The sequence below is a fragment of the Pipistrellus hanaki genome, assembly GCF_964339955.1.
Source record: "Pipistrellus hanaki genome assembly, chromosome: 11".
NCBI lineage: Eukaryota > Metazoa > Chordata > Mammalia > Chiroptera > Vespertilionidae > Pipistrellus > Pipistrellus hanaki.
The window spans coordinates 68017394-68086260 of NC_140513.1; the positions used below are offsets into that span (position 1 = coordinate 68017394).

At 46.7% G+C, this 68867-nt stretch overlaps 1 protein-coding gene across 1 annotated transcript; it reads left to right on the forward strand.

Annotated features, from left to right (window-relative positions):
* Nucleotides 1-28614: 28614 nt before the first annotated feature.
* Nucleotides 28615-56228, forward strand: LOC311630649 (protein FAM240B-like; the record flags this gene model as incomplete). Its single annotated transcript, XM_084899915.1, has 3 exons — nucleotides 28615-28641; nucleotides 37941-38086; nucleotides 56135-56228. The coding sequence occupies 3 exons, from the start codon at nucleotides 28615-28617 to the stop codon at nucleotides 56226-56228; spliced, it is 267 nt and encodes an 88-aa protein (XP_084756041.1).
* Between the last annotated feature and the right edge of the window lie 12639 nt (nucleotides 56229-68867).

The following is a 68867-nucleotide window of genomic DNA, read 5'->3' on the forward strand; positions in this document are numbered from 1 at the left end:
TATAAATGTCCGGATGGTGGGTGTGTGTGCTACTGACATTTAATTGGTAGAGGTCAGGGATGCCACTGAGCATCTTATGATGCAAAACACATAGCCTGCTTCCTAAATTTTGAACCTCATTATTGAGCTCAAAAGTTAATAGTGCTGAGGCCCGAAAACCTGGGGCAATACTTAAAATTCCCACTATTTCTAGGTACTTAGACTTTGTTAAATAGTAATCATACCTGCACTTGACATCTTTGTGTCCACTGTGAAAGTATGTGGGAGATCCAGTTTTTATGGTTATTATGGCTTATGTAATATTGGAGTCCTCTTTACAAATATGATTATGAAATCCTACTAATTAGGAGGAAATATACTAATTGACTGTCAAACATTCAAAGATGGAGGTGCCCACAGCCACAAGATGGCAGTGCCCGGTCCCCTCATTCCTGCTGGGGTGGCAGGTGCATGGCACAGCCAGGCCCACCCCTAGGTGGGTCTGGCCACTCCACTCACCTGCCTCCGGAGTCCCCCAGTCCCCTCAGCCCCCCAGCCGCTCAGGGCTGGCCCGAGGTGCAAACAAGCCTTGGATGGCTGCGGCCCAGTTGCTCAGGACTGTCTAAAGCTCAGGTAACCAGGATCAGCTGAGGCTTGTGCTGCTGGCAGTAGTAGAAGCAGAGGTATCATGGGGGCATCGCCTTCCCTGGATTGCTGGGTCACCTCCCATCCCTAAGGGCTCCTGAAGTGTGAGAGGGGGCAGGCTGGGCTGAAGGACATCCCCCCTCCAGTGCATGAATTTCCATGCACCAAGCTCTAGTAAAAAATATAAAAATCTGCAGGGGTCCACACAAGTGAGCAGCCTCAAGCCCTATAACACAGTAGCTTCACAGTAAATGTTTTCTGTGTCAGTTATTTTTGTAGGACAGGTGCCTGGAGGTAAAAGTGCTGAGTCGGTGAGCATGGTCCCTGTCATAAACTGACTGTCCCCTGCAAAATTCCTATATTCATTCTAATCTCCAACATTATGCTATTTGGAGGTGCGGCCTTTGGGAAGATCTACAATAACAACAGCATGTTATGCTAATTAGACTGAACAGCCCAACAACCTTCAGGACATCCTTCTGGACCACCTTCCAGATGAAGCCGGGGCTCTGAGGGCTGAAGCAGATGCCAAGGCTATGAATTTTGTGCATCAGGTGTCTAGTTAGGACATAAGAGTCAGACATGTGGATCATTCACTATCTTACCAATGGGATTAATGCCCTTGCAAATGACACCACTCTTATCCCTTCTAACTTGTGAGCACACATGCAAAGGAGAGGGTTGTCCATGAGCCTAGAAGGGGGCCTTTACCAGACACCAGAAGCTGACCCTGCAGGCAACCTTATCATAGGCTTCCAGCCTCTGGAATTGTGATAAACAAATTGCTCTTGTTTATAAGCAACCCAGTCTATGGTATTTTTGTTAGAGCCCTCTAGCTGATCAATTTTAAATTAAATCATTAATTCATTTTTTCAATTTTTTGTTGAAACTATTATAAATGTTCTTCTTTCCCCTTTGCCTTTATTAACCCTCCCTACTCTTATCCGATCCCAGACATTCACCCTTATATTTTCTGTGTCCATTGCTTTACATATATATGCATATAAGTTTTTGATTGATCTCTTTCACCCTCCCTTCCTTCTAAGAATCCTCAATCTGTTGCAAGCTTCCATGTCTCTGGAGCTATTTTGTTTGTCAGATTTTTCTGTTGATTAGGTTCTTATAGGAGTGAGGTCATGTGATACTTGTCTTTCTCTGACTGGCCTATTTCATTTAGCATAATACTTGCCAGGTTCCTCCATGCTGTCTCAAAGGTTAAGAGATTCTTCATTTTTACAGAGGCATATCATTCCATTGTGTAAATGTGCTACAGCTTTATTATCTATTCATATACTGATGAGCATTTGGGTTATTTCCAGATCTTAGCTATTGTTAATTATGCTGCTATGAACTAGGGGTGTGTTATGCTTTCTCACTGGCATTTCAGGGTTCTTAGGGTATCTTCCTAGACATGGGATCAATGGGTCAAAAGGCAGTTCTGTTTATAATTATTAATTAAATGTCAAAAATAAATCATGAATTAAAGTTTTGTGCCTGATGTTCTGACATTACACAGCAAAGGTTAATGAAAACAATAACAAATTAAATAGTCAATTTAAATAAGTATAAACATCAACTTCTGCTTTGATCAATGTAAAAAAATTTATTATGTGTGGAAAACAGGTTAAGATGTGTAACAGCCTGGATGAAACTGAAGGGCACCATGCTAAGTGAAATCAGCAAGAGACAGACAAAGCCTGCATGTTGTCATGGACATGGGACGCCAAAGAGAAACAAAGCTGTCTGCCAGAACTGGGGTGGGTGGAAATGGTGGAGCCAGGTCTAACACAGGGACAGCTTCCAGTTGTAAGACGAGGCCTGAGGCTCTAACAGCTGATTACATTGAAATTTGGTGTCACTGAATTTGCATCAGTAGAACTTAAGTGTTCTCACAAGAAAAGAAAGAAAAGTAAATATGTGCAGTGAAAAAACAGCAAACAACAACAAAACAAATCAAAACAGAGTTGAAGACAAAGGAGATTCTAAGAAGATCAATCCAGGTAAAATATCCCAAATTTCTGAGAGCACTTCAGACTTTCAACAGCAGTGATGACATTGGAGTTTGGTGGATTCAAGCCCAAATGTCTAAGAGATACAGACACCAGGTAATACCTGGCTTCCAGGAGGAATCAATGGAAAACTGATGAAGGCCTAGAAGGTCCAGGAGAGCTCGGGGGATGGGGCCTGCTGGCGCGAAGGGAGGGGCAGTGCTCAGCCTCCCCACTCATGGCCTCTCTTTGACTCAGGAGCCCTTTGTGACCTGGCTCAGCTGTGATGTGAGCCTGAGCCTCCAGGCCTCCATGGCTGCCAGTGCTCAGTTGCCTGAGGGCAGCAGTGCGATTCAGATCATGGAGAACCTTCTCTGTCCTCTGAAAAGCGCCATTGGTACCTGGCAGGGCTGTAGTCCTTGCTTGGTGAACGATGCCATCTTGTGTATCGTGTGTGGGGCGCTGCTCTTCCTTGTGTTAGTCCACTGCTTCTGGAGTGATGGACCCTCCTCACCACGGAGGGAACATAGAAACACCAGGAAGGTGAGGATCCCTTGGCCCAGGCTCAAAGGAGATGATCCCTTTTGTGTTCTTATTCCCACTTTTCCAAATGTCCTATGGAGTCTCCTTCGATGGGAGGAGAGAGCAGCTGCTCTCAGGACAGGATAGAACCTCATCCTGCTGGGACCCAGCCAGGCGGGAGGGTTAGAGCAGGGGAGGAGTTCTATGCAGAGATGTCCCACCAGGAGGCCAGCTGTGGTGGGGCTTAGGGCGCGGCCCCAAACACAGTGACCAGTGGCCAAGGACGGAATGCTAAGGGCCAGGCCTCCATGGGGACAGGCCCAGAGCCCTGGTTCCCCACCGCCTTCCTGGGCAGGTGCCTCTGGGGAGCCTCCCCTCTGTGGGGCTGATCAGAGGACAGTGGCCTGAGGGAGCCCCTGGGGCCGCTGAGCAGGGACTGGGGTGGGCTGTGGCCTCAAGAAGCAGAATCCCACCTGAGGGAGCTCCAGGCAGGCTGCAGGCCTGAGGTTGTGTGTGTTTCTCCAACTGAGGAGCAGTGATGGAAGAAATCCCTGGTCGGTCTCCAATAGAAATATCCCCTTACCATTTCCAAAGAAGAAAAACGTGAAATGATTTTTATACACTGCACAAACGAAAGGGGAAGAACCAGAGAGCCTGGCAAGTAACTGTAGAGAGTCATATTGTTCACGAACCCTGAGGGTCTGCCGCTTGTCTAGAGAGGAGAGTGAGATGGGGTCCCGGTCCCTTGTTTTTCTTGTCTCAGCGTTCAGTGGAGCCCAGGAGGAGCAGCAGGAGCTGGAGTGAAGTGAAACGTGAAGCTTTGAAAGGTGAGCTTCTGCCCTCACTCAGGCTGCCTGAGACTTTGCCTCCATCTGCACTGTCCCTGTGGCCAGGCAGGTCCCAGGATGCCAGCGGCAGAGCTGTCTCTCAGGAAGCAGGGCCTCGGTGGCTCCTGGAAGGAGGCAGAAGGCAGATGCTTCCCAGATCCCGTGCTGGGAACGAAGCCTCGGGGCCTGGACCTGGGTGCTTCCCTAGCAGGGGTCCCAGGAGGGGCCCTGGGCTGTTGCGGACCAGTAGTGCCGGACTGGGAGCGGGACCCCAGGTCCAGCTGTGGGCGTGCTGTTTACCTTTGCTCAGATCCCTCCCTGGTTCCCCTGCCCTTTCTCCCCACAGGGACATACAGGGAGGATGGGGAGCACAGGGGGTACTGGATGGAAACACTTTGTAAATGACAAAGCACTACCTGTCCTGAGACTTGCCATCGCTGTCAGGGGTCATGTGGCCTTGACCCTGATGCTTGGGCTCCTTAGTCAGCTCTCCAGGGTGTCACTCTTAAAGGCCCATGGCACTCAGCCTCCTGTCAGACCCCCTGGCCCTGGTCCACCATGTGACCTGGTCTCCTGATTTCCAGGCTACAGAGAGTGCCTGCAAGACCTGGAAAAGGCTTGGGAATGGATTTGTCTTCTGGACAGGTAAGGAATCTTGCCCTTCTCTCCTGGGTTCTCTTTTGTCCCAAATCTAGATGTGACCCCAGGGCTACAGGCCGCCTGGCCCTGACCTGGGAGGAGCCCTGGGGTGTGGTGTGGCTATGGCCTTGGGGTGAGGGAAGGCAGGAGCACTGGGTACTCAGTGTCAGGGCCATGGAGGACCCTGGGCCCCAGGTGCCCAACCTGCCCAGCTGTCTGCCCTTCCCAAGCTTCAGCCTGCGCCTCTGTCTCCTGCAGCCTCCAGGAGAGGCCCCCTGACCAGAGCGACTTTCGTCAGCGCTCCCATCAACACAAGTCAGCTCCCCAGGAGCTCCAGGACCGCAGTTCAAGTGGAGGGCACTGCCAGCAGGAGCCCCTCAGACCCTGGGACCCATGTCTCAGACGGAGCAAGCAGTGTGCCCCCACTGAGGAGAGGGAGGGCAACAGGAGGTCGAATCCAGGGAAGCACCGAGGGGGGTCGGCAGCACGGAGGGCCTCCCAAGCCAGTGGGATGAGCACTGCCGAGGATCAGAAATCAGCAGAGCCAGTCAGAAGCCAGGCCTGCCAGGGCTTGTGGGAGGGCCAGGCCCCTGCAGGAAGCCTGTTCACGAAGGCGATGAGGCACCTTCTGCAGGGGGTGCTCCCCAGGAAAGGCAAAGGCCAGGAAGGTCCCCAGCACCGAGGCCCGCCTGCAGCAGCCACTGCCCGCAGCTGGGGGCCAGCCGGAAGCAGACCAGGGAGGGACAGCAGAGCTGAGGAGACTCCTGTGCTCCGTGCAGCTGCTGGCCTAGAGGCAGGAGCAGCACTTCCCCTGGGACTTCATGCCCCAGAGGCAGAGGGGCACAAAGGCAGACCCCAGGCTCCAGCAGGTCCCCGTATCTGCAGCCCCGGGGTTCTCTGCCACAGAGGGGTGGCCGGTGACCACCACACCCCCCATAGTGTCCACAACAAGAGCAGCCGCGGCACAACCAGGGACAGCAAGGGGGCCTTCCCACCCAGGGAGCCAGAGGCCCGGGGCAGACACTGCCAGCATGGGCCAAGGGTGGCAGGGCCCTCAGGCCGACCCCACCACTGCCCACGGCCCTGTCTCAAGACAAGATCTGACTCCTGGGGTCAGCCAGAGCGTGCTGCGCATGACCTTCCTGCTGGGACTTATGGTCAAGCACGCACGTTTGCTCTGCACAGGGAAACCCTTTCCTCCTGTGTGCGCCCAGCACCGGCATCGTGGCCTCTCCTCTCAGGGACAAGGACAGCAGTGGTGCGGGTGGGGTGGGCAGATGGAGGACACAGAAGAGATCAATAGTGATGGGAAATTGATAATAAAATGTTTAAAACTTTCTTTTCTCTGGTCAACTGCAATGTGCTTCTCATGCTTTTCCTGATAAAACGGAATTTCAAAAATTTCAGTTCAGAGAAAGCCTGCTTTTTTTCTCTCCATAGCACATGCTCTGTGCACTAATGCCTTCTTCCTGGCACAAATTTGTTTACAAAATATATGATTTTTGCTGAGAGCTGGTGGGCTCTGTCTGTGCCCTGCGGGGGGAAAAGAGAGGGGATGGGGTTTGGTCTTCCCGAGTGAGTGCGTGCTTTGGCTTCCAGAAGGAAGGGGCCATGGAGGGGTTGACCACACTGAGGCACACACTCCCTCACCCCCTTCCCTCAGTACACCTTGTCTCCATTGTTCACCCTCACAAAGACAAAAGGACACAGTCAGGGTTGTCAAGAGAATGGTGACTGAATTGCAAAGGAGTTACCGAATTGTCTTTGCATTTGATTGCCAGGCAGATTTAGAGGCTGGAACTATGCCCCATGGTGAGATTCTGGATGGAATCTTTGCAAGGGCAGGAAGGGTGATTATGAAAGTAGAAGTAGCAAAGCAGACCCTCCACCTGAAGTATTTTTTCTGGCAAATAAATATCAAGAGCTATCAATTGCAGAGCCTATGGCAGTTGAAGATGGGGAAATTGATTTCATTAAATCGATCTCATGAAAAGTCTGTGCACATCCCAGGAGGATGCATATCCCAGTTAGAAGACCACTGGTGCAGAGCAGTGAATCTCCAAAAGGCATGAGATGTGCAATCCAACGTGTCATGGAAACAACAGAGCAGAACTTACGTCTGAATTATTCTTATCACAAAATCAGGAAGTTCCAATTATAAAGTAAGTCCTGGCTGTTGTGTACCATGGTGACTGCAGTTAATAATATTGTGTTGTGGTTTTGAAGGTTCCTAAGATAGCAGATCTTAAAAATTCTCATCACAGGAAAAAATTGTACCCATCTGTGATGCTGCATGTTAACTAGTCCTATAGTTACCATTTCACAATATGTACATATATCAAGTTATTGTGTCCCACACCTGATCAATCTATAATAATAAAAGCATAGTATGCCAATTAGACCGAACAGCTAAACATCTTTCCACACTTCCTTCCAGACAAAGCCTCTGAGGCTGCATGGGCAGAGGGTAGGCAACCAGGTTGCCTGGCAGCTGTAGCAGCAGCAGCAACAGGGCAGCGGGGTGATGGGGGCAGTGCTGTCTGCTATAAAGGCCCGGTAGCCTCCTGAAATAAGACATTCCCTGAGGGCTCCAGGGTTGTGAGAGGAGACAGGCCGGGTTGAGGGACACCCATCCCCAACCAGTGCATGAATTTTCATGTACTGGGCCTCTAGTGTAATTATATATGTCAATTATATTCAGTGAAACAGAAGTTTCTATGTTTGTTGTTTTATATGTGGAAGCCTGACTCTTACATGTTGGCATAATTACCGTGGGTGAGAATGAAAAATTACACTAGTTCTGTGCTGTTAATGTCTGTCTTTCACCACATTTTGATGGTATAATTGTCTTGGAAAATGCCCAGTACTGTGACTGATGCTACCACATTAGAACCTAATACTAAGCCAGTGAACCTTTTGTAACTGGACAAACATGCTGCCTGTCAGTACTTAATCCAATTAATCAGACACAGGGTTGAATCATAGATGAGGGATTATTCAATATTGCTGGCAGTATGAAAGAGCAGTAATTTATCCACAAAAATCTGCTCTGCAGCCCACCATGCTTATTTTTAGGTAGAACTACAAAGGAAAAGCAGGCAAAAGGCAGTTTACAGACATGCAAAAGGACTGGGGGTCTTCAAAGGGCTGAGTGATGTGCAAGGGCTGGGGTTACAGGGGAAATAGCCAGGGGAGTGCCAGCCGGGCGGTTCCCAGGTGAGCAGGCTGGAGGGCTGCAGAGGCCTGCAGGTGTGCAAAGGGCCGGCGGTTCTGGTTTCTGCAGCAAAGTTGTTCATCTTCCCATGATAACGGGCAGCTCCCAATGTAGGGGGGAGGGCTGCATCTCCAGGTGCGCTCCAGCCAGGGTAGAATGTGCCTTCTGTGATCAGAATAAAACAGTCATGGTTCACAGAGCATGATTCATACTTCTCACAATACTAGCTGGATCCCCATCATTCTGTTGCTGCTCCCTTGCACTTCCATAGAAGATTTTGTAATGCCAGTGGCTTAGGAATAGAGTGAGGGTTTCTGTTTGTTTGTTTTATGAAAAATGTGTTCGGAGAAATGAGGAGATAATTTTGCTTTACTAATACTTAGTATGTGGGTTAATGCTTGCTCCATATGTCAGAGAGACCCTGAGTCTCTTGAGAGAAGAGTGGAATTCACACCAGTTGTTTGCTTTTAGCATTTTAGTGCCCATTAAGTGGTTTAATACATCTTATTATTTAATTGTAACTAAATGAATTCACACACATAATGAAGCTTAAAAATACTTGAAAAGAAACCAAGAATTACAGGTAGTTTTAATCAGGCAAGCACACACAACTAATAAGATGTAGCTTTAACGTTTCACTACCCTTGAGGCCTGAGGCTGGGACAGGCCCGATCTGCTCCTCATTTTCCATCTCCAGTACAAAAGCTCCCCATCTTTCGTCAGGCTAATGAGGAAGAACCCTAATTGATTTCTGCTCCCACATATTCCCCAGCTCAACACCCCACACCTTCACACAGCTTTGAAGTCTTACTCTGAGCAAGCACTTCCCTGTTTAACTAAACCACTCAGAAAACCAATGACACTTAGCCTTCTAACACATATCCAAGGATCTCTGCAATCTGCTAAGAGGCTACATTCTAGAAGGTGGTCCCTTTGAGCTTGCCAAGGAATTATACTGCAAACCCAAGTCCATTCCCTGCCCACTCTGCTACATGGAATTGTACCCCTGCTCCTTTCTCTAGAAGCCTCCAACTCCTCCTAGTTCATCTTCACTCTCCACTCATGGCCTTATTTCCTATTCACTCGGAAAACTGCAGTAATCAGGGAGGGTGAGCACAAATCCCCAGCTCTGTCTGCATATGTGCTGTCTTCCTGCTTTCTTCCTGCAGGTGGACTCTCCATGATGCTATCCAGAGCCAGTCCCTGGGCATGCACGTGAACACACACACACAAACACACACACACACACACACACACACACACACACACACACGATCATTCACATCAACAAAGAATCTTTTATTCCTCCCATTTTTTTAAATGTCTCTGGGCTAGGAACCACTGATGCTCACCCATCTCCCTACTCTTGTTACCTATGCCATTACCTTTCCAAGACACACAGGCCCTACTTCACCTGTCATCACCTGTTCTTCAACTAAGGCCTTGCTTTCTCCTGCCTCAGTTTCCCCCCCACTTACCTATACCAAACAGAAGTTCCAGTAAGTTAACACTCCCTGGAACAGTTTTCAATTAATGATTGGTAGGAGTTGGTATATAAATACTGCATTTCCGTTAGCCCTCGGGTGGGCTAATTCTGGCTTGTATGTGTGTGTCCCGAAGCTTCCCCACAGGACTGGGTTCCACCCCACACTGGGAGCTGGCTTGAGAAGTCATTTTCCTGGGCTTCCTCCTCCTCTAACTTCTCGTTCCCCTGACGATGTTCCTTGAGCCTCCCAATTAAACTGCTTCCAGTTAATGCTTAGCTCAAGACCAGCTTCTGGGGGAACCAAAACAACTCTTTTCCTCCAAGTACTGCTCCAATTTTCTGTTCCCCTTTCCAACAAAGCTCTTCAGAAGAATCATCTTTAGCTGCTGTGTACAATTCCTCTTCTCTAACTCTCTGAAATCCACTACAACCAGACTTTCAACCCACATCCTACTGAAGCTGTCTCTGTGAAGGCAGCCATGGCTTCCATATTGCTCAATCCACTGTTTTGATCTCAAGCCTCATTGTAGTTGGCCAGTCAGGAGAGTGTAACTTATCTTCTGCTTCCTCTTTTGTTACAGAATTTACCAGGTGACCAAAAAATACACAGGAGTATTGGAGATTCAGGATAAACCTATTTACTTTTAGATGTTTCACATGTATTAGTACAGTGACTCAGGGCAGCCTGTTTCCAAATCCTGAGTACCCGAATATGGAGGAAGCTTTCTCTTTATACCCTTTGTTTTCTTTGTCCCCCAAATATGGCTTAGACTTCTGGACTGTTCACAGGCTTTGCAAAAATCCCTGTGTGTTTGGATGGGGGCTGTGAGACCACACCTAAAGGCCTGGCCTGTCGCCAGCATGGATAACCCCATCCAGGGATTGTGTATGGTTCATGGTTTATGGCCTCTGTAAAATGGAAGTATTTAGGTAAATAAATCTTGCAAGACCATGTAATGAAGGAAGGGGCAGTGACTTGACTATAGGCTAACAAGAATATGCATTAGGGATACTGACTGACTAGGTACAGAGTCAGACTGCTAGCCATCTACATTTTTTCACAAATGGAGTTAATTATCAGCAAGCAAGAGTGTGCCTTAGAAGGCAGGTTACTGGCACAAAATCAAATTCCTCCCCGCCCCCTCCTCCCAAATGTCTTATTTTCCCCATCACCTTCACTTTGTTCATTTGGCTTCCCGGACACCACAGATTCTTGTTCACCTCCATCCTGGCCATGCCTCTCATTGACTGCTTGTTCACCTCCATCCTGGCCATGCCTCTCATTGACTGCTCCTAGTCTCACTTACCTCTTTTCATGGGAATGTCTTAGGACTCAGAGCTTGGTCCTCTTTTCTCTACACATATTCCCTCAGGAATCGTGTCTGAAATGTTGAAATTTGTATCTCCAGACACCAGATTCCTTCTCAATTGCTCCTCTTGGCTGTCCTAAATAAAGGCACCTGAAACCTAACATTTTCAAATCTGGATGCCTAATCTAACCCACCTTCCATCTTTCCCATCTCAGTTAATGGTAAGACCTTCCTTCCAACTGCTCAGACTCCTTCCAATTGGATTCAGCCATGGTTAACTCCTTTTCTGACATGCAATACATCTTTCAGATCTTTAGCATGTGACCAGGTCCAACCCACCATTATCTGTTGTTGAATTATTACAGTAGTTTCCTAACTGGCCTCTCTGCTTCCACTCTGATCTTCCTAATGCCTCTTCTCTGCACAGCAGTCAGAGTAATCCATTGAAATTTAAGGCAGATCATGTCACTCTTTTGCTCAAAACCCTCCAGTCACTCCCTTTTCACTCAGAATACTAGTAGAAGCCTAGAATACTAGAAGTGCTATAAGTAGTCCTTATAGCACAGTGGGGCCTGATAACATATCTCTGATTCAATCTGTAACTAATCGCCTGCCCTGCAACCTCACCATAGTCAGTGCCCACCTTCCTGCTCTGAGTACAATAGCTTGCTCATGCCTCAAGGATTTGACTTGCTATTCTCTCTGCTTGGGCTGCTCTTCTGTTTTGATTCTGTTTTTATTCTACTTTAATATTTACTTACTTATATTATTTATAATGTGCCTTAAATGCAGCCCTCTCCTCTCTAATCCTCCCTCCTCTCAGGACTGAGGAGTCACCCTTCTCTTACAAATCTTCAGTGGATTCCCATGGCTGGGGAGTAGCCACGGTCCCATAACTTCACATCCCAGGTCCGTCACAGTATGACTGACCCACCTTGCATTCCTTCTCTCTTTCCAACCTCATCCTTACTATTGTCCCATTATCCAACCTCCAAGTGCAGAGTCCAGCCAATATTTACACCTGTAGCCCACTGCTATCCTGAGGCCACTCCTTTTCCCCTTTTCTCCTATAGTCAAAATCTCACTCTTCCTAAAAACCCAAGTCATGCCTGCCTTGCTGTCAGAAACACAGAGCATTCTACAATAGCTCACCAGAATCACTCTCTCCTTCTCTAGAGCCCAAGACACCCAGCTAGAGAGCTCATGACAACACCCCTCACAGCAGGCATGGGACAGTATCAATGGTTACATGCAAGATCTCTGGGGATAAAGATCTTGTTTCTCTTTGCTTCCTGGGCACCTGGAGCAGTCCCTCACACAAATGTTTGATAAATGTTATAGACCCCAATTCAATAAGGTTAATTGCACAATTATTTCCCTGAAAGACAGTCTTATTGTAAAGTCTGCTGAATGCTAAATGGAGCCTCTAACAGAGTTACATGAGCTATTAATTGTTCACCAATCAGTACTTGAAAATAACTAGAGGAGCCAAAACACAAGATAAGAATATAAATATTCTACTCTAATAAAAAAGAAAGATGCAAATTGATCAAACCTTCATGACATCAACCAGCCAATCAGGAATGAGTATGCAAATTAATGCAACAAAGATGGCAGGTTAATTTGCATACAGCGGCACTAGGCAGCTGGGGCAGAATGTTTATGTTGTTGCCATGGCGACAACTCAGACGTTCCAGCCACTCCAGGCCTCTGGGCAGCATGGGAAGGCAAAAAAGGTGACTCTGGGCTGGGGCGAAGGCAGAAAGGCAGCTCTGAGTAGCAAAGGCGGAAAGTTGGCTCCAGCCAGAGCGAAGGCAGTGTCAGCAGCCAGGGGAAGGATGGCCCATTCTTGCATGAATCTTCATGCAAGGGGCCTCTAGACTTTTATCAGCTACTAGTGGCCAATTAAAAGGGGATTGATTAGAGGAAATAATTTAATATTGCTATTTGCCCTTTCTCTATAATAGAAGTGTCACAGATGAAAGATGAAAGAAAATTAGTAAAATGTATATGAAAACCTTCCTCCTGTCAGAGTCTGGGGTGCACCACGGGACCCAGAGTCAAGTCCCCACCCACCCACATGCACCTCAAAATCATGTAAGACCCAGACCAGGCCGGCCCCCTCCCCCATTGCGCTAGATCCAGACCCAGCCAGTCCCACCCTTGTCAAGCTCCGTCAGGCAGGGGGCATAGCCTCACATCCCCTGGCCCAGGGCCAGGACTGGGGGCGTGCCCTGAGGTCTCCTGTCAAGCTCTACTGGGTGGGGGGCATGGCCTGAGGTCCCCCATCAAGCCCCTCCAGCAGGGGGGCACAGCCTCAGGTTCCATGTCAAGCCCTGCTGGGTGGGGGACACAGCCTGAGGGCCCCTGTCAAGCCCCACTGGGGTGGGGGTGTGGTCTGAGGTCCCCCAGCTTGGAGATAGGCAGGAGGAGCAGTCCTCTAGCCCAGCACCAGGACGGGAAGTGCACCTTGAGATCCCCTATCAAGCCCCGCCATGGGAGGCATGGCCTCAGATCCCCTGGCCTGGCACCAGGACAGGTGGTGCAGCCTGATGTCCCCCAGCCTGAGGCCAGGGCAGGGGGCATGGCCTGAGGTTCCCTGTCAAGCCCCATGGGGGTGGGAGAGGGTGCAGCCTCAGGTCCCTGCTGATTGCTCGTTATAGTTCCTTATGAGAACTTGGCCTCAGCTGTGGTTGCAGCCATGTTTGTCATGGAGTGATGGTCAATTTGCATATTCCCTCTTTATTAGATAGGATTGCTGGCTGCAAGCAGTTCAGCTGACATAAGGGTATGGTCCTTCCTTCGTCTCACCACCAGGTGTCTTCTGGTTATCTGAGCTATGGGGTGTTCAAGGCTGCAAGCTTTCTGCAAGATTTCTGCAGTCAGCTTTTCTCTGCCCCATTTTATTCTCTTTAACCCTTTCATAAAATACCAATGGTAGCAGAAAGTTTTGATACAATTTTGCCTTTCTTTTCTCTGTAATTATTCTGGGCTGGGGAGAAAAGGAAGGGAATTTCCCCCCCTGGAGTCAATAATCTTCTTAATGACCAAACAGATTAAAAAGCAAAGCTAAACCATGACATCTGATTTTAAAATACATATATATATATATATATATATATATATATATATATATATATATATCCAATACATCTGATTTATATATAATCTGGCAAACACAACAAGTGAATTGCGACTTAAGCAAAGTGAAGCCAACAAATGCAGAAACTATGCTGGGCCTTGGAGAAATAGGTGGGAGCCCACTTTCTTGGGGGATCAGGGAGATAGAGGAGGAAGAGAGGGTGGAACACAAGAAATGCTTCATGAACTGTGTGAAGAATCCTATGAGAAGGGGAAGGGGTGTGTGTGCAGATGGAATATCTTAGCCTAGTAGGGAATGAGAAGAGTAGGGGATTTGTTAGGAAGGAATTCCCAGAAGAAATGACACATGAGCAGAGTGAAAGTTCTCTGTTCAAATCTCCTGGCCAACTCCTTGAAAAGGAAATAAGAAAAGGCAATAAATGTGAAAAAAAATTGAATTACACTAAAAATTAATGCAAATTAATGTATCAATGATATATGATTTTTTAATCTATAAGATTAATAAAAACCAAGTTCTTTAATGATAACCAGATCTTGTGTGGCTGTGTGAAATGGTCCTTCTCATACGTTGGCAGTGTATCCTCTGACAGTTTCCAAGAATCATGTGGCAATTTTCTGTTCATGGCACTTGCCTTCCCTTTGCCTAAGTCTAAATTCATGTTTAGTGTTGCAGAAATTAAAAATAAATAAGTTATGTATCATGGCTTTGCTTTGAATTGATCACCAAATCTAGAAAGAATCCCTCTGTCTCTCCCCAGCCAAAACAGTCACAGAAGAAAGAAAAAGCCACATCAATTCATTTAAGTCACCATTGATATGTTGGATGATGAATGAATTTTTTAAAGCATCCACCATATACTGGCAATGTTCCTTTACCCAACCCTTTCCATCACCAGGAAGTTCTCTCTGAAAAGATCTTCAAATGTTCTCCAAAGCATTTAGAGCTTTGATCACACAGACTTCATGGGAAGAACTACCAGTAGGGTATCCAGCTGCCCCAGTCCTCTTAGGACCAAGATGGTTCCCAGGATACAAGCCTTTCAACTCTAAAAGCAGAGAAGTCCCAGGCAAACTGAGGCTATTTGATCACTCTAAATATCAGAAATCTTCCTGGGGTAATATTGACAGCAGTGAGTTATATGGGTATACTGGTCCAGCCTGGCCCCAATCAGGGAGGATCAAGACCAGGCATTTCAGGAGGAAAAGATGGTGGGAGGTTAGCTGGCTGACCTGCCCCGATTGGGGCTCTGTCAGGGCTGGGCTGGTTGGGGGAGGGGCTGTGGGTGATTGGCCTGTGAGTCCCACCCCCAATCAGACTGGAGGTGCCAATCAGGATCAGAGGAGGGACTGTGGGCCTATCAGGGTGGTGGGGGCCCATCAGGGACAGGACCAGCTTGGGGGAAGGGCTGCAGGCAGTTGGTTGGCCAGCTCTGCCCCTGACTGGGGTGGGAGGTCCAATCTGGGGTGGGACTAGGTGGGGGGAGGGGCTGCAGGCCGATCAGGGTGGTAGGGGTCCATTGAGGGTGGGGCTGCAGGAAGTTGGCCATGCTGTGTCCCCCTCTCCCCCCATATTGGGGTGGGGGGTCAATCAGGGCAAGTCCAGCCCTGTCCCCTGATTGGGGTGGGAGGGGCTGATCAGGGATGGGGCAACTGTGGGGAGGGGCCACAGGTGGTTTGCCGACCAGCATCACACCGATTGAGGTGGGAAAGGCCAATCAAAGGTTGGTAGCTGCGGGGAGGGACTGTGGGAAGTTAGTTGGCTGGCCCCACCCTCTATTGAGGTAGGGGGCTGATCAGGGGCAAAATGGCTGGGGAGAGAGGCTGCAGGAAGTTGGCTGGCTGGTCCTGCCCCCTCTAGGGGGCACTATCAGGGGCAGGACCAGCTAGGGGGAGCAGGTATGGGTTGATCGGGGTGGTGGGGGCCCATTGGGGGCAGGGCTGGATGGGGGAAGGATGGGAGGGGGTGTTTGGCAGGCTGACATGCCCTTGATTGGAATGGGAGAGTCTGATTGTGGGGGGCTTGCCAGAGGGAGGGCTGTGATAGGTTAACTGACTGGCCCACCCCCTGATTGAGTGGTTTGCTAGTCCTAGGGGGCATCATAGCAACCAGTCATTACAGTCCTTACGGTGTTACTGTTGCTGGCTTTTTATATATATTGCTCTCAGCAAAAATCATATATTTTGTAAACAAATTTGTGCCAGGAAGAAGGCATTAGTGCACAGAGCATGTGCTATGGAGAGAAAAAAAGCAGGCTTTCTCTGAACTGAAATTTTTGAAATTCCGTTTTATCAGGAAAAGCATGAGAAGCACATTGCAGTTGACCAGAGAAAAGAAAGTTTTAAACATTTTATTATCAATTTCCCATCACTATTGATCTCTTCTGTGTCCTCCATCTGCCCACCCCACCTGCACCACTGCTGTCCTTGTCCCTGAGAGGAGAGGCCACGATGCCGGTGCTGGGCGCACACAGGAGGAAAGGGGTTCCCTGTGCAGAGCAAACGTGCGTGCTTGACCATAAGTCCCAGCAGGAAGGACATGCGCAGCACGCTCTGGCTGACCCCAGGAGTCAGATCTTGTCTTGAGACAGGGCCGTGAGCAGTGGTGGGGTCGGCCTGAGGGCCCTGCCACCCTTGGCCCATGCTGGCAGTGTCTGCCCCGGGCCTCTGGCTCCCTGGGTGGGAAGGCCCCCTTGCTGTCCCTGGTTGTGCCGCGGCTGCTCTTGTTGTGGACACTGTGGGGGGCGTGGTGGTCACCGGCCACCCCTCTGTGGCAGAGAACCCCGGGGCTGCAGATACGGGGACCTGCTGGAGCCTGGGGTCTGCCTTTGTGCCCCTCTGCCTCTGGGGCATGAAGTCCCAGGGGAAGTGCTGCTCCTGCCTCTGGGCCAGCAGCTGCACGGAGCACAGGAGTCTCCGCAGCTCTGCTGTCCCTCCCTGGTCTGCTTCCGGCTGGCCCCCAGCTGCGGGCAGTGGCTGCTGCAGGCGGGCCTCGGTGCTGGGGACCTTCCTGGCCTTTGCCTTTCCTGGGGAGCACCCCCTGCAGAAGGTGCCTCATCGCCTTCGTGAACAGGCTTCCTGCAGGGGCCTGGCCCTCCCACAAGCCCTGGCAGGCCTGGCTTCTGACTGGCTCTGCTGATTTCTGATCCTCGGCAGTGCTCATCCCACTGGCTTGGGAGGCCCTCCGTGCTGCCGACCCCCCTCGGTGTTTCCCTGGATTCGACCTCCTGTTGCCCTCCCTCTCCTCAGTGGGGACACACTTCTTGCTCCGTCTGAGACATGGGTCCCAGGGTCTGAGGGGCTCCTGCTGGCAGTGCCCTCCACTTGAACTGCGGTCCTGGAGCTCCTGGGAAGCTGACTTGTGTTGATGGGAGCGCTGACGAAAGTCGCTCTGGTCAGGGGGCCTCTCCTGGAGGCTGCAGGAGACAGAGGTGCAGGCTGCAGCTTGGGAAGGGCAGACAGCTGGGCAGGTTGGGCACCTGGGGCCCAGAGTCCTCCATGGCCCTGACACTGAGTACCCAGTGCTCCTGCCTTCCCTCACCCCAAGGCCATAGCCACACCACACCCCAGGGCTCCTCCCAGGTCAGGGCCAGGCGGCCTGTAGCCCTGGGGTCACATCTAGATTTGGGACAAAAGAGAACCCAGGAGAGAAGGGCAAGATTCCTTACCTGTCCAGAAGACAAATCCATTCCCAAGCCTTTTCCAGGTCTTGCAGGCACTCTCTGTAGCCTGGAAATCAGGAGACCGGGTCACACTGGGGACCAGGGCCAGGGGGTCTGACAGGAGGCTGAGTGCCATGGGCCTTAAAGAGTGACATCCTGGAGAGCTGACTAAGGAGCCCAAGCATCAGGGTCAAGGCCACATGACCCCTGACAGCGATGGAAGGCTCAGCACAGGTAGTGCTCTGTCATTTACAAAGTGTTTCCATCCACTATCCCCTGTACTCCCCCTCCCCCTTTACGCCCCTGTGGGGAAAAAGGACAGGGGCACCAGGGAGGGATCTGAGCAAAGGTAAACAGCACGCCCACAGCTGGACCTGGGGTCCTGCTCCCAGTCCGGCACTACTGGTCCGCAACAGCCCAGGGCCCTCCGGGGACCCCTGCTAGGGAAGCACCCAGGTCCAGGCCCCGAGGCTTCGTTCCCAGCACGGGATCTGGGAAGCATCTGCCTTCTGCCTCCTTCCAGGAGCCCCTGAGGCCCTGCTTCCTGAGAGACAGCTTTGCTGCTGGTTTCCTGGGACCTGCCTGGTCCAGGGACCGTGCAGATGGAGGCAAAGTCTCAGGCAGCCTGAGTGAGGGCAGAAGCTCACCTTTCAAAGCTTCACGTTTCACTTCACTCCAGCTCCTGCTGCTCCTCCTGGGCTCCACTGAACGCTGAGACAAGAAAAACAAGGGACCGGGACCCCATCTCACTCTCCTCTCTAGACAAGCGGCAGACCCTCAGGGTTCGTGAACAATATGACTCTCTACAGTTACTTGCCAGGCTCCCTGGTTCTTCCCCTTTCGTTTGTGCAGCGTATAAAAATCATTTCACGTTTTTCTTCTTTGGAAATGGTAAGGGATTATTTCTATTGGAGACCGACCAGGGATTTCTTCCATCACTGCTCCTCAGTTGGAGAAACACACAACCTCAGGCCTGCAGCCTGCCTGGAGCTCCCTCAGGTGGGATTCTGCTCCCTGAGGCAACAGCCCACCCCAGTCCCTGTTCAGCAGCCCCCAGGGCTCCTCAGGCCACTGTCCTCTGATCAGCCCCACAGAGGGGAGGCTCCCCAGAGGCACCTGCCCAGGAAGGCGGTGGGGAACCAGGGCTCTGGGCCTGTCCCCATGGAGGCCTGGCCCTTAGCATTCCGTCCTTGGCCACTGGTCACTGTGTTTGGGGCCGCGCCCTAAGCCCCACCACAGCTGGCCTCCTGGTGGGACATCTCTGCATAGAACTCCTCCCCTGCTCTAACCCTCCCGCCTGGCTGGGTCCCAGCAGGATGAGGTTCTATCCTGTCCTGAGAGCAGCTGCTCTCTCCTCCCATCGAAGGAGACTCCATAGGACATTTGGAAAAGTGGGAATAAGAACACAAAAGGGATCATCTCCTTTGAGCCTGGGCCAAGGGATCCTCACCTTACTGGTGTTTTTATGTTCCCTCCGTGGTGAGGAGGGTCCATCACTCCAGGAGCAGTGGACTAACACAAGGAAGAGCAGCGCCCCACACACGATGCACAAGATGGCATCGTTCACCAAGCAAGGACTACAGCCCTGCCAGGTACCAATGGCGCTTTTCAGAGGACAGAGAAGGTTCTCCATGATCTGAATCGCACTGCTGCCCTCAGGCAACTGAGCACTGGCAGCCATGGAGGCCTGGAGGCTCAGGCTCACATCACAGCTGAGCCAGGTCACAAAGGGCTCCTGAGTCAAAGAGAGGCCATGAGTGGGGAGGCTGAGCACTGCTCCTCCCTCCGCACCAGCAGGCCCCATCCCCCGAGCTCTCCTGGACCTTCTAGGCCTTCATCAGTTTTCCATTGATTCCTCCTGGAAGCCAAGTATTACCTGGTGTCTGTATCTCTTGGAGATCTTCGCATGAATCCACCAATCTCCAATGTCCTTGCTGCTGTTGAAAGTCTGAAGTGCTCTCAGGGATTTGGGACATTTTACCTGGATTGATCTTAGAATCTCCTTTGTCTTCAATTCAGGCTCTTTGGTTTTTTTGTTTTGTTTTGTTTTGTTTTGGTTTTTGGGGGTTTTTTTTTGGTGTTTTTTCACTGCACATATTTACTTTTCTTTCTTTTCTTGTGAGAACACTTAAATTTTACTGATGCAAATTCAGTGACACCAAATTTCAATGTTATCAGCTGTTAGAGCCTCAGGCCTCATCTTACAACTAAAAGCTGTCCCTGTGTTAGACCTGGCTCCACCATTTCCGCCCACCCCAGTCCAGGCAGACAGCTTTGTTTCTCTTTAGAGTCCCATGTCCATGACAACATTCAGGCTCTGTCTGTCTCTGATTTCACTTAGCATGGTGCCCTTCAATTTCATCCAGCTGTTACACATCTCAACCTGTTTTCCACACATAATAAATTCTTTTACATTGATCAAAGCAGAAGTAGATGTTTATACTTATTTAAATTGACTATTTAATTTGTTATTGTTTTCATTAACCTTTGCTGTGTAATGTCAGAACATCAGGCACAAAACTTTAATTTATGATTTATTTTTGACATTTAATTAATAATAATTATAAACAGAACTGCCTTTTGACACAGTGATCTCATGTCTAGGAAGATACCCTAAGAATCCTGAAACACCAATGAGAAAGCATAACACACCCCTAGTTCATAGCAGCATAATTAGCAATAGCTAAGATCTGGAAACAACCCAAATGTCAGTCAGTAAATGAATAGATAAAAAAGCTGTGGCACATTTACACAATGGAATTCTATGCCTCTGTAAAAATGAAGAATCGCTTAACCTTTGAGACAGCATGGAGGAACCTGGCAAGTATTATGCTAAATGAAATAGGCCAGTCAGAGAAAGACAAGAATCACATGACCTCACTCTTATAAGAATCTAATCAACAGAAAAATCTGACAAACAAAATTGCTCCAGAGACATGCAAGCTTGCAACAGATTGAAGATTCTTAGAAGGAAGGGAGGGTGAAAGAGATCAATCAAAAAACTTATAGGCATATATATGTAAACCAATGAACACAGAAAATATGAGGGTGAATTTCTGGGATTGGATAAGAGTAGGGAGGAGAGGGTTAATAAAGGCAAAGGGGAAAGAAGAACATTTGTAATAGTTTCAACAATAAATTGTAAAAATGAATTAATGATTTAATTTAAAATTCATCAGCTAGAGGACTCTAACAAAAATACCATAGACTGGGTTGCTTATAAACAAGAGCAATTTGTTTATCACAATTCCAGAGGCTGGAAGCCTATGATAAGGTTGCCTGCAGGGTCAGCTTCTAGTGTCTGGTAAAGGCCCCCTTCTAGGCTCATGGACAACCCTCTCCTTTGCATGTGTGCTCACAAGTTAGAAGGGATAAGAGTGGTGTCATTTGCAAGGGCATTAATCCCATTGGTAAGATAGTGAATGATCCACATGACTGACTCTTATGTCCTAACTAGACACCTGATGCACAAAATTTATAGCCTTGGCATCTGCTTCAACCCTCACAGCCCCGGTTTCATCTGGAAGGTGGTCCAGAAGGATGTCCTGAAGGTTGTTGGGCTGTTCAGTCTAATTAGCATAACATGCTGTTGTTATTGTAGATCTTCCCAAAGGCCGCACCTCCAAATAGCATAATGTTGGAGATTAGAATGAATATAGGAATTTTGCAGGGGACAGTCAGTTTATGACAGGGACCATGCTCACCGACTCAGCACTTTTACCTCCAGGCACCTGTCCTACAAAAATAACTGACACAGAAAACATTTACTGTGAAGCTACTGTGTTATAGGGCTTGAGGCTGCTCACTTGTGTGGACCCCTGCAGATTTTTATATTTTTTACTAGAGCTTGGTGTATGGAAATTCATGCACTGGGGGGGGGGATGTCCTTCAGCCAAGCCTGCCCCCTCTCACACTTCAGGAGCCCTTAGGGATGGGAGGTGACCCAGCAATCCAGGGAAGGCGATGCCCCCATGATACCTCTGCTTCTGCTACTGCCAGCAGCACAAGCCTCAGCTGATCCTGGTTACCTGAGCCTTAGACAGCCCTGAGCAACTGGGCCACAGCCATCCAAGGCTTGTTTGCACCTCGGTCCAGCCCTGAGCGGCTGGGGGGCTTAGGGGACTGGGGGACTCCAGAGGCAGGTGCGTGGAGTGTCCAGACCCACCTAGGGGCGGGCCTGGCTGTGCCATGCACCTGCAACCCCAGCCGGGCTGAAGGGACTGTGTACTGCCAACTTGTGGCTGTGGGCACCTCCATCTTTGAGGGTGTGACAGTCAATTAGCATATTTCCTCCTTATTGGCTGTGGATACCTCCAGTCCGTGAGGGTGTGATGATCAATTATCATATTCCCTCTTTATTAGTAGGATTTCATAAACATATTCCTAAAGAGGACTCCAATATTACATAAGCTATAATAACCATAAAAACTGGATCTCCCACATACTTTCACAGTGGACACAAAGATGTCAAGTGCAGGTATGATTACTATTTAACAAAGTCTAAGTACCTAGAAATAGTGAGAATTTTAAGTATTGCCCCAGATTTTCTGGTCTCGGCACTATTAACTTTTGAGCTCAATAATGAGGTTCAAAATTTAGGAAGCAGGCTATGTGTTTTGCATCATAAGATGCTCATTGGCATCCCTGACCTCTACCAATTAAATGTCAGTAGCACACACACCCACCATCTGTGACATTTATATATGTTTGTAGACATTCGTAGATACACCCCAGGGGGCAAAATGACCCTCTTCTGAGGCTCTAGCCATGCTAAGACAGACTATGCAGCTATTTGAAAGGAATGCCATCATCATACAAGTATGGATGTGGAAAGAAAAACATAAACATACAGATTAGGTGACAAAAGCAAGTTGAAGATTTATATAATGGAGTGAGTCCATTTAATAAGAATACATCTGTGTGTGAGCACACACATTTGCATGCATATGATTGATAAGCACTGGAAAGATGCACAACAAAAGGTTAACATTGGGCATATGGGGAGTAGTGAGATGGGGCAGGGTGGGAGGAAATGGTGGTGGAGAGAAAACTTTCATGTCTAAACACATCTCTAAAGACAGGGGCACTCTTTCAATCTTTTAGGTCAGTAAAGTCTTTAAGTCAATCCTTTACTCCTTAGAAAACCAAAGCAACTTATTTCCCAAAAGGAATAAAAATATGGTACATATTTTTTAATTTAAGCTCCGACCAACAGCGTGTAAGGGTTCCTGTTTCCACAATACTCACTAACATTGGGTGTCCTCACTCTCCATATCAAATACCTGAAAAAAATTTTATTGCTATTTACTTTGTATTTCTTTAATAATCAGGTTGGTTGGAATTTCAAATAGCTACTCACTATCTGAATTTGTTCTAAGAGCTGCCTATTCAGCCCTTTGCCCATTTATATCTTCCATTGTTCTGTGTTTACTTATATTTTTCTGGTTGACCTTAACCTTTCATCGGTCACGTATGTGACATACATATTGTCACCAATTCAGTGCCAACAGGAATCCCCAATTTGGAATCCAGGTGAACAAGTCTTCTAAACAAATGACATTTATATCAGAAAAACAATTGCAAGGAAAGCAAGATGAAGAGAATGGAAAATGAGAATGAGCAATGGATCTTGTAATGAAAAATGATGTATGCTCTAAGGGGAAAATATAATGAAAGCAAAGAAATGAAAGTAATAAATTATCTGGATTTGGGAGAAGGATGTTTGTGGCTCTGGAGGAGAAAGCACTCCCAGTTCTTGTCTTAGTGGAGGAAGGGAGGGAATTGGCATGGAAATGGGCAGAGAGGGCTCCAAGTCAGTGGAGAAGGAGTAGAAGGAGGCAGTGACGCTTGAAAATGGCTGAGGAGAGCACGCTGTGTCTCTGATGCAGGGCCATATGTGCGCCCTGCCTCTGCACACAGCTCTTCCTGTTCCTGTCCCACCTTCCAGCAGGAGTCTAGAGGGTCTCTGACCAAAGCACAAAGACTGTTTTTTCCCTTTTCCCCCTTCTTTATCAGTAGGGGAATGAATGGTGGGACCTGGTTTGGCCTGGGGCAGAGTCACACACTTCCTTAACACTGAACATCTCATTAGAGCAAGAGCTGGAGAGCTGATCAGCTTAGGTTCAAATCCCCAATCTTCCACTTCCTAGCCACAAGACTTCACCTCTTCATGGCCCTGTTCTCACAATCTGGTTAAATAGAAAAGAAAGACCAAAATTTAAACATCCAAATACTTTAAGATTAAAATTTCAGTAGAATTAAATTTGTACAATTAATGATTTGGGACACTTCAACAAGTTATTAATTGTGCAAATTTCCATGCTAGTAGCTTGAGTATTTATAGAATCACTCTACACCAAGTGGAATAACACCATGTAAGAAGTATTTGGATAACCTTTCTCTTGTAATCTTGCTAATGGTTTAAACAAAGACTGAGGAATCCCTTGTAACAGAAATAACCTTCAAGGCTTTTGGAATATCAGTGATAAACAGGGAGGGGAGGCAGGGATAGGGAGTGAGAGGAGGAAGGAGAAGTGGGGAGGTAAAGCTGAAAGGGGAGAGGAGAGGAGAAGGGAAGGGAGGGGAGGGTAAGAAAAAGAAACTCTCATGTAGTGATCTGTCTTCTGCTGGTTACTCAGTTCACTCTATTTTCCTAGCAGGATACATGTGTACACTGCATGTGACATTTCACTGCTATTGCTTTTGCTGTGGGACATACACTGCAATATGGTATCATAATTAATTCCACCTTTTCCTTATAAAAAGGAAAATTCTCGCCCTGGCTGGTGTGGCCCAGGTGTTTGGAGCCTCATGCCATCCACCAAAAGGTGGCAGGTTCTATTCCTGATCAGGGCACCTACCCAGGTGGTGTGTTCGGGTTCCATCCTTCATTGAGGTGCTTGTGGGAAGCAAGCTATTGATGTTTCTCTCATATTCTCTCTCTCTTTCTCTCTTCACTCTCACTCTTGCTGTCTCTGTCAAAAAAAGGAAAATATATCCTAGGGTAAGGATAAAAAAATGTCATTGAAGTAGGAATACCGTTTAAAGCAGAGGTTCCCAAACTTGTTTGTGCCGTAGACTCCTTGCCATGTTTTTCGGTTTTGGGTAGACCCCCTACTTACCTGATATTGATTTTTTTGTAAATTTCTAACTGTAGTGAAGTTTAGTGTTAAAATTTAATAAAAAATAATGTACCTACTTTTCTCCTGCATTCTCAAACAAAATAACACTGATTCACTATAATTTGTATGATAAACTACCAGTTTATATATATTTTTAAATCAATCTTTATTGTTCATATTATTACAAAGGTTCCTCATTTCTTCCCCCCTCCACCAGGTTCCCACCCCACCCTCTGCCCCCTCCCCATCCCCCATTGTCCTCATCCATAGGTGCACAGTTTATGTTCAGTCTTTTCCTCCCTCCCTTTCCCCGATAGTAAATCCCTTTTCAGATAGTAAATCTGTTACTTAGCATTTTCTCATATCAATAATACCTCCACATGCCCAATGATACACTTCACACAAAAGACATTTTCAAATAGGTCAACCAGCCTCATCCAGGCCCCACCCAAGGCACTCACAGATCAACACCCCAGCGCTATACTAACTCAACACATCCAGATCTAAGCCTTCATCACTTGATTCAGCAGACCCTCAAGTTCCCGCAAAAGTTTCCAGCCATGTCTGAGAGGCAGCCGTGGGCAGGTACAGGCGAGGAGCGAGCTGTTTCGGGCCTGGCTGCTCCGGGCCTGGCCTCTGTTGCTCTGGTTCGTTCCACAACCAGCTGCTCCGGGTCTGGTCACTGCTGCTCCCGACCTAGTTGCTCTGGACTTGGCTGTTGCTGCTACAGGCCTGGCCGCACCCGACCTGGCTGCTCTGGGCCCGGTTGCTCCGGTCCCGGCCGCTCCGGGCCTGGCCGCTCTGGGCCTGGCCGCTCCTAGCCTGGCAGCTGCTGCTCCGGGCCTGGCCGCTCCCAGCCTGGCAGCTGCTGCTCCGGGCCTGGCCGCTCCCAGCCTGGCATCTGCTGCTCCGGGCCTGGCCGCTCCCAGCCTGGCAGCTGCTGCTCCGGGCCTGGCTGCTCCTAGCCTGGCAGCCGCTGCTCCGGGCCTGGCCACACCAGACCCAGCTGCTCCGGGCCTGGCTGCTCCCAGCCTGGCAGCTGCTGCTCCGGGCCTGGCCACTCCTAGCCTGGCAGCCGCTGCTCCAGGCCTGGCCACACCAGACCCAGATGCTCCGGGCCTGGCCGCTCCCAGCCTGGCAGCTGTTGCTCTGGGCCTGGCCGCTCCCAGCCTGGCAGCCGCTGCTCCAGGCCTGGCCACACCAGACCCGGCTGCTCCGGGCCTGGCTGCTCCCAGCCTGGCAGCTGCTGCTCCGGGCCTGGCCGCTCCTAGCCTGGCAGCCGCTGCTCCAGGCCTGGCCACACCAGACCCAGCTGCTCCGGGCCTGGATGCTCCCAGCCTGGCAGCTGCTGCTCCGGGCCTGGCCGCTCCTAGCCTGGCAGCCGCTGCTCCAGGCCTGGCCGCACCCGACCCGGCTGCTCCGAGCCTGGCCGCTCCCAGCCTGGATGCTCCGTGCTTGGCTACTGCTGTTCTGGGCCTGGCTGCTCCCAACCCGGCTGCTCTGGGCCCGGCTTCTCCGGGCCCAGCCACTCCGTGTCTGGGTGTTCCTGGACTGGCCACCCTGGGCTTGGCCGCCTCTGCCTCAGGCCTGGCTGCCACTGCCCCAGGTCTGGCTGCTCCAGTGCTGGCCGTTGATGCTCTTGTTCTGGCTGCTGCTGCTCTGGGGCCTGGCCACTGCTGCTCCGGGCCCAGCTGCCACTGCCTTGTGCCTGGCCACTCTAGGCCTGGTCGCCGCTGTTCCAACATTCTGTCCCTTTTTTCTCTTTTTTCTTTCTTTTTTAAAAAAAAAAAACAAACGCATTTATGTTGCAATGTTGGCTGGTGCGTTGAGTTCTGACTTAGTCTTTGATTTTTCAAGATCTTCTTTGTATTCTTTCTTAAGTAATTTTACTATCATTTGCTCTCACTTGATTTCTTCACATTGAGAACTTCTTTGGTTTCTTCCTCCTTGTCCTGGGAGCTCAGCAGGTTGGCCTGTGGCACCCCTTTGTTCTCCACGGGCTCCCGCGCTGCTCCAGCCTGTTGCCGGGTTCGGCGCCGCCCAGGAAGCAGCCCCCGTCCTTGGCTCCGTTGCCCGCGCTCAGCAGTCGAAGGCTCAGGGGCACCCCCCCGCCTGGGGGCCCCGTCACCCGGCTCCTTGCTGGCGCCCGGCTGGCCGGTGTCCGGCAGGGGCTCCTGCTCCTCCTCGCGTTCCTCCAGTCTGGAGCTTTCTTTCTCCCTCCCACTAGGGGAGTCCAGGATCAGAGTCAACAGACTGTCTTCTGCGCACAGTGTGCGCGACTCCGGGGACTCGGCCTTTCGCCGCGCTCCCAGGACTCCACCTCACAGCTCCGTCTCCCCCTGCCTGAGCCTGGGTCCCCAGGGACTGGCCCAGACCTGGAGTTCGGGGCGGTCTGGACTGAGGCTCAGAGCTGCCGCCGGAGGCTTTGTTTCTTCCGGCTAGGGTAATCCAGCATCAGAGTCAACATTCAGTCCTCTGCGCGCCATGTGCGCGCGACTCCAGGGGCCCCGCATTTCGCCGTCCCCCGGGATTGTCTCCCCCTGCCGGAGCCTGGGTCCCCAGGGTCTGGCACATAACTTGGGGCTCAGCGCTGCCGGTTCGGGGGTTCAGCCCAGGCTGGGGGTTCTATTTCCTTCCTGCTAGGGAACGCCGGACAGCACCCAGCCCTCTCCTCCTCTCCGGCTGCGACCTCTCCGCGCGCGCGTGCGTGCGAGCGCGCAGCATGTCTCCGTACCTTAGGCTTTTTTTCAGCTCCTCTGATTTTCCTTCTGGTTTTCTCCCTCCTTCCTATTGTAGAGTTTTCAGTCAGTCGACTACCTGTAGCTCTGGGCAATGTCCACTCTACATTTTAGTTGTATTCCCTTGAAATTGTTGTGAGCTGCTGCGGCTAGGTGTATACCCGAGCAGCCATCTTGGATCCTCCCCCAGTTTATATTTTTTAAAATATTTTCTCAGCACTTTCCTATTCAAGATTCAGGAAACGAATGAACGTATTTTTCTCATATTCATATTTATAGAGTGACGAATTGAACAAGTCGGTGCAAGTTCGCAAAGCTTTGAGACAAAAATTGGCAAGAATGTTTACTGCGCGTATGCTTGTAACAAGATGATACTGGTATATCATTATGTGCAGGTTTTTATCCTACAACTTACACAATTTTATAAACATATATAATAAATTTTTTACTTCATAGGTACTTTTATAAATAATTTATATGTTTTTATATTATAAGATAATATGATGTAAGTAAATAGGTACTATCAGTGTATGTTGAGATCCACTATCGTGGACTCCCATTTTCATTTCATGGACCCCCAAATTTTTTTTTCGCTGACGTAGACCCCTTGCTGGTTGTCATAGACCCCTGGGGGTTGATATAGACCACTTTGGGAATCACTGGTTTAAAGGAAACACTTATTACTTTCATAGATTGAATATTAAATATTAACACTTCAACAAGATAAAGTCTGAACTTTAATATTATATGAGCTGTCATGTGTACCATAAGTTATAAACTTATAACCCACTAAAACAAGTAATGGGTATGTAATTAGCAGAACAGCAGAAGTATTCGATGAAAAGCTGAGCTATCACAGGACTGAGTGTTCTAAGTGCTTTTCCTAAGAAGGAAATGTCCTCTGCAATAGGGTAAGGGCCACTCTAAAATGAGAAGTTGATCTCACTTGGATGCGTTTTGTTGAAAACCACTCATGGAAGGCCAGCGCCTGCTCCAGCTGGGAGAGGACTAGGCAGACCGAGAAATGTCATCACCAGATCCCCTCAAGGATTAATGGCTCCAAAGAACAAGATGCCTTTCTAAGTCTCCCTGTCATCTTACACCCAAGAGTGACTTTTTCCACCCTTCCAGTCCCACCCATGGGCAGACAGTGGCTTTTCACAAGTGTCAGACGAACATGGCACATGTGTAATCCCGCTTGTTCTACATCATCTCTCTTGTTTCACGCCAGGTCATAGCACTCCTGGGACCTGCCAAACAGAAGCTGGGCTGCCCTGGGGGAGGCGGGGCAGAGAAGATGCTTAGAGCCTCTCTCACCACCAGGGAAGGCTGCAATGTCCCTGGAAAGGCTGTATTGTCTGGTTCTGCTCCTGATTTGGTTCAAATGACCTTGAAAGGTGGAGGGATTCCTGTGAGTCCTCCACTCCGCATATAAAGGGCTGCCACAGGGAGCTCTCAGGACAGCACCAGTGGCCTTCACAATCAGAGCTGAGCAGTGAGGAGTGGGGCTGGGAGAAGGGCCTCCTTTGCTCCCAGCAGGATATTAGTTCACCTGCCAGTTCGTCTTAAGGTACAGTGTGCTGAGTGTGTGTTGTCAGGAGTGTGAACAGCTTGTCTGGGCTGACGCTGGACATGCTTCTTATTCCTGTGCCTTTGGTGCCCACTTGGCCTCAGTCCCTCCTCCTTCGAAGCGGCCCACCTCACCATTTGGGCAGTGATATCCCCAGGCCCAGAGCGCTTTTCCCCTCTGACCTACAGCTTTCAGCCATGCATGTGTTTCCAGTTGCAGAGAGTAACAAAGCAGAAGCTAGTGCTGATCTCTCTGAACAAGATGTCCCATCGTGATTGATTAGTAACTGAGTCCCAAGGAAACATTCACTAGAGGCCAGAATTCTGGAGGCTTCTCAGGAAGCTGATGGGCAGAAGGTTTAAACGTTCTTTGGGGATTTTACCTGACAGAGTAACCTGGAACTTGGCAATTTAAACTGGAATTTTCTTTTGCTTTAGGTTATACATTTAACTATTATCTAATCCCTTACTAGACATAAGTGTGTATGCTTACACAAAGTCAAGGTTCATCAAATGTTATTTGATTACTATTTATTTAAAGGGAGTACTAGAACTCTTTAAGTGTTACTTAATTAGTAGAGTAAATTTAAGAGTTGCCTTTGGAATTATGACTTTTCCAAATTAGTAACCAGCTATGCAAATAAATCCAATTCTCTCAATAGATATAAAGGCTAGTGAAAATGCCTTTGCTGTGGGGAATACAGAGAAATAGAATTGTTTATTTATCAAAGAGCAGTCCCCTTTTCCCAAAAGTCTGCCAAATACTGATATTGCCCTTCCCACATGGGTAGGACAAACAGGTATTCTCATTTGGACTGAAATAACTAATATTCAAAGCCCCTCCCACGTTGAATTTGATGTTGATGGATTTACTTGCCTGTTAGAGCCAAGAGCCTCCATGAACCTCTAAAGCAAATAGCTCAACTCACAGGTGAGGACACTGAGGGAAGAATCTGCCAAATTCTACAGAATAAGCTTTCCTGATAGTCAATGAAACACATGAAATAAGAGGCAGTTAAATATGTACTAAGTAGTAACTATGTGTTAATAATAATATGGTTGAAATAACTGTAAGCCGAATATTATTTTTAAAAATAAGAGAAAAAATAGGAATTAGAATTGGCCATGTAGATATCTGTTGACTGTTAGAACCTGACCATTTGTTCACTGACCTCAAAGTATGTGTCTTTCCTATCATCATAAGAATGCAATGAAACTGATGTTAATATTTATTTGTTTAACACTGAGTTTGTACGTGCAAAGTGTAACAGAATGAAAACACATACTGTCTCGGTCTCAGCACAGCATGGCTTGTTTATTCATTAATTGAACAGATGTTTCAGTGCCAGCTGCTTTGGGGATTTTACCTGACAGAGTAACCTGGCACTTGGAAACCTGGAACTGCTTCCAGGGTCTGTCTGGGGGTGCCATGCAGGTGTGGTCTCTGAGTCCAAGACCAGAAGCAGTGCTTGTGCCTTTTCACCAAGAGCCACCTGAGCTGACAGCCTGGTCTTGGCTGCCCTAGCAGAGATGGGGCGTTCCTCATAGAAGAGGGTTTTCTGTCCACAAATGATCCAACACTCATGGAATTGCAGAGGTCGATACACAGTTACACACTCAACATTTAAAGACACGTAGCCTTTGACCTGCAATTATACTTCTAGGAGTTTGTGGTATAGATATGCTTATATATGTGAACAACATAAATGATTCACTCTGGGTTTTTGGGTAGTAGACCCAAACAGGACTGAATTTAAATGCCCATTAGTGTAAGTGTAAGACTGGTTGAATGAATTATGGCCTACCCACACCATGGAGGCTATGAAACCATGTGGGCTGGCCAGGAGATACTTTCTTAAGTGAAAACATCAGAAGGCAGAGCACGGTCCTGCTTGCAGAAACAAAATGTCATGTACTCACAGGGGCATCAAAAGTGGGTTTACAGTTGTGCACACGCAAAACAGTTTATTCTTCTATTATTATTTATTAATTATTGGATTGTTTTCGGTACGAACAACTGTACACTATTTTGCCCCACTCTGTATACACACACACACATGCTTTCAATAAAAGGGAAAGATAAATGAGGTGGGAACAGTGGGTATCTAAGGGGACGGTAGCTGGCTGCAGCTAGAAAGGAGGTGAAGGACTGTGACTCCTGGGTTTCGATGCTTCAGTTCTCTCTGAAGTGCTTTGCTGTGTCTAAGATCTACATTTACATGTTCCCGGTGTAGCCTTAAAGGAGCATCATTGCTAATGGTGTAAAACTGAAACCCGTTAACCAAATCACTGTGGGGATTTTCTGAAGAGAGCCATTGGGTGAATTATGGCGTGCGATAACTTTCACATGTGTGTATTTCCAAGCGCGAACCAAAGGCCTCCTGCAGCGCTCGGGGAGGGAGGGGACCGTGCAGGCCAGTCTGTCTTTCTGTGGCTCTCAGTGCCTGGTTCCCCTCAGCACCAGCAGCCAGTGTGCAGCTGTGTTGCTCCCCTGGGCAGCCGGGCTGCCCCTCCCACCACTTGGGTTTCTGAGGAATTATGCTCCATTGATCAGTCATCCAGCTTGTTTAGGAAGCACACCCTTTGCAATAGGAATGTGGGGCAACCACCACAGTCATGTAAATCTCACTCAACAGGGAAAGAGAGATGATTAAGGAGCCTGCCATCCAGATATTCGATGGCCTTAAAGAAAAAATGTTTCTGGAAACTCAATTATTTTTGAGCAATCAGACTCATGCCACTCTTTTAAACGAAAGAAATAACACAGATTAGGGTTCATGTCTCTTTAATCTCTTTCAATCTTTGACAATTTTTTCAGTCTTTCTTTGGACATATTTAACAGGTGGTAGTTAGGTATTTTGTATAATTGCTTGAATTTGAGTTTGTTTACAGTTTTCTCATGAACAGACTGAAGTTTGTGGAGTAAGGGAAGGATGCCACAGAGGCAATGTCCCAGCTGTCACATGGTGTTGGGGTCACGTGATATGAACATTGCTTATTCCCAGTGATGTGAACCTTGATCACATGGTTGAGGTGCTTTTGTTTCTCCACTGCAGTTACCATTTTCCCATAAGTCACCAAGTCACAACAGATGCAAGAAGTAGAGGGTGAGCAATGAAGGAATTTGTAGTCATCTTTAAAACCAGTACAATAATTAGCAATGTTTTGGAGGGATGTTTTGAAACTATGCAAATACCCTGCATTTTCTTAAAGTTTCTTCCACTAATTTTATTATTCACTAGAGGACCGGTGCATGAAATTCATCCATGGGGGGGGGGGGGGGGCGGGGAGAGGTTCCTTAGCTGGGCCTGCACCCTCTCTAATCCGGGACCCCTCGGGGGATGTTATGGAAGTATGACATTCCTCACAATCAGGACCATTGGCTCCTAAACGCTCACCTACCTGCCTGCCTGATCACACCTAACTATCCTCTCCTGCCTGCCTAATCACCCCTAACTGCCCTCTCCTGCTATCCTCATCACCCCGAACTGCCTCTGACTTGGCCCCTGCCACAGTGCCTTGGTCTGGAAGGAGGACCTGACAACCAGAAGATGCCTAGTCTATCAGGTCTAATTAGCATATTACCCTTTTATTGGTATAGATTAATGGATCCTGCCTGTAGCAATTATTACTGTGATATTCTCATGGAGATTTTATATCCCTTCATTTCTTCTGCATTTATTCATCAGGATAGTTCTGAAAACAATAGTTGCTGCTCCTCATTTATTTATTTCAATAATTTATATTAGTTTGTATTCAGTTGTAACTAATATCATGCTACTTATTTTGCTGCTCAAATTGTTTTCAGTTTTGGCTATGGAGAGCTCTTTCAAGACGGTTCTTCCGTCTTTTTGCAATGCCCCCACTTGTGTCTTAAGCCCTTGCTTACTCTTGGCATTAAAAATGCTCACTGCAAAGAATGTCAAAAGGTAAAATTGACCAGGGTTTATCTATTGATGTTTGTGTATTGCACAAGAGTCTGAGTGAGGATGGGGGTAAATTTGGGAGAAGCAAGCCAAATAACCATTTTTCTCTTAAAAGGAAAGAAAAGTCATTTTTATTTATTTTTTTAAAATATTTTTTATTTTGAGATCATTATAGATTGTACACAATTTTTAAAAATATTTTTATTGAGTTTTTACAGAGGGGAAGAGAGAGGGATAGAAAGCTAGAAACATTGATAACAGAGAAACATCCATCAGCTGCCTCTTTGCACACCCCAAAGGACATACCCTTGACCGGAATCGAACCTAGGACCTTTTAGTCCGCAGGCTGCTGCTCTATCCACTGAGTCAACCCAGTTTGGGCTATTTATTTCATTTTTATTTGAAGATAATTTTAAATCTGCAAAATATTACAAAAATAAAGAATTATCATATACTGTTAACCCAAGTACACCCTCCATCACCCGCTTTGCTTTAAGATTTGCTTTATCTTTCTACATAGTTTGATGAACCATTTAAGAATAAGTTGACTCATCATGAGCCTTCACCTCAAAATACTTCATTGTGAACGTCCTAAGAACACAGCCATTTCCTTCCATATTCAGAGCACAGTTGTCAACACCAGAAAGTTTAATGTAATGGTCCATATTCCAGCTTGTACATGGACTCAGTTTTGAGCTACACAGCAGCTGGAAATTTAATTTCTGAGCCAATCACCTAACTAGATGGATATTTATGATCTCACTGGTCCTCATTCCCAGCTGGGTTCCCAGAGTGTCTGTCTTCTACAAGGGTGCTGTCCGATCTATGGTGGCCAAAACCCCACACCAAGTTCACAGGACTGAGAGCACCGGTTAGACGTCGGTGCGTCTAAGCAATGCCCTGGCAGGGCTTTTGTGGTGATTATCCTTTTTGATGACAGACACTAACTAGTCTTCTTTTCTAAGGCAGGTGCACGTTCCCTGAATTGAGAGAGGAAGGAGGTTCAAACTGTGGGAGGTGAGGACAGGACCTTTGCAACCAGACAGCGTAGGTTCAGAACCAGCATTTACTGGTTCTGTGATACTGACAAGCACTTAGAACTTCTCAGCCTGGCTTCTCCTCCGGTAACTGGGGAAATGATGAGACTTCCTTCCCCGAGCTGCTGTCATCATGAAGACAGTCCTCAGTATCTCACTGGCATCTGCAGAGGAGGGTGTGTGGCTCAGGTTACTCAGGTGTCATGTCAGCACCCAGTGAGTGGAAAGACCCGGTCTGTGAGGGCAGCAGGTTTGCCCTAGATTCCTGGCTCTGAGACTGAGGGACGGTCCCTCACTTCCCAGACTCAGTCCTCACCCACAAATACGGGAATAGAAAGTAGCACAGTATGTTGAGAATTAAATGAGATAGCATTTGAGACTGTACTCAATGCAGTTTGCTATGAGCATTGATGATGACGATAATGATAAGCATTTACAGTGGGCCAGATTCTATTCTATGTCAGGCACTTTGGCTGCTAATCTACAGTTAATTCACAGGAAAAGCCATCCCCCCCCCCCAATAGGAGGTATTTAAGCTGTAGGAAGGATATAGGTTCCTCTCTTACTGCCCACGTGGCCTTTTATTTCACTTGCGCCTTTTCTTAAGTCCAATGTCAAATTGTTAGCAAATTCTGAAAGGCTTTGAAGGACATTAATTGGAGGGCAAACTGGGGACAGGGACTCAAGACTTAACTCCAAAGAGCTTGACTGAATTGTGGAGGAGAGGTTACAAAGAAAATGTTTTCTAAAAGGTGCTGAGCTGAGGAGAAGCACTCTCACACATTGCTCCCACTTCCATCTGTGAAGAGGAAAGGGGATGAAGGAAATCTCATCTTAATCTCTGTCCAGTGGGGCCCAGAGTGGGGATGGGAGGAGAAACCAAGCAAATCCCACCAAAGGCTGTCCTCATCTTAGCACCTGGGCCTAGGAGCATCATCCCTTACGGTGTTTCATGCAGAGTGACAAGGTCCACCTGAGAAGCAATGAGGTGGCAGCCACGTCCTTGGCACCTGTGGAGGCAGAATTGCCAGGTGATGGAAGGGGCGTTTGTGCAGGATGGTGAGGGGCACACTTCACAAAGTGCTGGTATAGGAAGAGTCAATGTCCCATGAGCATTGTGTTTGTGTGTGTCTGTGTGTATGTCCTTATCATGAAACACATAAAACTGCTTGCAGTGTGCTCCTCTGACAAAGGTATTAGAGAGGGAAAAGGAAGTCTGTCTCCCTGTAATATCATGGAATAATCTTGAAAAAAGCTCAGCTAGTCCCGCCTTGACAAAGAATAATGATCTTCACACGCTCAGACAGTTTAACCAGGACGTGTGCTTCTAGAGCCGCCCAGCTCTTCCCAGGAGCGCCATCTCCGTAGCGATTGCCATGTCATGAGCCAGTGATGAGCACGGAGTTGGAGTAGGGTGGGGCTTGAGCAATGACTGAGGCCTGCACAGCACTTTGAGGACTGAAGGCATTCAACATGAGCTCAGTGAGGAGCATAGCAATAAGCCAGAGGTCACACACCAGCAGCCCACCAGCCAGAAGGTGGGGGCCTGTCGGCAGATTTTATCTGGCTACTAGTGAGAAGAGTCTTGCTTCATCCCTAAATCACTGTCACTCCTTGTTGTCACTCCGGGGGTGGGCATCATTGCCAATCCCAATGCCTTCACTCTATTGTTTATGTTAAAAAAGAGAAATATGTCTGTACCGTGTTTATATCAAAATTGTGGACACAAAAAGCAAACTCAGTGATCCTGATAGATATTCTTAAAGGGGAAGCAGCTACTATTCCTAAGGGTTTATTGTGAAGATAACCAGAATGACACACTCATGTGAACTTCCAGCCATTGTAGTTATTTACACTTGCTGCTGCTGAGTTTTGTGCTATTGAGGGTGAAGGGAAACGCAGTTATCTGGATATCAATTTTAAAAGTCCTATATTCTTAGAGAATGTCAGGAGAGGTCACCTGGGAAGTCCATTTCCCTCCCATCTGCAAACACCATGGGATGAAAATAGCTAATTGAAATTTAGATGAATGACTGCAAAAATATGAAAGAGTTTTATTTAAAAAGTGGCTTAAGAGCAAAATGGAGACACCTCATTTTGAAAAATTCTTCAGGAAAAAAATAAGACATATCTCTAAGAAGATCTTAGATATATTAGAAGTGACTCAGGAGGTTTCAGGTACCTGAAAGGTCACATGTCTGCACATTCCTTCGGATTTATTTCTGTGACTGGAAAAGCACCATGCACCTGTCTCTAGGAGCTCACAGTGCTCTCCCTTCTCCCTGGTCCCACTGAGAGCAGGACTTGGGAAAGTGATGCCTGTTGCTCTCCTCAGCGCCCTCTGCAGGTGCAGGGAGTAGCAGTCAGGACCCACAGGGAAAACTGGACACCATTCATTCCTTGCTCCCTGCTTTATTGTGATGTTTCTCTAAAATTGCTATTAATTTTGTTTCTTAACATTATAAAGCAGATGATCCCAGCTACTAACATGCTTCTCGCATTGTGCATCGTAAATGGAACAACAAATTCAAAACAAGTAAAAAAAAAAAAAAAAGGGTGGGGGGTGAAGGATGTTACAAGCCATCTGAAACAGAATGCATCTCCCTTGTAGCAGTTCCGACAAGTCAGCATGATCTTAGTTCAGGTTCCCAGCAGTTCCCAGCAAAATTCAGCAGTTAGGCTGAGCAACAACCTGGGGTTTGAGTCTTTATCAGAGTGGCCACTGTCAACTGTAGTAACATAACCACTTCCTAGGCCTGTCGGGCATCCCTCAGTGACTGTTCACAGTGATTCCCAAACATTCATCCTCAACGGTGTAAGGGTGAACCTCAACACCAAGAGCTTTTGCTAAAGGCTTCTCTGGACACAGCCCCACACTGGACTTTGGACAAGAAAGGAAGCATCTTGCCCCTGAGATTGAAGAATTTCTAGTCTTGTCAGCTCAGCAACAGAGGTAGATAAACCTTAAATATACGCGGAGTCGATAAGGAGCAAAGCATTTAATATCATAAGTAAACTAGAGACAGTGAGAACGTTGGTGGTGATTCCCTGGGAGGGACAGACTGTGAGCGCCCAAACACGCATTGGATGTTGGGTAGATGAACGTTGGGGAGTGGATGGCAGTGTGTTGGCAGTTCCCTCTACCTGATCACATTTAATCTCCACCTCATGGATAGAGAAACTTGGGCTCAGAGCATAGGCAGGGTTTGGGACCGAAGTCATAATAATGGCTACAGTTGTCTGTCCTCCTTCTCAGCTCCCAGTGGCCATCTCTTGTCATGAGGATTGATGGAGGAGAGAGCATCTACTTTGAAGATAGACAAACCTAGGTTCACATTCCCATTCCTTCACGTTCAGTAATGAGACGACAGGCAAATTCTGATTTCTCATCAGACCAGTGAGTGTGGAATCACCCATCTTTGAGTTGTAGTGAGGATCAAATGAACCCGTCTGTGTAAAATGCCCATCTCACGCTATGTGCTCAGTAATTGTTATTCTCTGAGGAAGGATGGGAAGGGCATAACATTGTTGAGTGACTATTTACTATTTGCACATGTTGCCCGTTTCACATGCAACTGTAAAGCAACAGTTACAGGATAATTTTTTAAAAAGTTAAAATCATGACAATGTAAAATAAACATTTCAAGTATTGTACCAAGCTTAATAATTAATTAAGGAGGTAACTATTAAGATGTTACAATGTATTTAAAGGGGAATTTTAGAAAACACATATAGGCAATAAAGAACAGTGAGATGAATTTACAAGTTTATGAAAAATTGGTTGGTATTTATAGGCATATAAGTTACATCCCACTGACAAAATGTATTTGAATTTCTATGTTCAAGAATGACTGGTACTACCATATTTTTTTGTATAATTTACAGAGTTGTAAACCAGTTCCAGGACAATGAAAGTGCCTGGCCTATATATAACCAGATAATCTAGAACAGTTACTCAATACCTTTTTGTTCATTTCAATTCTTTTTGCAATATTTTCTGATCATTACCCACACTTACATTTGTGAAAACAAGCTCAGAGTGGCTGTGTGACTTGTTCAGGCTCAATAAAAGTCTAAAAGTCAATGACTGCATTCAAGCCCATCTTTCCCTACTCCCAAATTAGAGTGGCTTTATTTGAGGGGCTGAGATTTGTTATTTTCTTTTTGTTTAATTTTAGGGGATGAACAATCAATACATCCGTCGGGAAGTCTTTTGCTGTGAAACTTGTCATGAGCTCAAAAGCTTCTGGGAAAAAGAAATAAGCAAACAGACTTACTATCGGGAGCTGGAGGAAGAGCGTCAGGGAAGGAGCGCCCTGAGGAAGTATGTGGGTGCTTTTCTGCTACTTTTGAAAAGTGGGGTTCCCCAGAAACAGACCAGATGTGGAGGTGGTTAGACGGGATGTTTTCATGACCGATTGTTCTGAGAGTGCGAGTGCGGGCTGTGGTGTGGTGAAGTCGCTGCTGCCAAGAAGAAGGAAGAATGAGGTGTCGGTTGGTGGGGATGGGGGGCAGGCACTACAGGCACCACAGCCACAGCAGAAGCACCAGCTTCTCATCAGGGGGCAGAGACAGAACCAAAGGGACAGGCTAAGCCAGAGCCTCTTCTGGTCTCCATGGGAAAGGCGAGGAAATGTGAGGAAGGGCAGGCACACACGTTGGGACAGTTTGAATAATCCCAGTGGGTTTGTTTAGTCTGTGGATGTGGTCCCCAGCTGCCTGGTCCCTTGCCATGGGATGGGTAAGGACAGAGGAAATAGGGTTTCACGTGGGACTATTAGGTAAGTAAGAGCTGGGGTCACAGGAGCAGGATTGATCCAGATGCTTAGCAGCCAAGCTTTTGAGAGAGGGCAAGTCCTGGGATGGACAGTCCTTCTTTGGCCACCACGCATTTCACAGTCAGAATATCATAAAGTTTCAAAAGTTTCAAAAGTTAAAGACATGTTAAACTCCTCTCCCAATTCAGTCTTACCACAATCTACACCAGAGTCCCTAAACCTCAGCACATTTGACATTTTGGGCCAGATAATTCTTGTTAACTACATCCTGACATTAACAAATGTGGCCTGGAAGGCATTGACACCCCAGTGAGAACCCATGATTTGTACATAAAATGAAAATTTTTGTATAAATAACAATGAGGTTCTGTTGTTTATAGCTAGATGAACTGCAAAATATCTTCCCCACCCCACCTGTTACCATCCCCAGCACATGAGATTATACTAAATTTCAGGATTAGGTCAACAGGTATGTGTGTGAAAGACCCCCACGTCTGGGTTATACATATTAAGATCTGTCGGGGAAGGCTAATGTGGCCTTTTCCTCATTGGCAAATGAACTTGTGCTCTAGCCAAAGGAGTTGGCTCAGAGGGGACACTTACTTGCGTGAGAAGACATGTGTCATATGTGTCAACGTTGCTCTGAGTACAAGGGCAGCACCTGGAACAGCTGTTTTCCAGGGATGGTCTATGTTTTCTGCCCCTAAAACAGGAACACCCCAGCCAAGTGGTCTGTTTGACAAGATGTCCACTCGCAAGTGGAGTGGCAGCTGGGCATTCTGCTAGTCAGTTAGGCACCGTGCCTCCATGTTTCTGAGCATGCTCAGCTGAAAACAAGTATAATTCACATGTGTTAAATCAACATACAATATAATAAAAGCATAATATGCAAATTGACCATCACTCCAACACATAAGATGGCTGCTCCCATGTGGATACAAGATGGATGCCACAAGATGGCCAGCAGGAGCGATCAGCCCACCAGAGGAGGTCAGTCGCAGGTGACCAGATGTGCAGGGGAGAGCAGCTAGGGGTGACCGGACCAGTAGAGGAGGGCAGTTAGGAGTGACCAGGCATGAAGGGAAGGGCAGTTGGAGGTGACCAGGTATGCAGGAGTGGGCAATTAGGGGCAACCAGATATGCAGGGGAGGGCAGTTAGGGTTGACCAGTCCAGCCGGGGAGGGCAGTTAGGGGCCATGAGGCTAGCAAGGGGAACAGTTAGGCATTGATTAGGCTGACAGGGGAGTGGTTATGGGTGATCAGGTTGGCAGACAGAAGTGATTAGGGACAATCAGGAATGCAGGCAGGTGAGAGGTTGGGAGCTAACAGTCCTGGATTGTGAGAGTGATATCTGATTGTCTGTTTAGGCCCAATCCCACTGGACCTAAACGGGCTGTCGGACATCCCTCAAGGGGTCCCAGATTGGAGAGGGTGCAGGATGGGCTGAGGGACACCTGTGCATGAATTTCGTGCACTGGGTCGCTAGTTCACCTATAAAAGCCTTCCTTAGCTCCTGAGGGGAAAACAGCCTGTGTCCACACCCAGACACTAGCTTTGCCACCAAGCCAGCTCCATTCCCGTGTAATGTAAAAACCAGGCTCTTCTGCATGCTAGAGCCCACATGCAGTCCTGGGGATTCCAGGGGAGCAAGAAGAGTCAGTGGTGCGGTCCCGGCCCTCTTACTCCACTCAGTCCTGGTCCACAAGCTGATGGAGCCAGATGCCAGTAAGAACCCTCTACCACAGCTTCCCTTCCAGAAGCTCTGGGTGCAATATTAAAAGGAAAACTTGCAACATGATCTTATTTGGTCAAAATATTGTGTATATGTACACATACAAAGTCTACCTGTAAGTATTGGGAGAAGGTTAGAAGACAATGCACTCAGATATTAAGAGTGGTAATATTTGACTCTTGGGATGGCAGAGTTTGTGTGTGTGTCTATTATCTCCAAAGTTTCTATAACATTACTGTGCCATTTTGTAATTAATGAAAAAAATATGTAGAAAAGGCCACCAAATGCAAATGGTGCATAAAGCAAATGTATTAATTCTCCAGGCTCCCATGTGCCACCAAAATGACCTAGTCAAAATTTGGGTTAGTTTGCTCTTCTTCTATAGGCAAAATAATAAATTTTTAAAATGTGAACTTTGATTAAAAAATGGCAGTGGAGTAAGTGGAGGTGACACAGACATGCCCCTAAGATCAACCTGGAAATACAACTAAATTAAAAAAAAACCAACCATCCTAAATAACAAACTGTAGACTAGCTGGAGAGAACCCTAATAGGCCAGGACGGAAAGTGGAGACCATATTGAGACTTGTAAGAAGGGCTCTCACAGACAGCAGCTAAAGTCCTGGGAAGACATCTCAGCTATGGGGGGTTTCCCATTGAGAACTCTGGGGTCTAATGCCCAAGCTGGGCTCCCAGCACAGGGCACCAGAACTGAGAATGGTACCCACATAACATCTGACTGTGAAAAGCAGTAGGGTTATTGTTGCCAGGGAGAGTCAACTGGAAATGTCTACATACAAAATTTCATGTGCAGCCACTCACCTTGGGCTGCAGTAGAGGGAGGGCAGAGTAGACTAAAGCTGTGTAAGCATAAGCCAGGGTTGAGGGCTCTGGGATTTCCTGTTCTGAGTCATTCTCACACCAGAAAATACTAGACTTAATAAATGAATTTAGTAAAGTGGCAGGATACAAAATTAACATGCAGAAATTGATGGCATTTTTATACACCAACTAGAGGCTCAGTGCACAAATTCGTGCATGGATAGGGTCCCTCTGGGTGGTCTGCAGGGAACAGGATGAAGCCCACAGTCCAATGCTGCCTGCAATTCCTACCTGCTGCTCATCCCAGTCCCACTGTGCCTGCCATGTGCTCACGCCCAATCAGTTTCCATTGGGAGAGGCTTGTGCTGCCACAGCAGTGCTTGCAAGGCATGAGCCCTGTGTCTGCCACCCTCCCAATCATAGTGGCCTACAGGATCAGGCTGAAACCTGCTCTCTGATATCGGTGGAGGGGTCCCAGATTGCAAGAGGGCACAGGCTAAGCTGAGGAACCTCACTGGTGCACAATTGGGCTAGTTAGGGACCAAGGGAGAGCTCCAGGACATGTCTGGCCTATCTTCCTAAGTCCCCAACAAGCTAACCTACTGGTTAGAGCATCTGCCCCTGATTGTCAGTGCACCTCATAGCAACTGGTCGATCAGTTGACTGTCTGCCCCCTGGTAGTCAGTGCATGTCATAGTGAGCAGTTGAGCAGCTTTAGCATATCATTAGCATATTATGCTTTGATTGGTTGTTTGGTTGTTCTGTTGTTCAGTCTATTTGCATATTACCCTTTTATTATATAGAATAATGAATTCTAAGAAAGAGAAACTAAAGAAGGTGTCCCAATTGCCATTGCAACAAAAAAATATATAAGATATTAAGATACCTAGGAATAAACTTACGTATTTTCCAGCGTATAAGACAACTTTTGAAACGAAAAAAAGTCGACCGAAAATCGGGGGCAAAAGACCAAAATTGCACAAAAATTACCTGTAGATCTTGACGGCAAAGTAAGACTTTTCTTTGAAGTGGGGGGTAGTCTTATACAGCGAATATAGGCCTAAACCTATGTTTTAACTGTAAAATTAAGGGGTCGTCTTATAATATATGCCTGAAAATACAGTATCCAAGGAACTAAAAACCCTATTCTTAGAAAACTATAAGACATCGAAAAAATAAATAGATGATACAAACAAATGGAAGCACATATCATTTTTATTAATTAGAAGAGGTAACATCATTAAAATATCTATCTACCCAAAGCAATCTATAGATTGAACACAATCTCTATAAAAATACTAATACTGTGTTTCCCCAAAAATAACACATCCTCCGAAAATAAGACCTACTTACAGGTTTCCTTCTGAGTGAAATATAAGGCATCTTCCCGAAAATAAGACCCCCTAGGCCCTGTCTCAGAATGAAAATTAATTTACCATAATTGGTCGCTAGGGCCGCCCCAACTGGCGTCTAGCAACCAGTGATGTTACAAGGATCCTGATGTCAATGCTGTGTGAAGGTAGAGCAGAGGTTGAAGTGAGTGGTGAGCTTGGGGTGGGAGAGAAGAGGAGACTTTGGCAAATGCGTGTAGAAGAACTGGAGGATTAGAGTAGATGGGACGCAGTGAAGGTGGTGAGTGGTGGTCTGTCTCTGGTGACACTACCTGATGCTCACGGCCACCCTCATGATGACTGAAGGTTCTCAGTCAGTGGCAGACCCTGCTCCAGCCCAGATCCAGGCCCCAGCAAGCCCAGTGACAGTCCCCAGGCAGGCTCCAGGGGTAAATGTCTGATAAAGGGGTAGGGGAGATTTCTGGTGAAGGTGTTCAGTGGCACAGGGGTGGGGGGAGGGGGATCACTTAAAATGACACAGGAGGATCAGAGGGGGCAATCAAAATGACACAGGAGGATCAAAAGGGGTTACTAAAATGGTAATCCCCCCTCTGATTCTCCTGTGCCATTTTGATTCTCCCTTCTGATCCCCCCTGTGTCATTTTAAGTGATCCCCCTCCCACCACCTTGATACCCCAATTCCTTTTTTTTTACCCCTAGAAATAAGCATAAAAAGAAAAAGCTACTCCGTGGAGTACAAGAAAGGAATTGTGGAAGACTCTTGGGGTCAAAATCTTACTGCTTTCTGCAAAGAGAAGATGTTGAGTATCCGATTGGTCCGAGAATGGCGAGCAGAGTATGGTAACCTCATTGAACAAGTGGACAAGGGAAATGCTAAAAAGCACAAGTGTGGATCAGGTCGGCAACCATTATTTTCCGAGCTGGAAGACCTGATCTGTGAATGGGTTGTTGACAGGAGAGCAGAGGCTTTGGTTGTGAATAGGGCTCAGAATCAAGAATTTGCCCTTACAATGGCACCACAGTTTGACATAGCCCCCGAAGACTTCAAAGCATCACAACACTGTCTGGATAATTTCCTTCAGCGAAGTGAACTGTCTTTAAGAAGATCTACCAGTACAACATTGTTTAGGTTGGAAGATACTCAAGTTATTAAGCGAACACTTGCATTCAAGTCCTTTATTGATGATGCTGAGTTCTCTAAATACAATCATTCCAACATGATTGCTATGGATGAAACTGCAGTGTTTATGGGCCAATCATCTCAAACAACAATTGAACAGCAGGGTGCCTCCTTAGTGTACATTCCCTCCACTGCTTACGAAAGTGCACTTGTTTCCTGTATTTTGGCAATTCATCTGGATGGCACTAAAATCCCAACTTTAATCATTTCTAAGGGCAAGAAGGAAAAGATTGAGCGTGTTTTGGGCGTTTTTATTCTTGAAACTGAAAAAGCCCGGGCCACACAAGCAGTTATAAGGAAGTGGGTTGATTTAATGCTGCTGCTTGTTATGCGAGGAAGCCAAAGAGGTCTGTTAGTCTGGGATGCAGCCAGCACTCACCTCGCTAAAGACATGAAGACATTTCTTCACGAATGAAAAATAGATCAGATAATGATTCCCACAGGACTGATGGCCTATCTCCAGACTCTTGATATTGCAATAAACAAGCCATTCAAAGACAAGTTGCGCATGGAAATTAATGACTACATTGAAAATAGAATGGAGATAAATCAGTGTGTAAATTTTGCGAAACCTAAACTGTAAGAAGTTGTGACTTGGGTGAAGAATTCATGGGACAAAATCACTGACAGTTGCATTGCAAATGCACTGCAAGCAGGCTACCTTGACAAGAAGTACTCATTTAAAGACAGTGCTATTGCTAAACATGAGAGATTTGGTCCACTGATTCTGAAAGACATGGAGTCACAAGACATTCACCAGGAAATTCAGGAATTGGATTGTTATAATGATGTTCCAGAAGATGATGACATGATTGTCATTGAATAAATGACTAAATTCTTGACACTGTAGAATTCACAGTTTGTCTGGTTTGTGTTGACAACTACCATACTACTGTACCATATACAGGTAATAAATTTCCTTTATTTTCATTTAACAATAAATGTGTACCATATTCTTCTTCATGGAAAAATAAGACATCCCCTGAAAATAAGACCTAGCACATCTTTGTGAGCAAAAATTAATATAAGACACTGACTTATTTTTGGGGAAACAGGGTAGCATAGTTCACAGAACTGGAACAAACACTACAAACATTTATATGGAGTCATAAAAGATCCCAAATAGCTGCAGCAATCTTGAGAAAGAAGAACAAAGTAGGAGGGATCACAATACTGGATATCAAGCTATACTACAAAGCCATTATATACCCAATAGCTTGGTACCGTCACAAGAACAGGCATATAGACCAATGGATCAGAACAGAGACCCAGAAATTGGCCCACACCATTATGTCAATTAATATTTGACAAAGGAGGCAAGAACACACCATTACGTCAATTAATATTTGACAAAGGAGGCAAGAACATACAATGGAGTAAAGACAGCATCTTCAACAAATGGTGTTGGAAAAACTGGACAGACACATGCAAAAATATGAAAGTAGACCACCAACTTACAGCATACACAAGAATAAACTCAAGATGGATAAAGGACTTAAATGCAAGGCGAGAAACCATAAACTGTGAGAGGAGAACATATGCAGTAAAATCTCAGACATCTCACATAACAATATGTTTACAGATACATCTTGGAGGGCAAAAGAGACTATGGAGAAAATAAATATATGGGACCACATAAAAATAAAATTATTCTCTGCTACAAAAGAAAGCAGCATCAAAATGAAAAGGGAACCCACTGTATGGGAGAAAATATTGCCAATGATACACTTAATAAGGGGTTAATTTCCAAAATATATAAAGTTATATAACTCAACAACAACAAAAAGACAAACAATCCAATTAAAAAATGGAGAGAAGACCTGAATAGACATTTCTCCAGGAGGACATACAAATGACCAAAAGACATGAAAAAAAAAATGCTTAAAGTCACTAATTACCAAAGAAATGCAAGTTAAGACTTCAATGAGATATCACCTCACACCTGCCAGAATAACTACCATAAAAAAATCAACAAACAACAAGTGCCGGGGAAGATGTGGAGGAAAGGGAACACTCCTGCACTGCTGGTGGGAATGCAGACTGGTGCAGTCACTGTGGAAAACAGAATGGAGTTTCCTCAAAAAATTAAAAATGGAACTTGTTTGACCCAGTGATCCCACTTCTGGGAGTATATCCTAAAAAACCCAAAATACCAATCACAAGGAATATATGCACCCCTATGTTCATAGCAGTGTCATTTACAATAGCTAAGATTTGAAAACAGTCCAAGTGCCCATCAGTAGATGAATGCATCAAAAAGCTGTGGGACATAATGCACTATGGAATACTATGCAGCTGTAAAAAAGAGAGAGATTTCTTACCCTTTGGTACAGCAGGATGGACCTGGAAAATATTATGCTAAGTGAGCTAAGCCAATCTCAGGGAACAAATCACATCATCTCACTTATTTGTGGAATAGGATGAATAAAATAAATTGAACAACAAAATAGGACCTGAAGCATGAAGGCATGGAACAGAGTGATGCACCTCGATGTGGGGATGGGGAGGAGTGCTGGAAGAGATAAGCCAAATGCATGATACTTACATGCATAGCCCATGGACAAGGCCAATAGAATGGGGAAGAGCTGTAAGGGGGGAGGGGGAGGGCATGGGAGGAAGGAGTAAAGGGAATGTAAATGGGAGATAACTGTAATAATATCAACAATAAAAAATATATATTTTAAAAGACAAAAAAAAAAAGTGTTCTTCCTGAAAGACATCATCATTCTGTCCCCTGAATAAAAGTTTAAAGACTTGGCAGAGTCGCTGCATTGGGTGGGGCAGGGGAAGGCCTGAGAGGGGAGAGTGGAGGCAGCTTCCTGTGCCCCTCCTCTGTGCTGGAGTCTCACTCACCAGCACTGTTACACGTATGAACAGCGAATGAAATCCAATTCTTCCTAATTTGATGAATATTGAATGACGACTTAGTAGTTTTATCATTTTTTGCTAAAACACAAAAACGCACATCCACATATATCCCTCATGAATCAGGTTGCACCAAAAAGGAAAAAAAAAATGTTTTCAAACCAAAAAGAGAGTAAGAACATTTGTTAACTCAGCAAATGCAAGTCCTGTGCCATGAAGAAATGTCCTAGTGAACAAGGAAGACAGAAACCTGGAAACTCTCTTCCAACCCCTGTGCTGATGGAACAAGGTCAGCATTACTTTGTGTCCTCCTCACTTTGCTGAGCTACCAGCCAGGGCTTGTGGTGGAGGGAAATGGTGTCTGTCTCGGACATGCCCGTAAATTGCCTGCGGGGTCACAGGCGTGGAGGATGCAGGGGAGCCATTTACCTGGTGGAGGCTGCACTGGCAGAGGCCCTGGAGCTGAGGTCACAAGGCAAAGTGTGTAACCCCAGAACTGCACACACCCATGCTCTCTCCCAGTGCAGCTACAAAGACACAACACGGCGTAAGTGGGAGAAGGTGAAAACCGCCTGCAAATCACTGAGGGAGGCGACCTGAGAAAGCCAAGTGCAGCGTGTGCCTGGCTTGGGGGACAGTCCCAGTGTGCACCTATCATTCTGCAGTAACTGTGGATGGCACTTCATTTCCAACAGCCTGTCCCTTTAGAGGGTAAATTACAGGGACACCTGAGTCTACTTGACCAGCCTGGAATTTTAACTGAGAAACGTGCCGTGCTTCTATGCAAGAAGGAGTCTTCAAATTACCTCCTTGGGACTTAGCAGAACCCACAGGGTCAGGGAGAGGTCACATCTGGTGGCCTGAGTGGACAGAGGGGTTAGCAAGCCTCAACACAAGACCACGCACCTCCTCTGCTCAGATTCCTGCTTTTCATCTGTGTCCATCAGAATGCTGTCAGCGGCAGGTGACAAAACATTCAACTCGTAGCTCTGAGCCAGGTGAAATCAGTATTTCAATCTTTTTATAAAGTAAGAGTTCATCTACAAACAACAACCAGTGATAAAAAATTAGTTAGATTTTTTCATTCACTATGAACGTGTGAGGAAAGTGAATGGTAAATTGGGTTGGTCAGTGGGATGCCAGGGTTGCCAGCCCGAGCTGACCGTGGACATGGTCTGCCCTGTGACTTGACCCACCGGGAGCTACAGGTCATAGGAAAACCAAAATCAGGCCCATCTGTCCTCGCTAAGGACAGACAACTGTGAGGCACGTCATTACTGTGCTGCAGCAGGAGAGGCAAAACCATCATCTGACCTTTCATATTAAAGCAGCAGTGCAGAGGTTCTGATTGGCTTACTGAGATCTGAAAGGGGAGCCCAGGAACTCAGTAATTATCAATTCCCCGACGACAGGGATGACTATTTGCTGTCTTCTCTCCACTGGGGCGGCCACAGAGTGCTCCTCCAGCTCCTCCAGGATCACTTGCAATGGGGAGCACCGCCGCATGGAGCTCCGGGGCCACCTCTCTGGATCTGCACTGCGTCTGAGCTGAGGCCACACTTACCCCAGCTGCTCCTCGACAATGACTGGTCACGGCATGAGTGACTAGTCCTGGGCAGTTCCCACATGGCAGGGCTCCTCAGGCGGGCTGCCCTTGCTCAGGCACAAGCGCTCAGAGCTGTGCTGGTGTGGGCTCTTCCCAGCTCAGCCCTCCTTCCTTCTCGCTGTCCTTTCCCAGCATGGCAGTCTGGAGGCTCTCCCTGACACTTCTGTCCCTGCCCCAATTATTTGTTGTGGGTCAATCCTCCAAATCTGCTACTTGGAGAATTCAGGCTGACACACATACGTTGTGCCGAACACATGAGAGAAAGCATCTCATTATGTGCCCCATTGAACTTCACTGGTTCCCAGTGAGAACAAGATTCTGGTTCAAGAATCTCATGAACATTATTCTACTTTCTAGTCAAACCTTTTATATATCAAGGGTAATTGGTGTTTCTAGATATAACTACAATTCCCCCACAAAGCATAAAAATCTGGAACAATAAGTGGGAAATACCATTTGGTCTCCATTTGAAAAGTGAGTTCAATGTTTCTAGGCAGATGGAAAAAGTTCTCTTCAAGCTGTCATGTCCATTGTATTGCTCCTCTACTATCTGTGTCTGTCCATATACATGTGATTTGATAGCTGGGCTCCCTATTCTATTCCATTGATTTGTGTGTTTGTTTCTCTGCCAATACCATGCTGTTTTGATTATTGTAGCTCCGTAGTATAATTTGAAGTTAGGAGCTACCAGGGCAGGCCAGTATCTCCTGAACAACAGATGAGCAGATTACTCAGACACAGTTTGTGCAAAAAGAGGGCTAAGGGGCCCCTGGCTTTAGTAGCCAGAGCAGCCTCTACTGCCTGCCTCATTAGGCCTTTCAGGCAGTCCTTAGGTTATGTTGGACTCGACATACATTGTTTCATGGTCACCATCTCCCATTTATTTACTTTTTTAAGAAGTTTCCATGATTTTGTCATATGTACATATGTGTTTTTGTTTTTTATTATTTATTTACCACAAGTAAAGGTCAGGAATTGTTATCTTTCTTTTAATTTTTTTTTTTTTTTTTTTTTTTTTTTTTACTGTTTCACTTCATTACTGCTGTGTATGTGCTCCATGTGAGTGACACAGGTGCTTACGTAGGTGGGTTCCGGCTTATGGTGAAAATCACACTACATGGCATCGTAGGAACAGATCTCCTACGTAACCCGAGGACCTACTGTGTTGGAATTATTGTCTTTAGATACAGTCAGCAGGGTGAGCAACCTTGGGAGGACACAGGTTACATTGTCCTCTAGGCAAGGGCATCCAGGGATCGAGCATAAGGATTCCAGGAAACACCCGGGGTCTGCATGTGCACAGGTTTGTTTGGAAACATCTAGGAATAATCAGGGACACTGTCTCCGTCACTCCCCTAAGTCTCCTCTAAGTCGGAATTCCAATACACAGGGCAGGCAGCCTTCCACACACTGTCCTTTTCTAAGTCCTCCTTACAGCTTTCCAACCAAGTCTCTTGTGCTCCAACAGCCTCCAGTTTCATTCTTTAGGCTCAGGATTGCTTTGTCTCTGCAGGGTCTTTGTGGTTCCATACAAACCTGATGATTTCTCATCCTATTTCTTTAAAAAGTGACCTTGGGATTTTTATGTTGATTGCATTAATCCTGTGTAATGCTTTGGGTAATATGACCATTTTGACTACATTGATTCTTCCAGTCCATGAACACAAAGTATTTTTCCATTTTGTTGTGTATTTTTCAATCTCTTAATAATGCTTTGTAATTTTCAGTATATATTGTAGGTGTTTCACATTCTTTGTTAATTTATTCTTAAATAAACCAGTCAATTTTCAGTGTTTTATTCTTTTGGTTGTAATTACAAAAGAAATTGTGCTCTTTTTTTTCCTGGAGTTTTATTGTTATATACAGAATGGCAATGGATTTTGTATCCTGCAACTTGACTGTATTTGTTACTGGGTCTAATAGTTTTTAGTGATGTCTTGGGGTTTTCTATATACAGCATCATGTCATGTGTAAAAAGGCACCCTGCTTGGATGCCTTTTATTTCTTTCCGTTGCCTTATTGCCCTGGCTAGGACTCCCAGCTCTCTGCGGAATAAGAGTGATGAGAGTGGACATCTTGTCTTGTTCCTGATCTTGGAGGAAAGGCGATCATTATTCACCACTGAGTATGATATTGACTGAGGGTTTATCATAGATGGCCTTTATTGTGTTGATGTGCTTTCCTTCTATTCCTGTTATTGAGTGTTTTAATTGTAAATGGATGTTGTATCTTATCAAAAACTTTATGGGCATCCATTGATGAGATCATATGAATTTTATCCTTTCTTTTGTTAATGTAGTGTATTCTGTTAATTGGTTTGTATGTGTTGCACCCTCCTTGTGTCCTGGAATGAGCTCCATTTGATTGTGACGCTTTATTTTTTGGATTTATTGTTATATTCAATTTGCTAGTATTTTGTTTAGGATTTCTACACTTGTATTCATCAGAGATATTGGTCTGTAATTTTCTCTTTTGTGATATATTTGCCATTATTTGGTATCTGGGTTATATTAACCTCATAGAATATGGTAAAAGCATTGCTTCTTTAATTTTTTGGAAGAGTTTGAGAAGGATGGATTTTAAATCTTCTGTGAACATTTGGTAGAATTCACTGGTATACCATCTGGTCCTGGACTTCTGGTTTTGGCAGTTTTTTTGTGGTTGTTTCAATTTCCTCACTGCTGATTGGTCTATTTAGATTTTCCAATAATTCGTGATTTAGTCTAGGAAAGTCATATATTTCTAGAAACTTATCCATTTCATCTTGTTAATTGAATTTGGTGGCATATAGTCTTTCATAATATTCTAATATGATCCTTTGTATATCTGCCATGTCTGTGTGAGTTCTCTTTCATTTATAATTTTGTTTACATGGGTCTTTTCACTTTTTTCCTTTAGTGAGTCTAGACCACATGTGTCAAACACAAGGCCCGCGGGCCAAATCCAGCCCGCCAGGCCTTGCAATGTGGCCCGCACCACGCTGTCATCACTGCACTCCGCTGTCAGTTTATGACATTGTCAGTTTATGACTGTTCAGTAAACCATTCAGCCCGCGATTTAGGCTGGATTTTAGATTTTGGCCCCTTCTCTGATTGAGTTCGACACCCCTAGTCTAGACAATGGTTTGTCAATTTTTTTAATTTAAATTCTTTATTTTTAAAGTATTATTACATAAGTCTTGTTTTACCCCCATTGACCTCTCCCCACCCCACCCCGCACATGCCCTCAACCCCTTTCCCCATATGTGTCCATTGGTTATGCTCATATGCATGCATACAAGTCCTTGTTGATCTCTTAATTTTATTAAACTTTTCAAACAACCTGCTCTTTGTTTTATTGATTTTTTTCATAGTCTTTTTATTCTCTATTTCATGTCATTCTGCTCTAATTTTTATTATTTCTTTTCTTCTGCTGACTTTGGGTTGCTTTTGTTCTCTCTTTCTATTACCTCATGATGTGGTGTTACATTTTTTACTTGGGGTTTTTCTTGTTTCTTGAGCTTGGCTTGTAATGATATAAACTTCCCTCTTATTACTGCTTACCCTGAATTCCAGAGGTTTTGACGTATTGTATTGTCATTCTCATTTGGCTCTATATATCTTTTGATATCATCTTTTATTCCTTTTTTTTTTTGGCCCAGTCAATTTTCAGTAGTATATTACTTAATGTCCACATATTTGTAGGTTTTTTTATGTCTGTTTTGCTGTTTATTTCTAATTTCAAGGCATTGTGGTCAGAGAATATGCTTGGTATAATTTCAATCTTCTTGAATTTGTTGATGCTAATTTTGTGACCAACATATGGTCTATCCCATGTACATGCATCCCATGAGAATGTCCCATGTGCATTGGAAAAGAATGCACAATCTGATTTTATGGGATGCAAGGTTCTGTAAATGTTAATTATGTCTACTTAGTCTAGTTTTTCATTTAAGCCCAATATTTATTAATTGATTTTCCATTTGGTTGATCAGTCTAGAGCTGTCAATAGAGTATTAAAGTCCGAATTATCATTGTGTTTTGATGAATTTCTTCCCTAGTTCTGTGAGTAGTTGTTTTATATATTTCAGTGCTCCCTGATTGGGTGCATATATATTAGAAGTGCTATGTCTTATTGATGTAGTGTTCCCTTTGTCCTTATAAAGTACCTATCCTTGTCACATGTTATCTTTGTGATCTTAAAATCTATTTTGTCATTTGTAAGGGTGGCCACACCTATTTTTGTGTGAATGTTATTTGCTTGGAAAATCCCTTTTCATCCTTTTATTACTTTGTCTTTGCAGCTTAGATATGTCTCTTGTAGGCAGCATATGGTAGAGTTTTGTTTTTTGATCCATTCTGCTACTCTGTGCCTCTTCATTGGTGAATTCAGACCATTTCCATTAAGTATGAGAATTTCCTATAGCCCGTTTAATCTTTTGTTTTATGATAATTCTGTGCCTTCATTGGTTCTTTTCCTTGTGTTTCTGTTGTTTTTGTTTGATGTATTCCATACATCTTTCTTCGGTTTTCTCTGTTTTTAAGCTATATATCCTGGTTTGGGGATTTCTGTGTGTGGTTGCCATCCTATATAATAAAAGCCTAATATGCTAAGTGTCCAGTTGTCTGTTCAACCAAAGAATAATATGCTAATGATATGCTAAGGTTACTCAGCTCCTGGCTATAATGTGTACTGAGCACCAGAGAACGGACATCTCCAACCAGTAGGTTAGTTTACTGCTGGGGTCTGGCCGATGGGGACTGAGTGAGATGGGCCAGACACACCCTAGAGCCCCCTTGCAGCCCCTCCCTGGTTGACTAACCTCCCCAGCCCCAATCATGCACCAGTGGGTCCATTGACCTAGTCTGCACCCTCTCATAATCCTGGACCTCTTGATGTTAGAGAGCCGGTTTCAGCCCAATGCCATAGGCCAGGCCAAGAGACCCCCTGGTACATGGATTTGTGCACCAGATTCTCCTGTCAGGTTTATAAAAAATGAAGTTGCATATACACCATAATTTGTTTTCTTATTTTCATTTTTTTACTGCATCTTATCTTCATCTTTCTTTGTCACTTCAGACTTTCCCCCTCTCTTTTTATATTTTTGTCACAAACTCTCCCTGTTTATGTTGTAAGTTTGTTTTTTGTTTTTTCTTGGTGATCTTACTAATAGTATTGTGACTTTATGGTCTTTGTTTCAAGTAGAATAACTCCCTTGAGTATTTCCTGAAATTGAGATTTTCTGATGATAAAATCCCCCAGCTTCTGTATGTCTGGGAATATTTTTATTTCTCCTTCATATTTAAAGAATAATTTTGCTGGATATATTGTTTGTGGCTGGTAATTTTTCTCTTACAGACATTTGAATATTTGGTTCTACTTTCTTGTGGCCTATAGAGTATCTGCTGAGAAGTTGGATGAAATTCTGATGGGTTTTCCTTTGTAAATCAACTTCCTTCTTTCCCATGGCTGCTCTGATAATTTTTTCTTCTTTGTCACTAATTTTGACAGCTTTAATATCAACTGCCTTGGAGAGGGCCTGTTTGGATTGACATAACTGTGTTCTGATTACTTCTTGGATTCAAGGATCTAGTCTTTCCATAGATTTTGGACATTGACATCCACTATTTGTTTTAATAGACTCTCCATCCCATGCTCCCTCTCTCCATTCTCCACAATGCTTATAATTCTAATATCGCCTTTTCTGATGGAGTCAGATAGCTCTGGTAGAGCTCTTTCATTTCTCTGTATGCTCAGGTCTCTCTCTTCTTCCCTCTGCATCATTTCTTGCTTCATATCTTCAATATCATTAATTATTTCCTTCATCTTGTTGGTTCTGTTTTCTATAGTCAGTATTTTATTCTCCATTTCCTTATTGGCACTCTTCATTTCCAGATTTTCTGATTCTTTTTTTTTTTTTAATCCCAGTCTCTTTGGTAAAGTACTTATTTGATTCCTTGATTGGTTTTCTGAGTGCACTGAATTCTCTGTTGGTATTTTCTTGCATCTTGTTGAGTATTTTCAGAACTGCAATCTTGAAATCTCTGTTATATATATCACATGTTTCCATGTGTTCCAGTTAGCTTTCTGATGAATTTTCCTTTCCTTTCTGGTCATCTTTGTTACTGTGTTTCTTCTTAGTACTTGCTGTCCACCTTTGCTTACACATTTATCTCTGAAAGGTCTTTCTACTATTTTGTAACAGTTGGTGCTGGATTGGAAGATTTTTACCTGTGTGGTCTTCCAGTCTTGAATCTCTGCAGCTTCCATAGGCAGTACAGCTGCACTGCTTGGGGTGGAGTTTGTTTTCCTCATCATAGTGGCAACCCCTGACCTTCCAGGGATCCTGCCAACAGCTGTTTTGGCTTTCATTGTGAGAGTTTTTTGTTTTGTTAATCCTTACCCAAGGATATTTTTCCATTGATTTTTAGAGAGAACGGAAGAAAGGGTGTGAGACAGAGAAAAGAAACATCAATGTGAGAGAGACATCAATAGGTTTCCTCCAACACTCTCCCCAAGACAGTACATGCCCTTGAGTAGAATAAATCCCATGACCCTTCATTCTAAGGGCCAGTGCTCTAACCACTGAGTGTAACCTGTTAGGGCAAGAGTTTTTTTTGTTTTTGTTTTTATATTTCTCTTTCTTGCGTGTTTTTTTTTTTGGTGGTTTTGGGTATCTGGTTTGTTTGTTGGTTGGTTGGTTTTGATCATTCTATGAGGTGGGTGGTACCTTATTGTGTATTTAATTTACATTTTTCTAATTATGTTGAGCATCTTATGTAGGCTTATTTGTCATCCATACAACTTATTTGGTAAAATGTCTGTTCAAATTTTTTACCACTTATTTTCTTATATTGAGTTTGAAATTTTATATAATCTGGAACCAAGTCCATGAATATGTGATTTTTAAATATTTTTTTCTCCGCTTGTCTTTTATTTTATTTGAAGTATCTTTTATAGAGCAAATTTAAGTCCCAAATCTTATTTTTTTAAATGAATCATGCCTTTTGTTTTGTATCTAAGAATTCTTCCTTATCCCAAGGACTATAATACAGACATCGTTTTGTGGGTGTTTTCCTAAAAGTATTAGTATTACAGTTATGTTATATCTATGATTAATTTTGTATAAGATGTGGAATATGGGTAAAAGTTCATCTTTTCTTTTGAATATGGTTGTATGATGTCCTAGTCTCATTTCCTCATTTGTTAAAACATATGTATATGTGTGTGTGTGTGTGCGTGTCCAGTATATATATATACTGGAGGCCCATTGCAGGAAGCTTCCTGGAAGAATAGGGCTTTCTGCAGCCTTGTCTGCTACCCCACCTGCTTCACTCCCTTCCCCACTGTCCCGCTTGTTTCTCCACAGCTTCTCTGACTTCAGCAGTGCTTGGCTTCCTTCTACACTGTTTTCAGTCTTTGCTTTGAGCCTGGTTATGCAAATTAACTGACGTCTTGGTTGCATTAATTTGCATACTCACTCCTGATTGGCTGGTGAGCATGGCTTGTGGGCATAACCTAGGTATGGTCAATTTGCATGTTTCTCTTTTATTAGATAGGATACAGTTGTCTTTAGCCCTTGTCAAAAGCAATTGGCCTTACTTATGTATATTTATTTCTGGGCTCTCTATTTAAACCCATTGATCTATTTGGAATAAATCTTCACCAACACCACACTGTCTTGATGGTGGTAGCCTTATTCTAAGTCTTAAAATCTTGCAGTGTGAATCCTCCAACTTTCTTTTACTTCAAAATTGTTTTTGCTAATCTATTACTTTTGCCTTTCCATATAAAATGTAGAATTCACTTATTCTTATCTACAAGAAATGGGATGTTGATTCAGATTACATTGAATCTACATAGGAAGAAATAAACTCTGGGGGAAATTATATATTCAGAGGCTTTGCTCATTTGTCATGCATTTTTTGCTTCATAATTTATAAAAGTGATAGGTTTCTCTTAATGATGTTCTTTAATAAGAAAAAAAAAAAACCTTTATAGGACCAGCAGACACGGAGGCAAGTGTACTAATCCCAGTGTACTGTTTCTCCCCCTCAGGCTCAGAGAAGGATGGAAACGGAGACTGGAGGAAAGACTGAGGATGCTGGACAATCCTGAGGAGAAGTCCCAGGAGGCAAACACTGTGGGCTGACAGCCTCCTGCCTTCTCCATTTCACAGATATCAAGCCAAGGGCACTTTGCTAGAAGATACAAGAATGCTTCCATTATGCCCACTTACTGAGCAGGACACTCTGTTTGCTCTCCCATTTACATGCGAATCTTTCCTGTGCTCATGGAAGTCACTACCCAAGGCATCCGCCCTGCAGGAGAAGGATGATTGCCATTGGGATATGAAGCTCCGGTGATTTACTACAAAAGCTTCTGGAACAGCAATCCCTCAGCTTCACAGATCCATGCAGGGTAGCTTATATCCACCTTTTCTTTCCTTGTGGAAGCTGGATGCCTTATCTAAGCTGACAGAGGGCAATGATCTTGTTGGGAACCTGGCTTCCTCAGTCTTTAGGAAAAACAGTAATAGAATAATTGCTTCCTGTCTCCCCTGTGTGTGAAGACAAAAATGCAACCACTTACAGAAATAAAGCAATTACTATAAAGAGAAGATGTGGTTTGGAAATAAACGGAACTAATGTCTTTTTCTCTTCATATGATTTGGATCGCTTTTTTTCATAAACAGGCCTAATTATAAATAAGCAGTGACAACAAAGCAATGCTTAGTACACGTGGCTGCAGTGGCCTTGCTGGGGTGTGCCTTGAGTTAATTCCCCATCTTGGTCAGTTCTCAGGGGCAATAGCAATGGCAGCTCTAGTTGTCCCCAGACATGCTCTGGAATTTCAAGCCACCCTCACTGAAGCTCCTCTCAGGCCCAGATCATGATCACAGGCAGGAGGGATTCCATCAGTAACTAGGCCTCCTCTGCCCAGGAATTCCTCTATAGGGGAAAGGACAGAGTGGGGAGCCCTGGGCGGACAGGAAACCCAGGTGGCCAGAGGTACCAGGGGTGAGGTGGCAGATGCTAGCAATGCCATCTGGTGGCATAAACTGCTGCCCCTGGAAAGCTAGAAGAGCTCAACATGGCTGAGAGAGCAATGGGGTGCCACGAGGGCTGGGGGGTGGTTCTTGGTCACCACAGTTACCAGAGCCAGAGCGCAACATTCAGGAGCTGCTGTGGGGTCTCATCCAATATGGAGACAATCAAGAAACAGTAAACAGTAAACAACAGCTGGGGAAATGTGTTCAACATTTTAAAAAACGTGGCTAAGAGTAAAATGGAATACTAGTAAGGACAAAGCATCATTGGGAATATATATCAGGGTATCTAACCACATCTGGGGGTCATGAAAAATCCCCCGAGAAACTGCTGTTTAAGTTGAGATGATAAAAGTGAACAAGAGTCATCCAGGAAAGCGGGCATGGAGGGATGCTCTGGCAGAAAGAGCAGCACATGTGAAGAGCTGGAGGAGCAGAGGCTGCAGGGCAGGTCCAGGGGTCCTGAGGAGATGTGGGCCCATGACACAGAAGGAGGAGGGGGGCTGCTTTATTAGAGGAGGGTGGGCAGCAGGGCAGGGGCATCCAGAGCCCAGGCTGAGATTCTGAATTGACCCACAGGGGCACACGGAGCCATGACAGGTTTTAGGAAAATGAGCTGATGAGATCTGCATGTCTAAACTTTTCAGATTTTGTAATGCACATGCATGCATGCATAGAATTAATAGAAGTTGGTAAGTATGAGCATATCATACATGGTGAAATGATTTTGTTACAGTTTCCTATTAACCTTTTTTCCTGGTCTTTGCTGGCTCCCTCCCTGTCTTCTCTATCATCGGCAACCGGCCTCCCTTAACCCATGTCAATAGCCCAGTGTGGGTCCTCAGGCTGTTGTCTCTGTGCGCACAGAGCCATGTGCAGACACTCACACTCACACTCACTCACACTCACACTCACATCACATAGACTGTGCATCTAGAGGGCTTCGTGTGGATGTGTGTATGGAAACATTTCACAAAGTGGATCACGCTCTGCACCTTGGTTTCCTCACTCAGCTGCACCTTCTCCAGCCTCCAGGTCAGTGCACCTGTGTTTCCCATTCCTCACGGGTCTTACTGGTGCTCTGCTCTGGGCTTTTCCTAATAAAGTCAGAGCTCTTCTGAGACAGACAGGCACCCAGTTCCCCAGTGTTTGCTGGGGACAACTCAGCAGATAGCAGTCTGTTCACAGGTCCTTCATGCTAGTGTTTTGTGATGGGAAATAGATCCCAGGAGTGGAGGATGAGAACAAACAGCATTGCCATTTCTACTTTAATGTTTCTGGAATGCTTTACAGAAAGGCTATTGGAAGTCCCACTGGAACCAGCAGTTTATAGGGTTCCCTTCTCCCTGCCTCAGGGCCAATGGTGAGGGTGACAGCCATTCCCAATTTCTTCTAGTCCAAGGGATGTAGACATCACTTCGTGTGTTTTTTATACGTACCGCGCGCTAACCGATTGTGCCACTGGAGCTCCACTTCATGTGTTTTTTACCTCCTGTGACGAGCTTTGTCATTTTATTTATTTGTTCATTAGTGTAATTTCCTCATCTGTGAATTGCTTATGAAGACCTAGTGCCCATTTGTCTAAAGTCATTCTTTCTATGGCAGTGTGCACAAACTCTTCATATTGTAAGTTTAACCCCTGGACTGCCACTTGCATTAGAGGTTTAGAGGGCAGAGAAGGTCTGCCTAGGCACCCATCATAGCCCTCAGAGCCTCAAAGACATGAAGGAAAGAGAGACATGGCTGTCGGTGTAAAAATGAAAGCCTTGTATGTGGCCACAGGTACCATAAGCTTTGGCAGACTTTCACTCGTCAGCAGTTGGGAAAGCAGATTAGAGGGGACATGGCCCACAATGGGGAGAGATGAATGAGGAGGCGGTTCCCAGAAAGCTGAGCAGAGAGGCAGGTGGACGGAAAGCAGGAGAGTTCCTAAAACAAGATGTCAATTTATGTTAACTAAAATTTAATTAACATGGGATAAGTAAAAAGAACAGGGCCTGACCAGTGTGGCTCAGTTGTGAGCATTGAACTATGATTTAGGAGGTCAGGGTTTGATTCCTGGTGAGGGCACACGCCAGGATTGTTCTCTTGGGAGGCAGGGGAATGGGGGATGCATGCAGTAGCAGCCGATCAATGATTCTCTCTCGTCATTGATGCTTCTAACTCTCTCTCCCTCTCCTTCCTCTCTGAAATCAATAGAAATATGTTTAAAAGAATAGGAGCCTAAAGAGACTGCAGAGCTGGTCCTGTTACTGGGACCCCATCTCTGGCTTCTTCACCTGTGGTTCCTGTTGGTGGCAGTGGGCATCCTGCCATCTCCTTCCCCGGGGCTGAGATTAAGCAGCCAATGTAAGAACTCCTAGAGCAGGAGCTGGCCTGCAGCGAGGCCTCCACATTCCTCAGCTCTGCCTCCTTCCATCCCTGCTGTCAGTCGCTGGACCCACCGGGCACCAGGGCTTGTTCTGGGCAGTGGGTACCTAGCCTGCCTACTGACCACAGTCACCTGGAGCACTTTTTAAATGTAAGCATCCCTGGGCTCCACTCCCATGGGATCTAATTCTGTGGGCCTGGAATGAGGAGCAGAAATGCTGTGTTTGTATCAACCTGCCCAGCAGATCTACATGTGTAACCAGACATGGGAACTGCTCCCCACAGGGTCCAGGAGCCGATGGAGAAGCAATTAAACTGATTGGTCACAACTGCTCATCAGATCTTCAGGATTTAACGTCCTGAATGAATGACATTGTGACATCTCCCCACTTCTCTGCCCCTAGCCCCTAGCAGCCACTATAACTAATAATACTGTGTTGTAGACTCAAAATTTGCTAAGACAGTATATTGGGCGTTCTTGCCACACACAGAAAAAGGAATTAAGCTGATGGAAATGTTACATAGCTTGACTTTGTTAAGCATTTCACAAAGAATATGTTTATCAAAACATCACATTCTATGCCTTCAATATATACGGTTTTTACTTGTCAATTATACTTCAGTAAAGGGGAGAGACCGAGTCAGTGTGCTGCTATGGGGGTCAGGCTTGAGGGGGGGTGGAGGTCTCCCAACAGAGTGAGGAGTCAGCTCTGCTGTCAGCGAGGGGAGTGGAGGGAGGAAAGGGAGGGAGGTTGTGGTTAAAGGGAGAGCCCTTGAAATGCTGGCTGAGGAGTTTGGACTTTACACAAAAGCAATGGAGACTCATCAGAGGTTTCTGAGCAGGGCAGTGACTTGCTAAGATCTGGTCTTAGTGGCTGAGAGCCCCCTGGCAGCGGGTGGGGAATGCACTCCACAGGTGTTAGGGATTATCTTTGCTGAAACTGTGATCACCCCACCAGCCCAACTGGAAACGTGCTCCTCATGTGACCTCCACTCGGTTCAAGGTGAGTGATGGTGCCCTTAAGAAGGCGGCCTAAGTGGTGGAGTTTAGGGGGAAACGTGGCAAATATGCCTCATGCTGAGACTCAGGGTAAACACCTTTGTACTTCCAGCTTTCATTTGAAAATTAATTCGCACTTTTCCTTTAACATCCTTGTTGACATGTGGGCTGGAAAATGACAAAATCTCGGAATGTACCAACTGAGAAGCGAGCTCAGCTGCTCAGAAAGGCTTTACTGAATTTAAGCCACAGCTTTACTATGTTTGATTGATGCGTAGCAACACAGTCCTCTTGACTTGGGGACAAATGAGTCAATAGCAGTGACAGAAGAAATGAAAGCAGAACACATCTGACTTCACAAAGCAATTCAGTGGTAAAATTAAGAAAAAGTCTTGCTTCCAGACCACAGCCCAGACCCTCAGGCCGCTTCTGGTGCAGAAAAGCTAAGCATACATGCCCAGCCCTGAGAGCAGCAGGTAGAGGCTTTGCTTAGGGAGACAGGGAGCAGAGGACGGAAGAAAGGAAGGGAGGAAAGCAGGGAGAGAGGGAGCAAGGGAGGGAGGGAAGAAGAGATGGAGGGAGGGAGGGAGGGAAGGAAGGAAGGAAAGAGGGAGGGAGACACTGGTCAAAGAAGACTTCCTGTCCTAGCATTCAGAGAGATGGGCAGCACCCAAAGTTTGGAGGGCAAATCAGAGGATGACTTGTAATGCTGGGCCAACTCACCCACACACCACAAGTACAGGATGCTGGGAAAGAGTAAGCCAGGCCCACAGCCAGGCCTCCCAGGTGACCGTGACAAGGACAGGAGGCAGTACCTTAGGGACAAGGCGCTCCAGGCCATGCCCTCAGCCCCCACCTGCCAACTTGCTCCTTGAGAACATACAAATTTAAAGGCAGAAGGAGGACCGCCCATGCCCAGAATCTTACATTAGATTAGAGTTCACTGAAAAGAATAAATAATTGTACTTTTTCCAATTGTAAACACATGCATGTGTGTGGTAAAAAATCAGGAAAGGAAAATGATTGTAAAAATAACCATGCAGCAATGAACACTGCTAATGCAGTATTTAGAAAAGTATTCAGCAGCTCTTTATCCATGCAGAATAAAAATGATAAATAACTATTTCAAAATTACGATATTACCACAGATTATTTTTGTCACCTGTGTCTCCAGTCACCAATATGTCTGGAAATCTCAAAATTAATGATCACAGACTACATCATTGTTTTGATGGTTGTATAGTATTATATTTGGGTATGATAATTTATTTAAACAATTCCCCTTTTAAAGACTTTTTAGTTTCTCACTATGATAAGCAACATTTCAATGAACATCATACATACACATACATGTTTTTCATATCCCTCCAATTATCTGCTTAGGATAAATTCTATGAGCCAGATCTGCTTTGAGAGGTGAGTAGACAACTCCTTGCTCACAGCACCTCCCCTCATACTGGAGCTCTTGGCTTTGCCTGACTGGAGTCAATCCCCCCTTTCCTTCCAGCAGACTGAAACAGGAGCTGTAGGGAAGATGCTCATCATTAACTCACCTTCCTGTGGGGAAGAAAGGCTAACCCACCTCCAGGCCTGTGCCACAGCCTGCCCGTTAGAGAAGTGCCAGAGATTGGCTCATGGAGGGCCCAGGGCCTGGAGTAGAACTGAAGGGAAGGGACAGAGGTAACGATGGAGCCTGGAACTGCTATCGGTCACTGTGGGGAGAGAGTGCTAGCCAAGCATGAAGCTAACACACAGGGAGGCAAAGCTGGGAGAAGGGGGTGGGTGCCGAGAGTTCCTGAACTCAGACAGATCTGGAACAAGCTTTATCCCCGGGATTTATGGCCAGTGGAAATCGTGTTCTTTCTTAGAATTCCAAGAAAAGCATGCCAGAGACCCATGTATGGGAGACTGGGGCATGGTAAGATTTATTTTGGGTGGAAAGAGAGGGGGGACCTTAGGAACCCAATGTCACATTGTCATTGATCCCACTGTGGCAAAGTGCAGCCTTGCCTTCATCAGGCCCAGAGGAAAGACCAGGGCCCAGAGATTCTGTGCGGCGCTAAAGCTGAGCCCTTAGGAGCCAGTGTGGTCCACTGCAGGCCCCAGGCAGCTGCTGGACCGCATGGCTACTGCAAAATGGCAAAGTAATGGGGCAACTGCATGTCACCAGCAAGAGATGAGAGAGAGAGAGAGAGAGAGAGAGAGAGAGAGAGAGAGAGAGAGAGAGAGAGAGAGAGAGAACACTTGTTCGTTAATCTATAACAATGAAAGCATAATATGCTAATTAAACAGGACCTCCTTCAAAGCTGGAGCCAGGAGGGGAGCCTGGGTCCCAGGTGTCTGCTGGCTGCTGGAGGGAAGCCTGAATCCTGGGTGCCAGAGGGAAGCCAGTGCTGGCTGGCAGCCAGAGGAAGGAAGACCTACTCTTTTTATTTAAATATATTTTTTTATTGATTTTTTACAGGAAGGGAGAGAGATAGAGAGACAGAAACATCGATAAGAGAGAAACATCGACCAGCTGCCTCTTGCACACCCCCTTCCCGGGGATGTGCCCGCAACCAATGTACATGCCCTTGACCGGAATCGAACCTGGGACCTTCCAGTCCGCAGACCGAGGCTCTACCACTGAGCCAAACCGGCTTCGGCAGGAAGGCCTACTCTTGCATGAATGTTGTGCATCAGGCCTCTACTTTGATTATATAATCTCAGGTTATGATTGACCAGGTGCTTCTTCAAACTACTCAACTTTATAATCTTTCATGACTTTCGGCTGATCCTACCCTCCAACCAAACCATTTCCTAGATCTTCTGGGATTCTGTGTCTCTTATCCAATCCAATCCTCTTCCCGGGCTAGACTGACAGGCCTCTGTGGTCACCATCTTGACTTGTGCTGAGCATGTGCCCAGCAGAGGAATTTCTATTCCCCGTTCCCTCCCCATGATCCTCGCTGAGGACCTGGGGAATTATTCCTTAGGGCCAGGATGCCCTGGGGAGTGTGTGAGGCTGTAGCTTCCTAGTGAAGCAAGCCTATGCTCCCTAGTTGATTATGCGTAAGAATATGAGCCCCTTTGCTCTCATCCTTAATGCCCAGGTGTCTGCACTAGCAGAGCCTGTGATGTCTCGAGCAGATGTGTACATAACCTCCCTCCATTTTTCTCCCTTAAATCTCTGGAGTTATCTTTTTCTTATAGTGAGAAAATGTCCTGAATAAGGAAAAAAATTCCTTCTCTGGGTGGGTCCCCAGTAGACAGGCAGGACTCCAGGACCTAGACTAGGTGGCGCCCAGTGATCCCTTCTGGCCTCTGGTCACAGTGACCAATCCCAGGCTGGACAGAGAAGAGCGCTGGGGGAGAGGCTCACCAGCAGCTGAGCTGGGAGGGGAAGCTGCTCCCACAGCAGCTCAGAGGGCCCTCAGAGGCCAGGCTCACTCCCTTCTATTTTTGGGGAATATTAACTTCATTCAAAAGGGCCTGGTGCAGGAGACCATTGAGACCATAAGTGTGAGACACTCCAGACTGAGGAACAGTAGGCTGCATTGTGAGTGTTTACTGCTACCTCTCACACTCATCACATGCTGACAGGCATCAGGACTCCCCACGGCCCCTGTGCTCCTGGCCTGCGGGAACTCTGGGGCAGGCAGCCCTGGGCTGCCAGGGGAGAGTCCTGGGGCTGCACCTCTGGCCTCTCTGAGCCACGGGGCTGCTGTGGAGGTTACATAGCAAAGTGTTTGCACAGCACCTTACACACAAATGTCTGCAAGAAATGTTAGCACAAAGTCTACAATGTCCTTCTCCCCTTACTGCCTCACCTGAGGAAGAATTTTCTTGACCAGAAAGCAAACTTCCTGCATTCCATTGTACTTGTTTTTTCACCCAAATACAGGTACAACCAGCAGAGGCAGGGAGCAGGTCATGTTTACTGTCACGTGACCTGGTGGGAGGCTGTTTGAAAGGAGGTGATAGTAGAAGGGGCAGTAAAGGAGCCATTTGGGAATCAAGGTCATCCTGACTCTTGGCATCTGAACTGGCTTTAGTGTCCACGGAGCTTCTTCATATGTGAACTGTGGTCACAGTGCATCTTGGGAGGTGGGGCAGAGGCGACCTCCAGCTCCTGCCCCACCTTCGTGGCTGTTTGTTCAGGGCTGAGTTTCAGTATTTCCTTTCCTTTTATTTATTTTTAGTTTTTGGCTGGTACAAAAATGTGCTACAATTCCTCCCAGGGAGAAAATTCTCAGCCTTTCAGATAGCTCCTTGATGCCTAGGATGTCACCCCAGGGCCATAAATACAGGCTGACCCCTGAAAAGCCCCAACTGCCCCACAGAGGTGATGTAGCCTCTCAGAAGCCTGGGGCTGAGGGATCCTCCTTTACTTCATCCCAACTGTTAAGTTTTTTCAGTCTTTTCTCATCACCTGTTCCTCCTACTATGTGACAATCAGACCAATGTGGTGAAAGGTTTTTATAAATACTTAATAGATGTGAATGCACATTCATTCAATAGTGGGTAAAGCCTGACTGAGACCTATAAAGGTTTGTTTAAAAACACATTTATAGCCTTGGCTGGTGTGGCTCTGTTGGCTGGGTGTGGTCCTGTGCACTGAGGGGCTGCTGCTGGGGCCCATGCCACGCTTTTGTGCTCAGTCCCTGGTAGGGAGCAAGGAGGAGGTGGCTGATGGAGGTTTTGCTCTCGCATTGATGTTTCTGTCTCTCTTCCTCTCCCTTCCTTTATCTCTAGAAAGCAATCTTAAAAATATAAATAAACAACAACACATTTAGGTTTCCAAAAGAAAGTGAGTATATTTTTAAATATTAAGCAAATAAGACAGATGGTACACAGATAAGTCAAAACTTGCCAATGGTATTCCAGTGGGGTTGGGTCCCCTGGCCCACAGCAAAGACAAGAAGGGATTTTCCCCTTGGTCAGGCTGATGGATGTGCGTGAAAGTGTCCTAGTCACCCCTCAATAGATGCTGGGCAGGTGCATGGTTATATCAGTATATTAGAAGTTCAAATAGCATATACCCATGGGAAGAGAAAAATTCAAAGTATCCTGGAAAATACAGTGCCAAACAAGGCCCCTCCAGTCCCTTCCCTGAGGCCCCCATAGCACAGGAAGCTGAGTGAACTGCCAGGGAGGCTGAGTCCTGGAGACTGCCCGAACTCCTTCCAAGGACCAGCTGTTTACACATTGACTCTTCCCTTCCCTGGCTCTCTCCCATGACTCTGTGTTCTGTTCTGTGCTAACTCTTCTCCGCCTCTTTCTCCAGTTTACATAAAAGGAAGAGGAGAAGCAGCCTGAACTTTCTAAGACCCAGCAGTCAACTTTCCTTCTGTCAAGTTCACCTCTTTGCTGGCACCATGACCCTTGGAGATTCTGCTAAGAGAGGCCCTGCAGCGCCACCTCCTGGATAACTTCTGTTCACCGGCCCTGGACACTTCAAGCTGACCCATGTCTTTCCAGGTGAAGCAACACATTCTCTTCCTTCCTCCCACCATTCAGTTAACACACGAGGTCTGACAGGTGAGAATAGAGCCAAGACTCAGGAAAAACTAGACCTGGTGCAAAATCGCAGAATCAATGGTGACACCTCCAGGTCAGGTCAGGTCATGACTGGGTATTGCCTCCATTTTCCCAGAATCAGAAGTGAGGAGCCAGCACTAAGCTTTCTTATAAGATCCTTTGATAACAATAGAATGGGAGGACTGCCCCTCGGAGTGAGTGCCAAAGACTGGGAAATGCTGACGAGTGGGGTGGAAATGTGTGTGTGCAACAAAGACATCACAGAGATTATAGTTGTTCTAATATTAGTATTCGTACTCCAGCGTTCTTTGCTTGGCACTTGTTGGATATTCCATTTCTGTCCCTCTGTTTCCCATTGACCTGTATCTGACACACATTGACATGGGATGAAACACTGTGAGTTGATGTTATTCTTGTCCTTTCTTCCTGCAACTCAGCCAAGTGCAGTCAAGTGCTCCCAGATGCAGCTCAGGGCAGCACCATGGCGCAATGGTCGTGGGAATCCAGAAGGTGTCACTTAAATTCTCCTGTTTGATTTTTCCCCTGTGGAGTCTTCTTTTGGGAGGTCTTTGCCCAGTGCTTGAGTTTAGATGTTAAAACTTGGATAAAAGCTAAACGACACGTACTAGAGCAAGAGTGGCCTGATAATATTTCTCTTCCAAAACCTTTAGCAGGATTGAAATCACAGTATTTTAAGTAAATATTTAATAAATATCAGGGACCAGTTAATGTGCAACCATCCTGTGTGGAACAGTGGCTGGAAGAGTAATGAACAAAGAAACAGAAATCTACAAACATGCTGCTTGCTGGGACTGTGAGCCTAGGAATGAGTGCATGGGCTTTGGAGTCAGGTGGGCCTGGGAGCTAATCTCAGGTCTGCCACTCTCGAGGCAAGTGAGATAAATGCCTTAAGCACCGGTTTCCTGCCCTCAGAATGGTGACAATCATTCTATTCCACAGGCATTGTGGGAGGATCACATGAGGAAAAGTACACGCTCTATTTTATTTTATTTTTTTTATTTTTTATTTTTTTTTTTAAATCAATCTTTATTGTTCATATTATTACAAAGGTTCCTCATTTCTTCCCCCCTCCACCAGGTTCCCACCCCACCCTCCGCCCCCTCCCCATCCCCCATTGTCCTCATCCATAGGTGCACAGTTTATGTTCAGTCTCTTCCTCCCTCCCTTTCCCCGATAGTAAATCCCTTTTCAGATAGTAAATCTGTTACTTAGCATTATCTCATATCAATAATACCTCCACATGCCCAATGATACACTTCACACAAAAGACATTTCCAAATAGGTCAACCAGCCTCATCCAGGCCCCACCCAAGGCACTTACAGATCAACACCCCAGCGCTACACTAACTCAACACATCCAGATCTAAGCCTTCATCACTTGATTCAGCAGACCCTCAAGTTCCCGCAAAAGTTTCCAGCCATGTCTGAGAGGCAGCCGTGGGCAGGTACAGGTGAGGAGCGAGCTGTTTCGGGCCTGGCTGCTCCGGGCCTGGCCTCTGTTGCTCTGGTTCGTTCCACAACCAGCTGCTCCGGGTCTGGTCACTGCCGCTCCCGACCTAGTTGCTCTGGACTTGGCTGTTGCTGCTACAAGCCTGGCTGCACCCGACCCGGCTGCTCTGGGACCGGTTGCTCCGGTCCCGGCCACTCCGGGCCTGGCCGCTCCCAGCCTGACAGCCGCTGCTCCGGGCCTGGCTGCTCCCAGCCTGGCAGCCATTGCTCCTGGCCTGGCCGCACCAGACCCGGCTGCTCCGGGCCTGGCCGCTCCCAGCCTGGCAGCCGCTGCTCCTGGCCTGGCCGCACCAGACCCGGCTGCTCCGGGCCTGGCCGCTCCCAGCCTGGCAGCTGCTGCTCCGGGCCTGGCTGCTCCCAGCCTGGCAGCCGCTGCTCCAGGCCTGGCCGCACCAGACCCGGCTGCTCCGGGCCTGGCCGCTCCCAGCCTGGCAGCCGCTGCTCCGGGCCTGGCCGCACCAGACCCGGCTGCTCCGGGCCTGGCCGCTCCCAGCCTGGCCGCCGCTGCTCCGGGCCTGGCCGCACAAGGCCCGGGTGCTCCGGGCCTGGCCGCTCCCAGCCTGGCAGTCGCTGCTCCGGGCCTGGCCGCACCAGACCCGGCTGCTCCGGGCCTGGCCGCTCCCAGCCTGGCAGCTGCTGCTCCGGGCCTGGCCGCTTCCAGCCTGGCAGCCGCTGCTCCAGGCCTGGCCGCACAAGACCCGGCTGCTCCGGGCCTGGCCGCTCCCAGCCTGGCAGCCGCTGCTCCGGGCCTGGCCGCACCAGACCCGGCTGCTCCGGGCCTGGCCGCTCCCAGCCTGGCCGCCGCTGCTCCGGGCCTGGCCGCACCAGACCCGGCTGCTCCGGGCCTGGCCGCTCCCAGCCTGGCAGCTGCTGCTCCGGGCCTGGCCGCTCCCAGCCTGGCAGCCGCTGCTCCAGGCCTGGCCGCACAAGACCCGGCTGCTCCGGGCCTGGCCGCTCCCAGCCTGGCAGCCGCTGCTCCGGGCCTGGCCGCACCAGACCCGGCTGCTCCGGGCCTGGCCGCTCCCAGCCTGGCCGCCGCTGCTCCGGGCCTGGCCGCACCAGACCCGGCTGCTCCGGGCCTGGCCGCTCCCAGCCTGGCAGCCGCTTCTCCAGGCCTGGCCACTCCCAGCCTGGCAGCCGCTGCTCCTGGCCTGGCCGCACCAGACCCGGCTGCTCCGGGCCTGGCCGCTCCCAGCCTGGCAGCTGCTGCTCCGGGCCTGGCCGCTCCCAGCCTGGCAGCCGCTGCTCCGGGCCTGGCCGCACCAGACCCGGCTGCTCCGGGCCTGGCCGCTCCCAGCCTGGCAGCCGCTGCTCCGGGCCTG